The sequence below is a fragment of the Arachis hypogaea genome, chromosome 17 (assembly GCF_003086295.3).
Source record: "Arachis hypogaea cultivar Tifrunner chromosome 17, arahy.Tifrunner.gnm2.J5K5, whole genome shotgun sequence".
In the NCBI taxonomy this organism is placed as follows: domain Eukaryota; kingdom Viridiplantae; phylum Streptophyta; class Magnoliopsida; order Fabales; family Fabaceae; genus Arachis; species Arachis hypogaea.
This window is the reverse complement of record NC_092052.1, coordinates 67,954,513-68,026,601: the sequence shown is the minus strand read 5'-3', so window position 1 is coordinate 68,026,601 and position 72,089 is coordinate 67,954,513. Positions and strand designations below refer to the sequence as shown.

At 35.2% G+C, this 72,089-nt stretch overlaps 1 protein-coding gene and 2 long non-coding RNA genes across 6 annotated transcripts; all 3 read right to left on the bottom strand.

The window, feature by feature from the left end:
• Nucleotides 1-29,993: 29,993 nt before the first annotated feature.
• Nucleotides 29,994-34,183, bottom strand: LOC112765587 (uncharacterized). Of its 2 annotated transcripts, XR_011875295.1 has the most exons (4): nt 33,301-34,183; nt 32,948-33,218; nt 32,725-32,868; nt 29,994-30,230 (listed from the first exon to the last, which is right to left on the bottom strand). It is a non-coding gene; the product is annotated as an uncharacterized lncRNA (long non-coding RNA). The 2 variants fall into 2 exon arrangements; XR_011875294.1 differs by having other exon boundaries at nt 32,725-33,218.
• A 3,464-nt stretch (nt 34,184-37,647) lies between these two features.
• On the bottom strand, nt 37,648-41,909 carry LOC112765618 (uncharacterized). 2 transcript variants are annotated; one of them, XR_011874787.1, is made up of 4 exons: nt 40,955-41,909; nt 40,602-40,872; nt 40,379-40,522; nt 37,648-37,884 (listed from the first exon to the last, which is right to left on the bottom strand). It is a non-coding gene; the product is annotated as an uncharacterized lncRNA (long non-coding RNA). The 2 variants fall into 2 exon arrangements; XR_011874786.1 differs by having other exon boundaries at nt 40,379-40,872.
• A 4,043-nt stretch (nt 41,910-45,952) lies between these two features.
• LOC112765062 (squalene synthase 2) lies at nt 45,953-50,440 on the bottom strand. 2 transcript variants are annotated; one of them, XM_025810924.3, is made up of 14 exons: nt 49,815-50,440; nt 49,687-49,729; nt 49,475-49,564; nt 49,240-49,315; nt 48,755-48,824; nt 48,364-48,507; nt 48,171-48,275; nt 47,817-47,963; nt 47,625-47,700; nt 47,313-47,401; nt 46,612-46,703; nt 46,481-46,526; nt 46,336-46,405; nt 45,953-46,258 (listed from the first exon to the last, which is right to left on the bottom strand). In XM_025810924.3, exons 1-14 carry the CDS (start codon nt 50,007-50,009, stop codon nt 46,251-46,253), a joined length of 1,251 nt encoding a protein of 416 aa, XP_025666709.1. In that variant the 5' UTR covers nt 50,010-50,440; the 3' UTR covers nt 45,953-46,250. The 2 variants fall into 2 exon arrangements, with proteins under 2 accessions (XP_025666709.1, XP_029150440.1); XM_029294607.2 differs by lacking the exon at nt 48,171-48,275 and having other exon boundaries at nt 49,815-50,326.
• Nucleotides 50,441-72,089: the final 21,649 nt, after the last annotated feature.

The following is a 72,089-nucleotide window of genomic DNA, read 5'->3' as shown; positions in this document are numbered from 1 at the left end:
TGCTAAATGATTGATTGAATTCTGTGTTCTATAATTGTTTAATTGGATTGTCCCTTGTTGACTGTTAATGCTGACCAAGTATATGTAAAATGAACTTAACTTCTAACCCCCTATTTTCACCCCTTTCAGCTATAGGTGCGAAGGCTTATTGCGAAGACGCGGGAACACAGAGGAATATATTTACGAATTTATTTGTTAGAATTTATTTTTCCCTCGCCTTATTAGTTAGAGTTTTATTCAGAGGGGTAGGTTCTGTAATTACTTTTGTATGTAATACTACAACGTATTATTAATATTAAGTATGTGAATATATGTTGTTTGTACTTGTTGAAAAAGTTATAGTTTTAGTAAAGTCATCGATAGATTTATGCGTAAAGGCTCAACATTAAATAGATAACAAAAGAAATTAGATTAGTAATGCCTTACTTTTGGTACGATCATGAGGTGCTAAAAATTAGGGTGTTACAAACATCACGGTTCATACATTTTAATATTTGTGTAACAAATCTTATAACTTGTTTTTATAAGTTATAATTTATTTTTGTTTTATTTGGATATTCAATTTTTAATAATAATTTTTATTTATTTATTTATAAATATATTATTTCCTATTTTTATTTAAAAAAATGATAAGATAGTAAATATAATTTTTTTAATTTTATCCTTAATATTTAATTTTAGTTTTACTCTTGATATTTCAATATGTTTCAGTTATACTACAAGATAAATAACATTAAGTATAAATAATTATTTATACTAATTATTTGATTTGACCAAAATAAATATTAAATTATTTAATAAATAATGAATAATAAAATAAAATAAATAAATTTAATTTAGATTTTTCACCTATTATTTTATATATATATATATATATATATATATATATATATATAATTATATATATAATTAGAATGTACTTTATACTTTTTTGCTTTTTTTTTTTACTTCTGTTATAATCTTTGTAATTTTTTTATTTTGTCAAAATTTTTTATGATTTTGTTTTATATATTTTTTTATGTATTTTGATTAATAGTTTTTAAGGGTGTTACTATTTTGTTTATTAATATTTCAAATTATCTATAATAATTTTTTAAAACTTTATTAATAATTTCTTTTTCATAATATTTTTCTTGAAATTTTTTAATAGAAATATATCTTAATTTTTGTCTTTCATATTTTATATTAATTGATTTATACTAAACTTTTTTTGCAGTGTATTTTTTATCAACTGTATGCATAGTCTTTTCTGTCTATTTCTACTTCTTTTAGTTATTTTTTTCTATCTTATTTTTAATTATTTATTTAAAATTTACTCCCAATGTATCTATTATATTTCACTTCGTTTTAAATTTAATTTCATGGTTATCTTTCAATTGTGTAAAATTGAACTATTTCTTTTAAAAATACATAAATATATTATCTATTACAAACAATTATTATAATAAACAAAAAAATATAAATTGATAATTTAAATTAAAAATTAAATGAATTATCAAAAAATATCAACAAATTTTGGTTTTAGTTTTTCTATAGTTTTATTTAATGGTTAAAATCTCTCTATAGTCACTAACATTGTCGATACCAAAAAAAATATAAGTTTCTATCAAGTAAAATAAAATATATATAAGATAAATAGCATATATGTAATTCCATTATTAATCATAGACTATAGACAAATTTCTAAAAATAAAATCTTATGAATCAACTAGTAATTTTTTAATATTTTATTTTTTTTAAAGTTGTCCAAACTTATCAATATTTTATAATATGATTTCACAAGTTATAATATGTGATATTAGCCGTTATTATATATATGAAAAATATGACTCATTTAGTGTTTAACCACTTATTTTCGATTAATATTGTTATAACAAGGATACATGTGACTTTATGAGAATGATATAACTTGAAGTTTGGTTATCTAGGAATTTACTAAGTGGCTATAGTAATTTCACGTCACGAACCAACGAATGCTAGCAATTGGAATGATAAAAAAGACTAGCCAAATAGATATTCGCCGGATTACTTGCAATTTGGGATTAAATGGAAATTTGTGAAATTTTTACAGGTGGGGACCTATCCACGTGAAATAGACTGGGATGGGGACATAGGTACCCTCTTCAAGGGACTCGTTAAATCCACGCTAATATAAAATTACTGATTTATCCTTTATATATATTCATTTCTTAAATTTAGTAATCCTAATTCCTATTTTTAATTTAAACTTTTTTTTCCTTCTAGACTCATCCTTAGCCTTGATTTGTATCTACTCTTCTTCTAACTCACTTTCTTTGCCTTTTAAGTTTGTCATTATATCGCTCAGTCTCGTCCAAAAAGATAATATTATGTTATTATGTTGGAAGATATTTTTATATTTTTTTAAAATGTTATTTTTTATAATGAATATATTATGAGTTGTGTTTAATTATATTGAATTAATTATTTTATGATTATTATATTATAGGGAGACTTGCGACAAAGATGAAGAGCAGACGAGGGATATTTTTTTTAAAAACGCGAGTAAAGGACGGAAAAAGGGGTCCGCCATACCCACATTAGTATCTATTACTATATCTAACTAACAACGGAAATTCAATTTGAATCGATTTGAGATAAGATACGTGAACTTTATCTGCATTGGGTTTTAAGACAATAAACCTAATTCGGATTTAGGATCCTAACAATAGACCTAGGTTGATCTTACTCACTTGAGTTAATATTTTGAGTCATTGCTATAATAAATACTATACTATTAAATATGATTATATTTAGTATATATAAAAGTCAAATATACTTACAATAGGTTTTATAATCAACCTAAAAAAATTCTAATTATCTTTTTTTATTTTAAATATTATTTACTATCTTAATTAAAAAATGAATAATAATAATTACTCACATAATTAAAATAGATCATCCTAATATATACATGATGTAAACTCTGTTAAAATTAGCGAATAATTAATCAATAAATTAAATTTTAATAAAGAAAATTAGAAATATAAATTCTTAGTAAAATGAGATAGAGCTAATTAAAATAAGAATTTTGACACTAATTTTAAAGAATTTGGACCAAGATTGAGTCGAACGGACCGAACCGAACGAACCAGGCCCAAAATAGGCCCAAGGCCCAAACCACACTTACCAACTAATGAGCAGTAGCACATTTCCTTTTCCCACACTCCCCATTCACGTTCCAAAGCAAAGGGAGGAAGAAGGTGGGGAACAAACCCTAACACCATAACCAAACCTCCATAACTTTCTACCCCGAGCTCCGATCGCCGCACCATTTGCGGCTACGCAACCACCGTGTTGAGCTCTACGAATCTATCAGAACAATTTCATACGTAAGCCTAATTCTCACCCTAATTTCTCTAGCCCTTCTTATTTTCAAAAATTATTAAGAGTGGTGGTGAGATTTTGCTTCCTTGATGTTATAGGGCCCGATTAGCTTGAGAAAAATATTCACTCTTGCTTATTTGATGCTTGGGTAAGGTGAGAATTCTAAAACTCTAGCTAATTCTTTGAATTTATGTTTTGGGTATTAAGCTTTGGATATGTTTGTGTGTGTGTGTGTGTGTGTGTGTGTGTGTGTGTGTGTGTGTGTGTGTGTGTGTGTGTGTGTGTGTGTGTGTGTGTGTGTGTGTGTGTGTGTGTGTGTGTGTGTGTGTGTGTGTGGTAATGTAAATTTAGGTATATATAAATATTAGAATTTGATTTGTGGGCATTTGGAGGCTTGGTGGAGGATTAGTGCCAAGGCTTTGGTGATTTTGGACTTGTGGGGCTGTGTTTGGCTTTGGTGATTTGCCTCGAGAAATACGTGGAAATCGGCCAAGGTATGGTTTAGGTTTCACGTATTTAATATATAATATTCTGTGAAAACTTAGGCTAGAAGACCTTAGAATAGGTTAGAATGATTAAGTGTGTTGAATGTTTAGTAATTATGATATTGATTGATGATATAAGTTGAGCATGTGTTGATGATTATGGTTATAGTGGTAATATATTGCATATGGTGATTAAGTATTGTTTGATAAGTTGATGTTATTGATTATGTATAATTGATAGAATGTTGATGACTTTGTTGATGGAAGTGAGAAACTTTAGGTGTGAAATTGGGTAAAAAATTGAAGCGTGATTGATTGTAGTGTGATAAGTGGATTATAGTGATATATTGGTATGCTATGGCATGTTAATGTGATGAATACATGTTTAAGAATGTGGATTTGAGTTTGGTTCCAAAGAAAATTGAGGTTTGAAGTCTTTTGTGTAAAATTGATTTTTAACCGAATTTTGGCGAGTCATAACTTAGCTTTTGGACCCCCAAATGGTTTCAAATTCATTTCATATAAAAATTGGGTCTGTGAAGTTTACGCCGTTTGAAGAATAGATGAAAAATATTTTAAAACAAAAAAGTTATGCGCGTCGGAAGTTTAGAAGGCAAAATTAAAAATTCTGCAGCATTCAGCATTTTGCTGATTCTACACAGCTTGCGTACGCGACCACTGCACGTGACGTGACCAAACTCTTCGGGTTTGGCAACTTGCATACGCGAACAATGATTTTTAAGGGGTTGCGTACGCGATGATGATTGGATTTTTGACGGTTTAGAATTCTCAAATGAATTTTCGTTGCAAGTATAGTTTCTAAACCAACAATAATCCTTTCATACAAAAATTTGTTAGTCACAAGTAACAAACCCCTAAAATTAATAACCGAAGTATTTAAACCTCAGGTCGTCTCTAAAAGGAATTGCAGGGTAGTGTTCTTGTTATTGGTCATGGACATGTATATTTTGGGATTTTGATTAGGAAACAAGGGAAGTAAATGATAATGGAAATCAAATGACAAAAAGGTCTTGGCAAGGTTTGGTGGTCAAGTATCTCTATCCTTGTTACTAACCACAATATGATTATCGCAAGGATCAATCCCACTAAATCATCCCCTAACAAGTAAAGGAAAGTCAAATGAGCTATATCAATCCAAGTCCATAAGTCCTAGCTATTCGCTAATTGAATTAATGAGAACTAGAGTCAATGGCTATCAACTATCAATCATTTGGACATTAGTGACTCAAGAGTTACTAAGTTACCTTCCCAAGCCAAGAGCATAAAATTCTACTCTAACATCTTCTCAAGCATTTTGACAAACACTTGGAAGGCACAAAAGAAAAGCATAGTAAATCGACAACAAGAATAGAATCTAACAACAATTATTGCAAGGAATTAACAACAACAATCAAAAGGAACACAATTATTATGAATTACCTCAAATTGAATTGAAAGAAAATAGAAGAGATAAGAGTGAATCTATTACAAAGCATAGTAACAAAATAGAAGAAATTACAACAAAAGAATAGAAGAATGATGAATGTAACAGCAAAGAATTGAGAAGAAGAAGTAGAAGAGAACATGAATTAAACCCTAGATCTAAGCTTATTGACCTAAACCTAATCCTAATCCTAGAGAGAAGTGAGAGTTTCTCTTTCTAAAACTAACTCTAAAACTAATCCTAATGTCCCTAATGATGGAATGAATGTGAATGATTGTGAATTGATTCATTCCCCTTCAATCCTTGGTCCTTTTATACAATTTGGCACCAAAGTTGGTTGCAAACTGGGCCCCACAGCTCCTCAGAATTCGCTGGCCACGTTTTAACTTTAAAATCATGTGCGGCCACCGACGCGTGCGCGTCCCTTGATGTTTTGTGATCCACGCGTGCGCGTGTGATAAACCCCCTTTGTATGGTTTATCTTGTGTTGAATTTAGAGCATTTTGATAACCTTTCCTCACATTTATTCAATGAAATAGTATGATTTTGTGATTGTCTATGTATTTGTGCTTAGATGTAAAAATATGCTTTTTAGACCTTTAATTTGATAGTCTTAATCCACCTTTGATTTCCACTAGATGCCTTGATGTGTTTGCAAGTGATTTCAGGTTGAAAAGGGCTAGGAAGGGATCAAAGGGGTGGAAGAAAAGCATACAAAGTGGAGAAATCATGAAAAGCCAAAAATTTGGAAAAGTCCATGGGCGGGCGCGCGCACTATGCGCTTACACGCAGATCGCGAAATTCTCCATGGACGCGCACGCGCACTGTGCGCGTACGCGCCGAAGGCCGCATGTGATTTTTAAAGAGGAACACGTGCCTGGCGATTTTGGAGGGTTTCTAGCCCCCATTTGGAGCTGAGTTTTTGATGGGAAAAGGCTAAAAATACCAAGAAATGAAGGGGAAGGCATCATCAATCCTATGACACACACATTAGGCTAGTTTTAGTTTAGTTTTAGAGAGAGAAGCTATCCCTTCTCTCTAGGATTAGGATTAGGATTAGGTTTAGTTCTTAGATCTAGGTTTTAATTCATGCTCTCTTCTACTTCTTCTTCTTAATTCTTTGTTGTTACATTCATCATTCTTCTATTGTTTGTTATAATTTCTTCTACTTTGTTTGTAGATCTACTTTTGTTCATTCTATTTTCTTTTAATGCAATTTGAGGTAATTCATGTAGATCTTGTTTCTTTAATTGTTGTTGTTGATTTCTTACATTCAATTGTTGTTAGATTTTATTCTTGTTATCAATTTACTATGCTTTCCTTTTATGCCTTCCAAGTATTTGATGAAATGCTTGGTTGGATTTTAGTATAGGTTTTGTTCCTCTTGGCCTAGGTGGAGTAATTAGTGACGCTTGAGTTATCTAATTCCCTTGTTGATTGATAATTAGAACTTGCTAATTGATTTGGATACCACTAAAGCTAGTCATTCCCTTGGGAGTTGGCTAGGACTTGTGGAATCAAGTTAATTCATCCACTTGACTTTCCTCCATGATTAGAGGTTAACTAAGTGGTAGCAACGGACAATTTGTGGTCACAATTGAGGAGGATAACAAGGATAGGACTTCCAAATTCTCATAACCTTGCCAAGAGCTTTCTTAGTTGTTAGCTTATTTCTTTTGAAATTTACATTCCTTGTTCCTTAACTCAACGCTTGCAATCCACGTGCGCGTGGATGAATATATCCAAATCTTTGGCTTTTTCATGTGTTCTCCACTTTGCATGCTTTCCTTTTCACTCCTTTGATCCATTCCTAGCCTTTTGAATCCTGAAATCACTAGCAAACACATCAAGGCATCTAGTGGAATCAAAGGTGAATCAAAATTAGCTAATTTGGGGTTTAAAAGCATGTTTTCACATCTAGGCACAAGTTAAGAGAGAATCACAAAACCATGCTATTTCCTTGAGTAAATGTGAGAAAAGGTTAATAAAATGCTCTAAATTCAACACATGATAAACCCTAAAACGGGGTTTATCAACCTCCGCACACTTAAACCATAGCATGTCCTCATGCTATACCAAGAATGAAGTAAGGGGTATGGCATTTATTCAATGGAACTAAGCTATATGCAAACTATCTAAATACAACTACCTACATGAATGCAATTGCTTGGTCAAAACAAGTCAATTTCCAAGAGATATATGCAAGCATAAGGGCTAAAGCAATGAGAATCAAATCCAACCCACAATTGTATTGAAATATCAAAAGGATTTACAAACTTGCATGAATAATAATGATTATAGTGAATACATGCAATTAAGCAATCGAACACTCACCGGATGTGTATCCGCTCTAGTCACTCAAGTGTTTAGGGGTTGATTCACTCAATTTCCCCCTCTAATCATGCTTTTCAAGATTTGTTCTTCATCTAACAATCAAAAATTATTCAATGCATGCATACAATTATCATGAGGTCTTTCTTAAGGTTGTAATGGGGTTAGGGTCAAGGTATGGTCATATATGGTTAAGTGGACTAGAATTTGAATCTTTGGTTAGCCTAGACTTTCCCACCTAACCTATGATACCCTATACAATTAAGTTCTAACCTAACTACCCATTTTTTTTTACTTTTTCACATACTCATGCATTCCTTTTCATTTCACAACACTTATGCATTGATTCTTATTGACTTTACTTTGGGGCAATTTGTCCCCTTTTTATTTCTTTCTTTTCTTTTCCTTCTTTTTTTATGTAATTTTTTTTCTTTTTTTTTCTTTTTTCTCCTCTTTTTTTTTCTTTTCTTTTTATCATTTTTCTTTCAAGTGCACCAATGCATAAGGTCTAACATTTTATTAATACATGAGCATGCACCCAATTCCCAAATATATAAAAATACAAAGCATCCTTTTTATCCCCACCAATGTTCCTAAATCTCCCCAACTTGAATAATGAACACTCTCACTAGCCTAAGCTAATCAAAGATCCAAACAAAGGACATTTATTGTTTTTTGCTTTAGGCTTGTAATGTGTTAAAATAAAGAACAATTGAGTTAAGCATAGGCTCAAAATTGGTTAACAATGGAGAGTAAAAGGTAGGCTTATTTGGATAAGTGAGCTAATGAAATAATGGCCTCAATCATATAAATGCATGAATACAAGGGATAATGGACATATAGAATTAAGCAAATCAAGTATCACAATCATAGAAAGAGAATAATTTCACACAAGAAGAAAGGTAAGTGGTTATAAGATGTAACCACATCATTAGGCTCAAAACTCACAAGCTTGTGTTCTTAGCTCAAAAACATGTTTCACAAAATATATATGATTCAAGCAAGTTCCACAAAAAATTTTCAATCAATTGGGGTGGTGCCCTATAGGTGAATTCTTTTTGGAAAATTTGTTGTTTTGACTAAGCTTATCCTAAGTGCAATGTTGTGATTTAGAAAACTAAAATCTCCTTAGTTTATCCCTTTCTTTAACCAAAACAATTTTCTTATGCAAAAAAGGTAAACTTAGGTTTCAACAATCCAAAATATTTTTCTAATCACAACCAAAAAGCTAAAACAACTACATAAAGCAAAAATACACTAAAATATGCAATATCTAGAATGCATGGTGCAAAGTGCGACAACTAAGATAAAAGTATCAAAATAACAAATATGTACAATAATCCAAAAGTAGTAAAAATAAAGTACGAAATACTAAAAATAAAGTGCAAAGTAGTAAAAATAGCATAAAACAAGTGATAAATGTCCGAACTTATCATCCAAAATAGCCACTCCACCGACGGCGACGAAGGTAAACTCCCCACACTTAGAATTGAGCATCGTCCTCGATGCTACCGCTCAGGCTCAATGTAAGGTGCGACTATCGCATCTGGCTGGGTCTCAGGCTGTGGCTCCTCAGGGGGCTGCTGCGCCTCCAGGGTAGCCTATGTCTGTGGTGGTACCTCTGTCTGACCTGGCTCCGCCTCATGCTCCTCCTCTGATGCAGAAGACTCAGGAAGAGGGGGCAACTTGACGTCTAATGCCCCGAACATCTGATCCATCCTGTCCAGGCATCGCATAATGCGGCGCTCACTATGCTCCATGAAGCGGATCAGGTGCTGGACTAACAGATAGGTCGGCTGGGGAGCTGATGGTGGTATTAGTGCTGCTGATGCTGATGGGCCTGCTGCTACTGAGGATGAAGCGTCGGGTGTCGCGGCTGCTCTGGCTCTAGAGCGACGCCGGGAAGCTGGCTTCTCGTGCACCCACTCCCCCCACGGAATCACTTCCTCCTTTCCGTGGGTCGGGGGTGGTATCTCATCATCTGCCTCCCATGGGGCACCAGCTAGCTCAATCATCATGGTGACTAATGTGGGAAAGGGAAGTAAGCCACGGACATGTGCCCGCCACATGTAGCGCCTGATCAATCGAGGGAAGTATACCTCCTTCCCCTCCATAATCCATCCGATCAGGACAAGCATGTCCATGGGGATCTCTGTGAAGTAGGTGGTCGGCATAACGTAATGTGCAAAGATCTACTGCCACGTCCTGGCCACTCTAGAAAGATGAGTAAACAGCATCCCCTTGGGCTTCCTGTTGTCAGCATCAATCACCCACGGGGCATCTGGGGTGGCAATAACATCCCTCAGGGCATCATAGTCAAATGTCATGCAATGTATGGCTACCTCTGCCTGCTCAATAGCATCTGTAGTACCGGTTCTAGGCAGGTAGCCGAGTCTATCCTGAATAGCTGCCTCCGTAACCAATACCTGCCCGCTTCACAGGTGAACCGACACAAGGGTGTGTCTGAAGAAGTTACAGTAAAATTCCTTCACCCAATAGGAGTTCACCCAGCCTAGATCCCCATCAATAAAGCCCATGACCATCCCCTGAATACGGGTCGTAATAGCACGTCTCACATCAGTCGGGAGGACCAACTTCTTCTCTATATTCAGATTTTTCTTCCGGTATGTCGGGAAGCGTAGCCACAATAGAGGTTAGGGAACTTATTTAGGTTAATGGGAAGCAGTTGCTGGTTAGCCTTGTCCTCATCATTTAGAGGGTTCTTTACATTGTCATAGTAGGGAAAAAGAGTGAATGGTTGAGTTTTCTTTCTCTTCCTTGAGGTAACTGGTGCACGAAATTGTAATACACTTTTCACAACTCCGCACAACTAACCAGCAAGTGCACTGGGTCGTCCAAGTAATACCTTACGTGAGTAAGGGTCGATCCCACAGAGATTGTCAGGTTGAAGCAAGCTATGGTCATCCTTGTAAATCTCAGTCAGGCGGATTAAAATGGTTATAAGGTTTTGATAATTAAAAGATAAATAAAATATAAAATAGGATAGAAATACTTATGTAATTCATAGGTAGGAATTTCAGATAAGCGTCTGGAGATGCTTTGTTGCTTCAGAACCTCTGCTTTCCGATTGCCTTCTTCCAACCATGCGTTACCTCCTTCCATGGCAAGTTGTATGATCCTCTCGGATGAAAACAAATCCATCTGCACTGTCACCGCAGGGCTAATCATCTGTCGGTTCTCGCTAGCGTCGGAATAGGACCATTGTCCTTTTGCACACTGTCACTTGTGCCCCACATTCGCAGGTTTGAAGCTCATCACAGTCATCTCTACCCAGATCCTACTCGGAATACCACAGACAAGGTTTAGACTTTTCGGATCCCAAGAATGCTGCCTTTATTCTAGCCTATACCACGAAGGTTCTAATCTTAGATTAGAAACCCAAGAGAATATACTCCAGTTGTCATCTAATGACTACGTTGAACATCATGTAGATCGCTTTGTGGTTGTCAAGCACGCGACCTTGGCTAAGCGAGTAACGAAGATTGGGTGATTGTCACGGGTCACCCCTTTATTCTGACTTAACTGAATTAAGTACGAGAGTATATCTTGGAGAAGAAGTAGGCGTGTATTGGATAGAAAAACAGTAGTAATTGCATTAATTCATGAAGAACAACAGAGCTCCACACCTTAATCTATGGGGTGTAGAAACTCCACCGTTAAAAAAACATAAGTGAAAGGTCTAAGCATGGCCGTGAGGCTAGCCCCCAAACGTGTACAAGACAAAATGTAAAAATGTCACACATTTTTTAAATGAATCTCTAAAAGTAGTTTTTATACTAAGCTAGCAACTAGGGTTTACAGAAAATGAGTAACTAAGTGCAGATAGTGCAGAAATCCACTTCCGGGGCCCACTTGGTGTGTGCTTGGACTGAGCATTGAATCTTTTTCATGCTTAAGCTGTTTTTGGAGTTAAACTCCAGCTTTAGTGCCAGTTTGGGCGTTTAACTCCAATTCTGGTGCCAGTTTGGGCGTTTTATGCCAAGATGTTTTAGGCTAATTTTGAATGCCAATTGGGCCATCAAATCTCGGGCAAAGTATGGACTATTATATATTTCTGGAAAGCTCAGAATGTCTACTTTCCAAAGCAATTAAGATCACGCCAATTGAGCTTCTGTAGCTCCAGAAAATCCACTTCGAGTTCAGGGAGGTTAGAATCCAACAGCATCTACAGTCCTTTTTCAGCCTCTGAATCAGATTTTTGCTCAGGCCCCTCAATTTCAGCCAGAAAATACCTGAAATCACAGAAAAACACACAAACTCATAGTAAAGTCCAGAAATATAATTTTTAAATAAAAACTAAAAAAATATAATAAAAAGTAACTAAAACATACTAAAAACTATGTAAAAATAATACCAAAAAGGGTATAAATTATCCGCTCATCAGTAACCTTAGACTTTCCTCTATCGGCCATCCTGAAAAATAGAAATGCAGGATATAAACAATTAAGCCACGTAGAGGAAGACAAAGTAAGGCATGACATATTCATAAAGTGAGTTAAAAAGATAGAATCCTTGGAAGGCAAGCAATGTAATTCAGAAAATAATCAAAGCCATGAACCGAGAATCCAAGTAATATGTGCACAGTGCTTGTTTATTAAGCTCAATAAGCATCATACCCAAAAGAATGATGAAAGAGTGAGTTTTAAACTAAAAAGAAAAGTTAGGTGGTTAATCAAGTTAGAAGTTAGAAAATCGGCTTAAGGCTTAGTGGTATGGCGGTTATTGGCTTAATCAAGATAAATGTAGAAAGTATGGTTAACAAGCACACTCACATTCCTGAGGACGATGCAGTCATTGATGATGAAATATGAAAATTTGCACAAAAGCTTATAATTGAAAAGCAGTTCATCAATCAATGCATAAGGTCACTGAGTTTGCAATAAATGGCATAGAGAAATTGAAACAAGCACTAATGTAACTAAGGCATGTTGAAAGCCATTTTGAAGGCAAGTGTTACACAGGTGGAATGCACCAATTATTGCAAAAGATTGAACCTTATTCAAGAAATTGCAAGTTAAGGTCAAATGATGGGCTTAGTATGAGTCAAAGTGAATTTGATTTAACTTGAAAATAAAAGCACATGAAGGTTCATACATCAACTCAATCAATGCATATCTCGGGAAACGAAAAAGTGTCAAGTAAGGCAAGTAAGCCAACCCACTCAACCTCAGAATTGAACTTGGTGTAAGCCAAGTAAGGTGCAATTGAAAAAGTGTCAAGTTCAAGCCTTGGTAACGAGTCGAAAAACAAAACAATTTCTAAAAAAGAAATCGGGCATCATTCTGGCAGTAAATTGGACGTTCCCGGATAGCAAACAGCAGCAAAAACAGTCATATGAATCCAAAATTGGTAACAAACATGAAACCAGCAAGGATTGCATATAAAACCAGCACAGCACACCAATCATCATTCAGCAAGGCATTCAACAGTCAGAAAGTAACTAAGAACGGAGCACTTATCAGGCCTAGAATCTTCTAACCACATCCTCTCTACCTAACAGAATGCATCTCTAGCTACCCTAGCAAACCAAATTAATCTGCTAATCTAACTAAATTCAATAGACAAAATTAAAATGAAAGTAAAGACACAGAGCAAGGGCAGGGGCAGAGAGGGGACCTGGAATGGTAGCAAAGATAGAATGGGTGTAATGGTCGGGGAGGGGGGAAAAGGTGCAGGGCCGCGCAGAGACAGCTGCGACTGGATGAGCTCGCGGTAGCGCAGTGGTGGTCGAGCAGAGCGGCGGAACAGAAAAGCAGAGAAGGGCAGAGACGGCAGCGAGGTTCCACGTAGAGGAGTGGTCGGCGCGGTGAAAGAAAGAAGGGGAGATAGTGTGAGTGGTGGTGTAGTGCTCGCCGGCATCAGTGGAGGCGCGCGGCGGTTGTTGGCAGAGGGATGAGGATGAGACGGACAGTGAGAGGGGGGAAAGAAAGGAAGAGAGGAAGAAAGGAGGAAGGCAGATGGGGTGGTTGCTGGCGGCGATGGGTCACCGGAAAGGTGATGGATGTGGGGGCTGAGTGTGGTGCAGGGAGTTAGGGAAGATGAGAGGTGAAAAGGGAACGTTAGAGAGAGAGGGGTGAAGTGCACGACTGTGTTAGGGCTCTTCACGTGGATGGGGTTATAATTTTGAATACACGCGTACGTGTCCTAGACGTGTGCACGTGGTTGGGTGAAAAACATGAGGTACGCGTAGGCGTGATGTCCCGCATGCGTGGGTTGAAAAGGGTGTACTTCTACGCATGCGCGTAGAGTACGCATCCGCATCTCTAGATGCTCACGCGAGACGCGCATTGCACACGCCACAATCGCGCAACTCTCGGGTGGGAGTATGGGAACTGTGTTGACCCATCCACGCGTACGCGTGCTATACCCGTACGCGTGCATGCCTTTGTGCGCCACGCTCAGTGTTCGCGCCGTGTTTGCCTAACTCTCTAGAATATGTATGGGCTCTGTGTTCACTCATTGACGCATACGCGTACAGCGTGCGTACGCGTCCCTGCTCTTGTGTTTTTTTTTATGAAATACTAAAAGTGGTTTAAAACCTCCCTAACACTACCTACAACTCAAAACCAGCTAAATTGCACTTTTTGAACAAAAATTTTCAAATGCAAACAAACAAAACTTGCACTCTAAGTAACTAACAACCAAAATATTAATACATGACTACATGAAGAGGAAGATTACCTACAATGGTAACTCACATCACTTATTAAAGAAACTATAAGAGAGTGGAAAGAGTTTATCATGGTGGGGTGTCTCCCACCTAGCACTTTTATTTTAAGTCCTTAAGTTGGACATTTGGGGAGCTCTTTGTCATGGTGGCTTGTGTTTGTACTCATCCTTGAATCTCCAAGGATCTTTGCTCCTCAAATGGTTGACAAAAATTCCAACCTTTTTCACCACGCTTGGGTGAAGTTCAACCCAAGATATGAGTTCCCGAAGTTGGTCTTCAAAGTGTGATTCGGGGTCCCATATCTTATTTTCGCACCCGTCCTCAAGTTGAGTATCATGGTTCTTCCATCTGGGTGGTTGACGTATAGAATTCTCTTTGGCACACCAAATCATCCTTCTAGACCCACACAATTTTGCATTTCTCCAATCATGGTCCCTATGCCTTGAAGCTTCGACATTAATTAGCCTAATACCGCACTGCCAACCACTACACAATCCTCTTTTACTATTAATTTCGCAAAGAGCTCTAAGTTGCCCATCCGTTTCAATCAAGCCATATTCAAGTGAGAAAGTGAAGCTTAAGGGAAAGAATTTTACCCACTTGAATGTTTTGTTGGATGATGGCCCCCTCCCCACACTTAGACAATACACGATCTACTTCTTTAAACTCTTCCTAGGTTATTTCCACCTCTTAACAACTTCTTTTAATTTCTTCGTGCTTGTCAACTTCTTCCACTTCCTTCTTATTATCAATCACTTTAACGCTTGGAGGTTGTGTGAAACCCATTTTAATGGTTGCTTTACATTCAATGGAAGCATTTGCAACAAAGTCACCGATGTCCATTGGCATGGAGTTGTCTTCAATAACTTCAATTTCTTGTTCCATGGAAGGTGATTCAATATTTGACAAAAAGTCATTGATGATTGAATCCATCTCTTGATCAACCTCTTCATATTCTTCAATTTTGATATACTCCGGAGGTTGTTGAGTCTCCCATGGTGGTTTCGCATCTCCTAAATTTTCAACCATGTCTCCTTTTCTTCAATAATCATAGGTTCCTCCAATTATTCCATTACAAAACCCAACTCCTCTTCATCCACCGAATTTTCCAATCTCTTCTTCATGCCTTGCTCTTCTTTTAGTCTTTCACATGTGGCTACGGAAGCACCTTGAGTGTTCAAACATTGGTAGGCCAAAGTGTGCACTATCTTAGTCAAGTTGGTCACAAACTCTAGGGTGTTCCTTTGCATATCCGCTTGTCCTTGAAGTAACAAGGTGAGAGAATCATCCCTTGGGGCTTGGGGTGGATAAAAGGGTTCATTATTTTGGAGAAAATGTTCATAGTAGGAAGGTGGTTCTTCTTGGTAGGGGCATAGAGATTGGGTGTATTGAAGTGGTTCTTGATAGTAATCATGATAGAGTTGTGGTGGTTCTAAAGGTTCTTGCTCATAATAGTCACAAGGATATCGCGTGGGTGATTGGTTGTATGATGGATAAGGGTCATAGGAAAGTGCTTGATATGGAAAGGCTTGTGAGGATAGTTGAGGTTCATATTGAGGATAAGAGTCATAGGCATATGATGGTGGTAATTGATTGCCACAAAAAGAGTCACCATAGCCATTGGATTGACATGCATTAGGATGGTGATTATACCTATAAGTGTCCGGGGGTTGGTGCCAATAGGAGAGATCAATTCCTTGAGGCTCCTCCCATCTTTGTTGGTTCCATCCTTGACACATGTGGTCATTGAAGTTCACATTTCCTACAACACAATTAGAACCAAACTTATAGCCAAGGTGAGAATTCATAATAGCAAAGACAAATGAAAAGCAAAAAAACAAGGAGATAAAATCTAACTACTAAAGCAAACAAGCAACCTATTCACAATATTCACATTTGTACAATAACCAATAACATAACACCATTACAATTCCCCGGCAACGGCGCCATTTTGATGATTGGATTTTTGACGGTTTAGAATTCTCAAATGAATTCTTGTTGCAAGTATAGTTTCTAAACCAACAATAATCCTTTCATACAAAATTTGTTTGTCACAAGTAACAAACCCCTAAAATTAATAACCGAAGTATTTAAACCTCGGGTCGTCTCTCAAAGGAATTGCAGGGTAGTGTTCTTATTATTGGTCATGGACATGTATATTTTGGGATTTTGATTAAGAAACAAGGGAAGTAAATGATAATGGAAATCAAATGACAAAAAGGTCTTGGCAAGGTTTGGTGGTCAAGGATCTCTATCCTTGTTACTAACCACAATATGATAATCGCAAGGATCAATCCCACTAAGTCATCCTCTAACAAGTAAAGGAAAGTCAAATGAGCTATATCAATCCAATTCTATAAGTCCTAGCTATTCGCTAATTGAATTAATGAGAACTAGAGTCAATGGCTATCAACTATCAATCACTTGGACATTAGTAACTCAAGAGTTCCTAAGTTACCTCCCCAAGCCAAGAGCATAAAATTCTACTCTAACATCTTCTCAAGCATTTTGACAAACACTCGGAAGGCACAAAAGAAAAGCATAGTAAATCAACAACAAGAATAGAATCTAACAACAATTATTGCAAGGAATTAACAACAACAATCAAAAGGAACACAATTATTATGAATTCCCTCAAATTGAATTGAAAGAAAATAGAAGAGACAAGAGTGAATCTATAACAAAGCATAGTAACAAAATAGAAGAAATTACAACAAAAGAATAGAAGAATGATGAATGTAACAACAAAGACTTGAGAAGAAGAAGTAGAAGAGAACATGAATTAAACCCTAGATCTAAGCTTATTGACCTAAACCTAATCCTAATCCTAGAGAGAAGTGAGAGTTTCTCTTTCTAAAACTAACTCTAGAACTAATCCTAATGTCCCTAATGATGGAATGAATGTGAATGATTGTGAATTGATTCATTCCCCTTCAATCCTTGGTCCTTTTATACAATTTGGCGCCAAAGTTGGTTGCAAACTGGGCCCCACAACTCCTCAGAATTTGCTGGGCACGTTTTTACTTTAAAATTACGTGCGGCTACCGACGCGTACACGTACAGCACGCGTGCGCGTCCCTTGATTTTGCAATCCACGCGTGTACGTGTAGTGCGCGTGGATGAATATATCCAAATCTTTGGCTTTTTCATGTGTTCTCCACTTTGCATGCTTTCCTCTTCACTCCTTTGATTCATTCCTAGCCTTTTGAATCCTGAAATCACTAGCAAACACATCAAGGCATCTAGTGGAATCAAAGGTGAATCAAAATTAGCTAATTTGGGGTTTAAAAGCATGTTTTCACATCTAGACACAAGTTAAGAGAGAATCACAAAACCATGCTATTTTCTTGAGTAAATGTGAGAAAAGGTTAATAAAATGCTCTAAATTCAACACATTATAAACCCTAAAAACGGGGTTTATCACGCGACCACCTGCACACGATGCAACTAGCTTTTTCGGGTTGGGATTCTCGCATACGCGAGCAGGGTGCTTGCGTACGCAGGCATGGATTTTCGCATGCCTACACGTACGCGTAGCTCCTATTTCAGCAAAACTGGATTTTGTGATTTTAAACTTAATTTCAAACTTTTAAACCTCTATTTTCATTCTTTTAGCCCTAAATCATAGTAGTAACTCTAGTAATAAGATGGAGTTAGGAAATGGAGGTAGCTTAGGGGTAAAGTAAGGTTGGAAATTGATGAATTATCTATGGAAATGTAAATACTTGGAGTGCATATGGTGTTATGACTTTAATGAAAATGATTATGCAATGATTACAAGTATTATGAATGCTTTTGGCTTATGCACTCATTTATCTGAGATGCGAGTTTCCTTGGGTAAAGTACCGTGGCTTGCCACCACGTGTTCTAGGTTGAGACTCGATACTCTGTTGACTCTACGTCATAAGGGTGACCGGGTCCGTATAAATTCCCGAGAATGGTGCCCCATTGAGCAATTTGATATATACATGTGTGTGTGTGTGTGTGTGTGAAAAAGTTATGCATAGACTCTTGGGGATGCACGACGGGGGACAGTTCAGGGTTTAGCAGCCAGACTTGTAAGATTGGCTTGATAACCGACATATGAGACTCATTAGCCATAGGACAGGCATACATCATGTTCATATTGTTTGAATTGTTTGTTTGTGCATTAAGTGGGATTGCTTACGTGTTTATAACATGCTATTTGTATATGTGTTATCTGTATTACTTGTAAATTACTTGTGTTTGCCTTGGTTTGCTTGTTTGTTTGTGCGGATAACTGGTGTTGGAGGATTGGAGGAAGGGCAGAGAAGTTAGGGAATTTAATCTAGTTTAAGATTTGGTTAAGCTAAAATCTTAGAAAACCACCCCCTTTTTATGGTTGCTGTTTAGTTCTTTAAGATTTATAATCTGAGTGTCGGCATTCTAGAATTGCCTCTGACGTTCGCAGGACTTTATATCTTATATGAGAGGCACCTTTACCATGTTGAGAACCTCCGATTCTCATTCCATACTATGTTATTGTTTTTCAGATGCAAGTCGAGAGGTACCTCGTTAGGCATCTGGAGTTCTGTGGCGAAGTGGATTATTTTGGGGCCCTACTGTTGAAAATATATATATCGATTATTAAGTTATAATTAATTTCTAACTCAATTTTTGATAATTGAAATTTCAATGATTGAAATTATTAAATGTTGAATATTTTGCACCTAATGATTATTCATTTTTCTTAATGGCAATTATTGTCAAATAAAATGATATAAAAATAAAGAAAAATATATTTACCAATCTAACTAGAAATAATAATTCTTTTTTTAATAGAATAAATTATATATTGAATAACAAAAAGTTATTATAGTTTCTTTTTACACAAACTAATACTCAACGACGGTGTTTTGGTAATATTACCAAGAAATATTAATCAATCTAATAATAGCTTTTGTAATGACATAAGGTTATAAGTTTAGAAACTTGAAAATCATGTCATAAAATATAAAATTTTAACTGGTAACAACATTGATCATATTGTTTGACTTCCTGAATGAATACGATACCAATAAATAAAACTGTCACAGTTAAATTTCAATAAAGGCAAATATCCATAAGTATTACTATCATCAATGAGAATTGTTCTACTTTCAAGACAGATACAATTTTCTTTCACTGTATTTTCTAACTCGGCAGGTCAAGAACTAATCCTCTACAGATTGAAGCTCTGTTTATTATGGGTTTGCCGCTAGCCAATGAGTTGTTACATACATAAAGCGGGATTCGAAACTCTAATACTTACTTAGGTAGAGATGAGTGAGATGACCACTCAACTAATCCAAAACAGTTAAGACAAATACTAATTATTTTTAATATTTTTAACATTAAAAATAGTTAAACTTTTATTTTAGTTATAATTTTATAAAATATTTATAGTAATAATTATTATATATTTTTTTTTATTTAATCTCTTTTAATAAAAAATTTATATTTTAATTAATTATCCCATACAATATATGAAAATATACATTAGTAATTTTTAAAAATTTGGGATTTTAGAGGTAGCTTCAGATAGTCACTCATTTTTAAATGAAAACATATTCATTATATCATAGGATAAGCGATTTATTTTCTAGAATAATTATGCTAACGAAGTTATATGAAAAATTTGTTTTTTAATGGTGTTTCTTAAAACAAAAAAATAGGACACAGTATGTAATCTTCTAAGAATACATTATTAGTTTATATGATTATTAGTTTGAATTTGTTTACGAGGTATTTGAGTAATGTACTAATGTCTATTGGGTTATGTTTGACGAAACACTTTTTTTTCCCTTCTTTTTAGTTGTACATCAAATAAATAACACTATTTTTCCCTTCTTTTTAATTGTACATCAAATAAATAGATAAACTAGCGAAGGAATTAGAAGTAAAAGGTATCTTTTCTATTCACTTTTATGGCATTGTGAATAAAAAATGACCATTTACATATGACAAAAACATCCATTAAAAAAATTCCATCACAATTCAAATTCAACAGCAGAAGAAATATTGTGATTTTCACATTAAAGATGTATTTGAAAGGTTTGCGTGATTATAAGAAATACCGTAAACAACATGTCTCAGAAAATTGCATATTTAATATGTAAATTGGTTTAGACCGGTATAATGCATGGTCATGTTTGTGAATCATGAATTATATATAAGTGGGTGTAAATTCTTTTATGTATATTTTTTCTCGGAAAAAAATCATAAACATTTTTTACTTATAAACATATAATTTGCAATGACTTATAGGAACTCCTTCAAATAATATGTTTATAATCAATTTTATTTATTTAAAGAGCCTTGATCCTAAAAAAAAATATGTATAAATTTATAGAGTTATATTACATTATGCAAGTTGTCAAAAAAAAAATAATTTTATGATAGTGGTTTTACTTTTAAAGAATAAGAGGCTTTTTATTTCAACTTTAAGTAGAAATTGAATGAAAATTTAGTTGTTTAGAAATAATTTCTTTCCTTTTGTATTGGTATTTGTATTTATTTAATGTTTTTAATGCTCTAATTACTTTGCAGAGAGGTCAATAACCTTTTGGAACAGCTCACATGGAGCATACTATTTAGAGTGGAATAAAGTAAAAGTTAAAAACAATACTAATTTATGATGTGTAAAACTACTTTAAGATAGACCTTGTACGTTGGAATAAATGTAATTTTACAAAATCAATTATCATTAAAAATTATATTGATGTCATATAATTTGTGTTGGAATATTTTTATTGGGATTGAAAACTGAATATTTTTAAATAACGTTAGTTAAAATTATATTTAACTGTAATTTATTAATAAAATATAATTTATATATTTTTTGTATTATTTTTTAAAGTTATCTTTTACAATAAATTGATATATTTAAAAAATAAAAAATAATATAATTTATAATAACACATTTTAAGAATATTTGATGTTCAAGTTTTGTGTGTAAGGGATAACATTAAAATTATATTTTACTTACAGAATTGTTATATATATTTAAGTATTTTTTTATCCAAGTTTATCCAAGTAGGTCCAACACCAACAAAAATCACTCTCATTAAAAGAGGGTAATTTTCTTTCAAATACACACTTCTTCTTTTTTCAAATACGCGCACGTTCTCTTCTTCTTCTTTCAAATTCACGCATATATCCGCCTCTTCCTTCTCATTCTTCTTCTTTGCGCACGCAGATTCTTCTTCTGCTTCTCCTCCTCCTTCTCTTCTTCTTCTTTTTCTTCTTCTCTTCTTTCGTTATCTTTATCACCAACAACACTAACATTTTGCTAATGAATTATTTTTTCAATCGAATTGAATGGAATACAATTGCAAAATTGAATTGAATTGAATTGATAATCTCTAAATTGTAGATACAGGTGCTTTGAATTTGATTTTATATAATGGATAATGTTCCGTTCATTTAGTACTATACAATTATTTCACCTAAATAACGTATTCAGTTCATTATGCAGAAAGTTATTTTGAATTTGATTTTGTATAATGGATAATATTCCGTTCATTTAGTACTATACAATTGTTTCACCTTAATAACATGTTCGATTCATTATGAATTGAATTGAATGAATGGACGCAAGTGTTCTGTATTGAATTGAATTGATAATCTCTAAGTGGAGGAGAAGAAGAAGGAAAGAAGAAAAATATGCGCGTGCAACTTTAAAAGAAGAAGAAGAAGAGGAGAAGAAGGGAACAAGAAGAAGAACCCGCAAGAAGAAGAAGAGAAGAAGGGAAGAAGAAGAAGAAGAACCCGCACAAATTTGAAAGAAGAAGGAAAAAAAATACGAGGAGGAGGAGAAGGAGAAAAAAAGAAAAAAGGAGCGCGTGATTTAAAAAGTTGTTACAACAACTTGGATAGACTTGGATAAAGATTTTGCTTAGATTTAGAGCTTTATTCTTTTACTTATTTACAAGAATATGTCTAAATAACAAAGATCATTCACATTGAATATAAATTTATGACAGTTAAGTATAACGAATTAATGCATAATAATGGTGTCTAATTCATTTAAAAAATTTAAAAAATCAATGAAATGAATTTTAGCAAACAATGTTTTTGTAAATGGTTTTTTAGTCTAAACAAACAAATGAGTTTTTTCTATAGATATTTTATTATGATACAAATTATAAAAGTGTTTGTGATGTGGTATTAATCAGTTTTAAAAGATAGAATTTTAAGATATTATTTTTAAAATAAATAGCAACTACTTTAGGTTGGTAAATAAATAAATAATTAAATTTTATTTAGCTCAGAAAATACTAATGAAATAATAGTAATAAAAATTAACTATTAAATAGACAGAAATTCGAAAGACATGTAAAGATGGAATTGTATCAAAATTATTTATTTTTTACTATTTCACTTTTTTTTTTCTTATAATTAGTGTTTTTGGTTATTAATAATTGTCTTTTTTATAGAATAGAAAAATGATATTTGATCTCATATTTAATTTTTTTTTTTATTTTCATATTTGTATACACGATGATGATAGTGTATATTATTACTATTTTTGTAGACAATATTTTTTGTCTTTTTATTTTTAGATATTATGTAAAAATTCTCTATTAAATAATTAAACAAATAAATAAAATTCACTGTCTTAATAACTGCTATCTTGGTAATAAATTGAATATATTTTTTATTTTATTCAAAATTTTGGTGGTGGAGGACATATTTTAATGAAAGGTAAGATATATTTATAAAGTTATGAGTAATAGATATTTAAAAGACACATATTAAGTGATTAATTTTTATTATTCTTGTTATGTATACATCTTTTATAATAAATAGTATTTTGACGCCAGTATTTTTTTAATAACTATACACGGAATTTTTTCGTTTTGTTAATTAAAAATAATTTAAATATGTGATTAATTAATAATAACTATATTTTATACAGGTATCAAAAGTATTTAGTGTACAAATAATATTTTTTAATGTATTTTATATTTTAATTAATATAATTATTTTTATTTTTATTAAAATATTAACCACTTTTAAAATGATACACTATATTAAATTCAAATGTTATTTAGATAGTATTTATTGTTTCTGTGATTAGAATATAAATTAATTTTTATCAAAGTTTTAATTTTTTTGGACTGTATAATAGTATCACTATAAAAAAAATTCTTATTCAGCCACATTTTTTTTAAGCTACATTTAAAAAGTGTAGTCTATTTTTAGAATAGGCTACGCTTTTCTCCGTGTTTCTTTTTTGTAGGAGAATAAAAAACACAGTTGTAGCATCATTTAAAAAATATCTCCTTAAATATTATAAATATCACTTATAAAACGTAGCCTTATCTTAAGAGCTTTAGCTTCATTTTTTATATAAAAAAAAAACACTTTTAAAACGTAGCCTATTTGTCTTGTTTCAGGTGCACTTTAAACATGTCCCCTAATATAAAAATACCAAATAAACACTCGGTAAAAATTTTCCCCCTCTTCGTATCCATTCAGCCTCACTCACGCACTCTCATCCTCCCTCAACTCACACACACGAAAGAGAAGAAATCAGAAAGGAGGAGCACAGGAAGAAGAAGAGAAGAGGAGAGGAGAGGGGAAGGAAGGAAAGAAAGGACGAGGAGATAAGAAGGGGGTGCTCGGTCGCCGCTGAAACTCCACCGCCACTGCTAGGGCTTGTTGCCTTCGTTGTTCTGCCACCGTCGGGCTGCTGTTCCGCCGCCAAGGAGCTCGAAGGGAGTACCCCGTGTCACCAGGTAACCATTCTCTGTTCTGTATCCTCTCTTTCTCGCTCTCACTTTTCAGTTCGAAGGTGCGTATGATTTTGATAGTGATGATGAACTGCAATGGCTAATTGAGATAGAGAAGGTATGTACTAGTTTTCAATTGGTTATGTGAATTTTTGGGGGTTTTGGGATCTAATTTTAGGTTTTCTAATCTTCTGATTAGTTGTTGTTGTTCTTATATTGTTCTATATTTTTATTATCATAATTTTGGCGTCAAGCAAAGGATAGATTAAATGGACTTTTTATCTTATTTTCACAAATAATAAAGGGGTCTACTCTGCTCTCTAATTGATCTCACTGTAGTTGATTGGTGTCATTTCATGCCACAAGCAGAACTAGATCGCTATTTGAAAGCTTCACAAATTAGGGAGAGAGCAGTTGACAAGATTAATAATGTTATTGGAACATATGAATCAATTGTTTGTACCTTATATTTCTTCAGGGTTTTATTGTTTGTTCATTTCTCTTAGTATATAGCTTTAATCTATTGTGCTTTATTGATTATAATAATCCTTTTTTCCTTTTAATTTGTGTAGTTCCCATTTCTTCCAGATACAACGATTTGATGCTCAGAATATTTTCCAAACACCCAGATTTGTTCCCTGAAGAGGTGAGTATCATTCCCGGGAAGAAATCAAACTTTTAAAGAAAGTATTGATGTTTCAGAGTAAGTGGTATTCTCTTTCTCCTTCACCATTGAATCAAAATTCTTATTTCTTAATTAATTGGTGGATTTCTTATTGCGTGTGATGATGGTATTAGGGGTAGTGCTAATTTTGCTACCTCCTTCTTCAAATGTCAATGCAGTTTGAGCATTTTGATGATTTCACTATAGCTTCTTCATGGGAAAGGTTTGTTTATTTTTTTAGCCCTCTTTGTTCAAATTTTCATGAAATCTCAATTACAAGAACACTTTATAGCATTACTGTAAGAGAAATGGTTCTTTGTGTTGAAATGATGCTACTCTACTATGATGATAACATTATTCTTTTATGTTACTTAATAATTTTATTTTGTAGGTTCATTTCTAAAATTGAGGCAATTTGTCGTCTCTAGATGGCTGATGGTCCTAAAAATTTATTGGTATGCTTGTTTAATTTCAAGTTTCGGGATTTGAATTTAAGAAATAACTTTCTTTTTAAATAAATTATATGTTTGATTTGGATTATCTCGGGTAAATACAGTTTGTTTAGTTGCTGCTAGTATGAATATTGAAATCTTTAATAGCAGTTCTAAGATATTATCAGTTTAGTATACCAAGTGTGTTTTCCTATTCTTTACATTTCTACTAATGGAATTTTGTTGTTTTTTTTATTCTAGAAAAAAGGTGCAATTCCCTTGGAGAATTTCAAAAACCCATACAAGATAAAATCTGAACTGCAGTATGATGTGAAAAGTTATTGCATATATGGAGTACTATTTTGAAACCAAAACTGGTGCTAATTTTTACTATTTTTTTTGTTTGCAAATGTTTGGTTGGTTTTGAGGACTTGTTTTTGTTTATTTGTTTTGCCTTCTGGGTGATGCAGGCAAATCTTTTGACTGGAATTGTACTTTTCATGATCTGCAGTTATGTTTTGGTGTAAAAGAATTTTTGGTATGGTTTAACACTATATCTAATTTTTTATTGAAAGATTAATGTCTTGTATATCACTAGCTCATTGCTCCTCAAAGTGCAAGTGGTGTAGTTCTTGATGCACCAGAGGCTAGCAGGCTATTAAGTGCTGTTGCAATTGCTATGTCAAATAGTTTAAGAGACTATGGTGGGTTTCTTTCCTCTCTAATTGCTCAAGATCTCTTCATTTGTCCATCTTAAATGAAGTGATCTGACTTTTTAACTTGCTTCTAACTTTATACCCATGTCAAATGGGAAGTAGCCCAGTATTTCTTTCTACACTCCATGTGATGGAATCTATCTTTTTAGCTAGAACGAGTTCTTACGGATTTTGTGCTGGAGTTGTAGATTTTCTGTTCTTGGTATTAGATTTCTTTGTTTTCTCTTTCCAAATAGGATATTGTGCAAAGCTTATTTTTGGTTTTATAATGTAACTGTTTAGGATGCTAGTTTCAATCGTAATAATTCCAGTGAAGTTTCTTCTCCAGTTGTTGGGTACCTTCCAGGTTATATGGACTATCAAGTAGAAATGAGACCACGGATCCCTAATTTTGTTTGTATCATTGCTGCAGGCCATGCAATTGCTACAGCTGCAATTGTCTTCCCTCCATCAATCAAAATGGAGGAGGAGGAGCTGTTTCAGTTGCTCTTGTCCTCAATCAAAATGCTGGCAAGGTAGAGACGACTTCGGAATTGGTGCATTCTCCCAAAATCCTGCACTTGTTCTTGCCCCAGTTGTCCAAGGTACGCCCTTGTTACTGTTGTTCAAAGTTCTTTTGGAGAAGTGCTTTCTGCTATTTCTGTTGTTAGTATTTCAAATGATATTATATTACTTGCTCAATTTGCAATTCTGATATAGTTAGAGTATAAATAATTATGATTGCTAAAATTTAGTGCTCATTTATTTTAATGTCTTTGTCAAGTTTGTCAATGTTGCTGATTAGTATCTGTCTTTTGCTTCACTCCTTATCATGCTTTCAAATTAAGGAATCAAGTTGCATAGGCTTCTATTTTATTTTCTCTATTTTCAGTTTCTATTTGGCGCAAAAGTGCATGGTGTTGCTCTGTATTTGTACAAATTTTGTTTTTTACAATTGATTTTACACTGCCAAGTACCTAGAATTTATAACTTTGATTTAAGAACCCCTGTGGTTTGGTACAAAATGGCGCATTTCTTTATGCTAAGTGTCTTTTTATTGTTTTCAGATAAATAGCAATGAGTATATTTGGTAGAAGGCTAATGCTAGAGAGACAAAGGAAGAACTAATTGATAGAGGGCCTAAGTTCCTGGACTAGTATATTTCTGTTCACAAAAATCTTTGTTGCTAATTGTTTACAATTATATAAAGAGCAGTGTATTATAGATGTGCTAAAGGATAACTCTATTCATTTTGTAGAAGCTAATTTAATTTTACTTATCTTCTTTTTATTTTAATGTGAGATGTATGAATATTCAAAATTATGATCATTCTAATACTTTTGGTTCATTATAAATATATTTGTTTAAGGATAATTTTTATTATTTGAAGAATATTATATAGTATTATTGTGTACTTATTTTTATTTTATAATATTTGACTAATTTAATTTAAAATGCAAGATTATATATATAATCATATTACTAAATATTAGGTTATAAAATATATATATATATATATATGCAGAAAATTAAAAAAAAAAGAGGGATCTAGGGCTACACTTATAAACGGTAGCCATGGTATACAATGTGGCTACGCTATACAATGTGGCTATGCTATACAATGTGGCTACGCTTTACAGGTGATGCAGTAGCGCTGAAAAGCGTAGCCTATTCTGGTAAAAATGGAAGCTGAAAAGCGTAGCTTTTGGTCCTGGACAGCATCACTTGAAAGCCCACCCTATTCCCAAACGCCAAAAGCGTAGCCCTTGGTGCAGAAAAGCGTAGCCTTTGAGAATAGGCAACGGCCGAATAGGAATCACCCCAAAAAGCGTAGTCGTAGCCCAGAAAGCGTAGCCATAGCCTAAGGCAACATTTTTTTTCACTTTTGGCTATACTTTTCAAGTGTACCTGAATGGGTGTTTTTCTTGTATTACACACTAGAGCAACATTTTTTTTGTGTGTCTAAACAATAAAGGAAAACACAAAGCAAATACCTATCCTAAATCAGACATAATGATTTGTTGAAGGGCTTCATGAGGGTCCGACCAAATAACATGATTGGGATTACTTCTAACTCCATATCTAGCCATCCAATCTATAGCTTTATTTTCTTCCCTACATATCCAGTCAAATTGCACGTACCAGGGTTTTGATAACAACTCCTAAATCTTGTTAACTAAGTTAATAACTTCATATTTACACCCACTAGGAGAGTTATGCAAAAGATAAAAAAAAACAATCCGTTTTATATACTATGTCTTTCAATCTGCAATCCCAAGCTAAAACAAGACCCCTTGAAACTGCAAAAAGCTCGCATCGGATGATGGATCAGAGAGGAGAGCTACCAGAACAACCCGCAATCCAACCCCTATTAAAATTTCTAATAAGAGAACCAAATCCAGCCAAGCTCAAATCAGTACACAAACAAGCATCACAAGTAACTTTAAAGCTATTACCTATAGGAGGTTCCTAGACAAACGGTTCCTGAAAGTGCTAAAAAAAGTACACATATTCATATATAACATTAGACCCATAACCGTGCTTCTGATGAGAGCAACCACCTTGTGATCTGTCCAATGATTTTCAGCATTGAAAATGTCATCGCACCTATGCCTCTACAACCACCACACTCCGGCCCCTAAAAGAGCCTCCTTACCAGACATGACCTTCCGAAAACCGGCTTTCATAGAGAAGCCTTCAACCGAATCAATAACCCGAGGATTTGGCATCTGCCAAATAACTCTGGAATATACACAATCTCTAAGGCAATATTCTACTATATTTGGAGCCGAATTTCATTTCTGGCACATAACGATACTAGCTAGATGCCGCCTAAAGCGGAAGACCTTCGTCGAGAGAGCGTTATGAACAAACCACACAGTCAATTTGATCTTTTCCGGAAAATTCAAGTACCAAAGTCAGTTCCAGTTGCTATTTTTATTCTAATTCAATCTATTCTTTAATAATCAACAATAATCCTCTCTTACAATATACCTTTTTGTCCCTGCAGGCTACCAACTCCATCCCGTTCCATGTCAACCAAAGTCAGATAGTGCAGACAGGGAATGAAATGCTTGACCTCAAGAGGAATTGTCGACGCAAGTTTCTCCACCTCCCAAGATCCATCGTGCCATAAATCTGCCACTACAAAATCAGATTTAGATATGTGAATATAGGGAACAAGAGCACAAAATCTTCCAAAAGGAGTCCACTCATCATACTACATAGATTACTGCACATCCCCAATATTCTATCTAAACCCATCCTTGAGAGCATCAAATGCTTTGAGAATGTTCCTCCAATTGGCTGAAGTGTTCTGACTATTGTTGTTGCTAAGAAAAGTTAAATTCCGAAAATATTTATGCATCATAACCTGAACCCAGAACTTATCTCTATTATTGAATCAATCCCAAAACAATTTACCAAGAAGCACCATGTTAGCTGAGTAGGTATCCCTAACACCCAAACCACCTACCCTTTTAGGAGTTATAGCAACATCCCACTTAACCAACAACAACCATCTCCCGTTAGTTTGGCCTCTCTATAAAAATTGTCGCATCAAAGAATCTATCTTTTCACAAGCATACTTTGGAAGAAGAGCAATCTGCATGTTGTAAACCGGAATAGAAGTCATTACCAATTTAACTAAACAAAGTCTTCCTGTCTTATTCAGCAAACACCCCTCCCAACTATCAAGATTCTTCTTAATATTTTCAATAACATATTGAGCCGTCCTCCTGGAATACCTTTCATGCCCAATATTCACCCCTAGATATCTTCTCAAGTCCTGACAAAAGCGGATAGTAGAAACTCCCGAGAGCACCTATTTTCTTCTCTCAAAAATATTCTTTGAGCATTGAACCTTTGATTTACTAAGGTTCACCTTCAATCCTGATACTTTGGAAAATAACTCCATAGTCCGCATAACCTCCCCTACTTAAGCTTTCGTAGTTTTATAGAAAAGGAGGAAATCATCAGCAAACATCAAATGGGAGATTCTAGGGCCATACCTGAAGACTGACAGAGGTATCTGTAACACCCTAACTACCAAAGCTCACGCTTCCGGCTGCGCGACTCTGATAGGTCGGACATTACGACGACACTTATCTTATTTAATACTAAAATATGAGCCTGTTTGAAACTTTAAACCGCAATACCGCTCCCAAAAACTTTCATCCGATAACATACGTCCATAAATACCATACAACTTACAAAACTCATAAAGAGTACATCCATATATATACATAAATATATATAAATAATATTACAAACATAATACAATACAATTCCTATCCCTCTTACAGATTATATCGAGATAAAGGCGAGGGTACAATAAACCATAACTAAAACAATACAGAGTTCTCAACAACAACTAAATAAACTCTTCGTAACTTCTGCGCCCATATCCTGAAAGGGGAAAAATGTAGGGGGGTGAGAACATCATCCTCGAAAGGGTTCTCAGTAGAGGGTTTTTGAGAATTACTGTAATAGGATACATGAAGATAAACCGTACCAGTGATTAATAACCTTCTTATGCCTCTTTTCAAAAACACGGTTTTCAATAAAAGTAAAGTCAAAAATCTTTACTGAAAGAGGAACCATTCAATTCTCAAAACTCAAAAGCCTTTCAAAACGGTTTATCTATGCGGAACCAAAATAGCCTTTCATAATTTTATTCCAAACCAGAAACACAAAACCGAAATCAACCATCAGTTCATCTCTTTCCAACCACGGCCCTAGGCCCAAACAATCCAACCAACAACCAGTCACCACAAATCCAACAGAGTCCCAGATGCAAACACAGATAGGAAGTTCAAGCACAAACAAACAGTTATTACAAGTAGAACAGTTAGCAATTAATCACATAGGCAAACCAAGTATAATATGCACACCCAACCAATGTCACACAAATGCATATGATGCATGCCTGTCCCTAGTGGCTGATGATATCATCTGTCGGTTATAGAGCCAACTCGACAAGTCCTGGTAGCTAACCATTGGACTGTCCCTCTGTCGTGCATCCCCAACTCGAGTTATACTCATTATAAACTTGATCATAATCATGATCCATATCCATCACCCTCACTGGTGAATATTTATCCATCACCATCACTGGTGAATATTTATGGGGGCGAGCTCATCCGGGCCTTTCACAGTGCCCGGCCACACTTACGACATAGGGTCAACAGAGTATCAAGTCTCGACCTGGAGCACGTGGTGGCTAGTCACTGCTACTACCCAGGGAAACTCGTATCTCAGATAGTGGAAGTGCAACATTCACATTTATCAATGATTCAGCATAAACATGCATTCAATCTCATCCATGGATCAACATCCATCTCAGCCATCCGGCTCACGGTTCAGTCCAGAACCAGCCAATATTCATATCATACACAGCCATTCCGGCTCACAACAAAACAGCACTTCCACCATTCAACATCATTAAATTCATAAAGTCAGCATTTAAGCCATAAATCATTTTCTCAATTCATTTCACTTTGAAATCGAGTTTCAACTCTTTTCAGCCTTGGCTTTAAAGATCTCATTTCTCAAATCATCTCAGGCTCATAAGCCACTTTTACTCAAGGTAAATTCCCCTTTGAAAACAATGCCACTCTCGGCATCCTCTTTCCAAACTTCCATAACCATGGCAAGTTAAAGATTTATTTTGAAACATTCAAAATCATCCATTCAACAATGGGATTTTATAACAAAGTTTCTCGGCAGAGTCCCAAGTCTTTAGGGGAGAATAACATAACTCATTTTGCCAAGTTCATTTAAATTCATTAAAAACCTTGGCTTTCTGATTTGAGTAATAAAATAGAATCTAAGCCAAACCGAGTCACATAATCATTTACTTCTTTCAAAGGCTTTTCCTTTTACTTAAACAAAAACCAGCTTCAACCCCATGAGGGATTCTAAAGCATTTCAACTGCTCAGAAACTGTTTTAGTCTTGCTAAAATTCAAAACTCGAGGAGTACTTAAACCTTTCCGAAAACACTTTAAAATGAGACTTTTCAATAGACACTCGGGTCCTTTCAAAACCATTGAAACTTCTTTAATTGAAAACCCCAAGTCAAATTCGAAGGCATAAACCTTTTTCACATTCCAACGGCCTTAAGGCATAAGTTTTGTTTAAATAAATTGTTCACAAAGGAAATGTAATACCTTTCTTGAGAAACAAGACTAAATCACAGTTTCCTTTTTAATAACTCATTTCAAAGGCATGAATCATCCTTTTCTTGATAATTCAAATAGAATAGTAGAAGTCTTTAACTCATCATTATTTCAGACAATATTTCAATAAAGACTCGGATTTTATAAAAATTTCGACAGCATCTCCCCTAAAACTTGGACTTTTGCCACCCGGTTCGGGTCCCCACTAAACCGTTTCTCATTTCTTTTCAACAGCTCAAAACCAGAAATCAATTCAAAGCAAGCTAAATCCAACAGTCGCCTCAGTGGCATATCTCAAGAAAACCATTTCAAAATCAACTCAATATCAACCGATTTAACTCATTTCCAAAGCTTTAAAGAATCGGTTCAGCAATAAATCATTTATCAAAACCAAATCAATTAAAGCAACCCATGCTGAATTTTAAGAGTATTCTATCTTTCACATCATCAAAATAATTGACTCAATTCAAACCAATCCTCAACGGATTAAACTCATATTTCAAATCTTTAAAGAATCAACTTGAAAAGCATTCTGTTTCACAAAACCACACAACAATCTGTTCATCAAAACCAAATAATAATCCATTCAAACATATAATTACATTCATCTAGGATAATCAACATCACATAAGGCTTATACAATCACCAAATACATTATCTCATATCAGTATCCATATGTAATAATTCCGACATATAAAATATAGATTTGGAAAGCGCCCCTACCTCAAAACGCAATTCCATAACCCAAACGTCTCTCAGAGCCCTTTTCGCCTCAGCTCGAAATCACAATCAAAATCCCGACTCCGCCTGTTTCTTCTCAATATAAGAAACAGCCTCAGCGCCACGTATAAGCTCAGCTACTACTTCCTAACACATCAATATCGCGGAAATCTTAAAACTCATGACTGAAAACAAATGGCGAGGACTTTCGAGATAAAACACTTACTGAAATAAAAGGAATGACACAGCAGCCTCCGCAACACTTATGGACACGAAAATCACCGGAACTCAAACCTACATTACCAAGCCTCAAGGTCTTTAGCCAAACATAACCGAACGCTAAGGCAGGGGTTTTCGAAACGCGAACTACTTACTATACTAACAAGCGAAGTAGCTACGACTTCGAATTGCCCCGACAAAAGATCCGTGAGCAGCCAGAAGCTCCGGTGGCCCAACAGCAGCTTTAAATTCCGACGAGTAAATACCGGGACTTAACCCTGTGTAACCAACGTCTCAGAATTTCTAACGGATTATAACAGAGTACTCAATTGAAGGGGTTTCGGAAGCAAAGATGCTTACCAAGAAAGACTGGTTCTGGCGGCCACGATACTGCTCCCGGCAACCAAAGGCGCGGCGGCCATGACAACAACGGCAACTGAGCCCCAACGGTGGCAGGAACCCCTCCTACTTAGCCATTTTGGTCTCCTTCTCCCCAGCAGCAACAAGGCAGTGGCGGAGCCTTCACAGCGGCGGCGGCAGCTCAGCAACAGCAAAGGGGTGGCTGAACCTCTTACCACCATCGTGACTCATCTTCCACACAACCTCCTTCTCTCTTCTGGAAGCTCGACGGCGGCAGCATTCTGACGCAACGGCGACAGTGCACAGCGGCACGGCTCCGCGCGGTGGTCCGTGCTCCTCCTCGCGTGACCTTCGCTCCTTCTCGCGCTCCCTTCGCGCACGAGCTCTCCCTCTTGTCGTCGCGATTCTCTTCAGGTGACGGAACGAGGTGATGGATGGCAGAACCATGACTGGGCAGGGACGACGACACGACTTTGGCGGCGACGCTCCTCGCGGTTCTGGTGACAGGGAGGACGGCGTCTCCCTCCCCTCTAAGCCCTTCGTCTCTCAAACCTCCCTTTCAGCTCCTCTTCTTTCTCATTGCGGCGTTGCTGCTGCTCCTGATTGTGTTGCGTTTGTGTGAATGGAAGGAGGAAGGGAAACAGGTTGAGTGCGGCGGCTGGGTTGGGAAGGATTAGGGTTTCATGCCTGTGAGTTTGCTGAGGGTGAAAGGGGGAGGAGTCTGCTGCTGCGGCTGTGGGTGTGTTTGCGCAGCAAAGAGAATGAATGAGTGGCTGGTGGCTGCGCAGCGTGAGGAGAGGGGTTTGGGGAATGGTGTATCCAAATTAGGGTTAGGGACATTTTAGTAATTTCGAATAAAAATAGGGATATTATAGTAATTAGAAATAAATTCTAATCCATTAATAATAATGTATAAAAATACTATTTGCTCATCAATTTCATAAATTATTTTCAATAAAATGTCCCCACCAAATAATTAGAAATAATATACTTATTTTCTTCATTTTCCAAAATAGTAATATCAATATTCTAAAATATTAATTATTTAGTCTAAAATCATATAAAAATCCTTTTTATTTCACAACTACCAACTATATGATTTAAATATAGAAAATAATCCAATAAATCATAACTTGTCTCAAATTCAATAAATCACACTTGCCTTAATTATCTTTAATAAAATGATTTCCGAAATTAAGGCTATAAATAACTATATGATTTGAGACTTGATCACAATAAGACTTTTCAAAAGTTCTGGGTCTTACATCCTACCCAACTTAGAAAAATTTTCGTCCTCGAAAATTGATACAAAACGAAAGAAATCTCATAACAGTTCACCTTTGAACACATTTAAGAAAGAAGCAAAAATATCTCAAAATATAATCATATATACGATTTTCAAATACTTTGATTGTCATAAGCATAAGGATGTAAAGGTAGGAGTGTGATTGCAAAGCAAACGTTACAAGGTAGGCTCAATGCAAAAGATAACATGGGTCAATCATGTGATAGCAGGGCAAAGCATCAAAGGCTATAAAACATGATGGGGTTAAAACGACGTGCTTAACATCCGCACACTAATCTCATATCAACCTCAAAGCTTCAACTTCCCAAGTCCATCAAGCACTTTACAATCCCCATATCCGGTCATAAGCCTAACGACCTGCAAACCCGTTCGCAAGGAACAACACACCCACAACTCTTAACGTTGCATACCTACCATTTCAACTTTCGTATGCACACATCACGTCTTAAAGAACTAACGCATCGCGTTACTATATCTACAGATCGCACGTGATATCAAAACAATTCTCGAGTCTACTCAGAAGGATACAAGATTTAGAACGGAGAAACAATATCAAGGATAATGCTCATAGATTTAAGAGAATGTATCCAATTCCCAGATAAACAAAGACGCTCAAGCAATGAAGTTTGCTAGAAATAAATCAATTGACAACTTCAAAAATAACCCTTGGATCAAGAAAATTCAACAGGACAAATAAGAAGAAAGTCAACGCATTAGCTTGATACCAATTCAAGCTGAGCCAAAGAAGTATGAGATTTACAGAAAAGAATATCTCAAACCCAAGACAAAACTCACAGAACTTAAGAGCATAATTAAAAGTACTTCCGAATACATTGTTCATAAAGGAACTAAAACTTGCGGAAAAACCACTTTACAGTCTAAAAGAAAAGGTATGTAACAACATCCTTCAAGAGAGTAACAAAAGCATAATCGTGACTTTGCTTTAATACAGTTTCATGTTGAAGTAGATCATGTAAAGTTTTAAAAACATAATGCACACAAGTTTGGCTAAGAGCTAAAATATTTCCTCAAATATTTTAGAAAGATAATTAGGTGCACAACTTAACCAAAAGTAATTCATAAAACTCGGGGGAGAAATCAAATGCTTGTTCAAAAGTTCTCAAAGTTCATATTCAAACAAGCGTGGATAACATTCATAGCAAGGGCAAAAGAGGAAGTTAAACTCTTTTTAGAAGAGGAACTCCGAGATAAAAATTTGCTTACAATTTGGTAAAGGAAATAAGTGGTGCATTAGAGCAAACCAATTTCCACTAAACGAGGGAGCTTTCTAAAACTTCATTTAAAAGGGCGCATGCCAACTTTAAATTAATTTCGTCAAAATTGGACAATGGTTTTAATCTCAATCAAACAACAGAAAATAAATTCCGTTTAATATTTCGTCAAAGAGAATTCGAAACTTCTTTAAAAGGTTCAAAACAAGACTCCAAAAGTGTTTCTTGAAATCACCATCTCAGAAGAACATTCAAGAAGTTTAAGATGTACTAAAAAGGAGTCAAGCCTTGCAAGAAAGGATCTTAAATCAGGATAGTTCAAATAAGATCCACTAGGCATGAGGCATCAAACCAGCTTTCAATCGATTCAAAAGAATACAAAAGTCATAGGAAAATACAACCCAATTATTAGTAATTTCCCAAGGATAAATCTTTGACTAAAAGCTCTTGTAGAGAAAATGAGAGAATAAACAATGCACTAATTTGAAACGAATCAAACTGACTCACATAAGGATGAGATTCACAAGAGAGGACAAACCAAGATCAATGGTAATGTTCACAAGATGTAAAAGATTAGTTAAAAACAGAATCACGTACGACATTCATAGATGTGAAAAGCTTAAAAAGGAACGAGTCCGTTCATAAGAAGAAAGCTGAGTCCAACATTTTCAAAAGAACAACAATGGCATAAACCAGGTAGTATGCTAAATCCAACTCAATTCAAAATAAGTTAAGTAAAGCTTATCAAACGAAACTCAACCGAGACAAAAATGGTAAATCCTTTCTTTTCAAAATTTTGAAAAATATTCCAAATACATAATCAAATGAAGATGTGCATTGGAACTATAGTAAAATTACTAGAAAGTCAATTTGTATTTAAAGAAAGTGCAGTTCCGCAATTCAGTAAAGGTACAAGCGAGGTATTAGAAATAAATAGTTATTAAACTGTATAAGAAATCTTCAAAGATTCATATATAGATAAGTACATATCTAATCAACAGCAACTTTATAAAAATCTCAAAATTGGCTTTAATTCACTGTCAAATAAGAGGAAAACTGAATCAACAAGTTCTCTAAGAATGAACACGGAACCCGGAGTTAAAAGTCACAGCACATCAAGACAAGTTCAAGACTATATCAAAGAATAATTGAATCAAGAAGAACTCAAACAGAGGAAGACAGATGCATCAAGGATTCCAAACAAGCATATGCAACTGAGGTCAAACAAGAATGCATATGAATAGAGAAATAGAGTGGAAACATCAAATTACTTTTCAAGAGGAGTACCAAACAAGAACTTCAAGTTAGGATATGAAAGAACAGGTCGACTCGAACAGAATTCAAGACACACAACTGAATAGCCTCGAGAAAAAGTTTCTAACGTTCCACCAAAACCCGCGATTCACTTTACTCAAAGCTCGTATTTCATCTATGACAACCCATCAGTGCTTCCATATACATAATTCACTAGTATTAAGCCGGCCAAACTTAATATCAGGAATTATGCAATGCAAGACTAACAGCGTTAATCAATAGACCGTCATGTGCATAAAGCTCTAATTCTCGTCATTCGACAAGACCTATTCCATGACAAATGCTCAGAGCATGCAATTGAAGCATAGTCAGTCCATTCCTCAGGCTCTACAGGAAGAACTGCTCTGATACCATAATGTAACACCCTAACTACCAAAGCTCACGCTTCCGGCTGCGCGACTCTGATAGGTCGGACATTACGACGACACTTATCTTATTTAATACTAAAATATGAGCCTGTTTGAAACTTTAAACCGCAATACCGCTCCCAAAAACTTTCATCCGATAACATACGTCCATAAATACCATACAACTTACAAAACTCATAAAGAGTACATCCATATATATACATAAATATATATAAATAATATTACAAACATAATACAATACAATTCCTATCCCTCTTACAGATTATATCGAGATAAAGGCGAGGGTACAATAAACCATAACTAAAACAATACAGAGTTCTCAACAACAACTAAATAAACTCTTCGTAACTTCTGCGCCCATATCCTGAAAGGGGAAAAATGTAGGGGGGTGAGAACATCATCCTCGAAAGGGTTCTCAGTAGAGGGTTTTTGAGAATTACTGTAATAGGATACATGAAGATAAACCGTACCAGTGATTAATAACCTTCTTATGCCTCTTTTCAAAAACACGGTTTTCAATAAAAGTAAAGTCAAAAATCTTTACTGAAAGAGGAACCATTCAATTCTCAAAACTCAAAAGCCTTTCAAAACAGTTTATCTATGCGGAACCAAAATAGCCTTTCATAATTTTATTCCAAACCAGAAACACAAAACCGAAATCAACCATCAGTTCATCTCTTTCCAACCACGGCCCTAGGCCCAAACAATCCAACCAACAACCAGTCACCACAAATCCAACAGAGTCCCAGATGCAAACACAGATAGGAAGTTCAAGCACAAACAAACAGTTATTACAAGTAGAACAGTTAGCAATTAATCACATAGGCAAACCAAGTATAATATGCACACCCAACCAATGTCACACAAATGCATATGATGCATGCCTGTCCCTAGTGGCTGATGATATCATCTGTCGGTTATAGAGCCAACCTGACAAGTCCTGGTAGCTAACCATTGGACTGTCCCTCTGTCGTGCATCCCCAACTCGAGTTATACTCATTATAAACTTGATCATAATCATGATCCATATCCATCACCCTCACTGGTGAATATTTATCCATCACCATCACTGGTGAATATTTATGGGGGCGAGCTCATCCGGGCCTTTCACAGTGCCCGGCCACACTTACGACATAGGGTCAACAGAGTATCAAGTCTCGACCTGGAGCACGTGGTGGCTAGTCACTGCTACTACCCAGGGAAACTCGTATCTCAGATAGTGGAAGTGCAACATTCACATTTATCAATGATTCAGCATAAACATGCATTCAATCTCATCCATGGATCAACATCCATCTCAGCCATCCGGCTCACGGTTCAGTCCAGAACCAGCCAATATTCATATCATACACAGCCATTCCGGCTCACAACAAAACAGCACTTCCACCATTCAACATCATTAAATTCATAAAGTCAGCATTTAAGCCATAAATCATTTTCTCAATTCATTTCACTTTGAAATCGAGTTTCAACTCTTTTCAGCCTTGGCTTTAAAGATCTCATTTCTCAAATCATCTCAGGCTCATAAGCCACTTTTACTCAAGGTAAATTCCCCTTTGAAAACAATGCCACTCTCGGCATCCTCTTTCCAAACTTCCATAACCATGGCAAGTTAAAGATTTATTTTGAAACATTCAAAATCATCCATTCAACAATGGGATTTTATAACAAAGTTTCTCGGCAGAGTCCCAAGTCTTTAGGGGAGAATAACATAACTCATTTTGCCAAGTTCATTTAAATTCATTAAAAACCTTGGCTTTCTGATTTGAGTAATAAAATAGAATCTAAGCCAAACCGAGTCACATAATCATTTACTTCTTTCAAAGGCTTTTCCTTTTACTTAAACAAAAACCAGCTTCAACCCCATGAGGGATTCTAAAGCATTTCAACTGCTCAGAAACTGTTTTAGTCTTGCTAAAATTCAAAACTCGAGGAGTACTTAAACCTTTCCGAAAACACTTTAAAATGAGACTTTTCAATAGACACTCGGGTCCTTTCAAAACCATTGAAACTTCTTTAATTGAAAACCCCAAGTCAAATTCGAAGGCATAAACCTTTTTCACATTCCAACGGCCTTAAGGCATAAGTTTTGTTTAAATAAATTGTTCACAAAGGAAATGTAATACCTTTCTTGAGAAACAAGACTAAATCACAGTTTCCTTTTTAATAACTCATTTCAAAGGCATGAATCATCCTTTTCTTGATAATTCAAATAGAATAGTAGAAGTCTTTAACTCATCATTATTTCAGACAATATTTCAATAAAGACTCGGATTTTATAAAAATTTCGACAGCATCTCCCCTAAAACTTGGACTTTTGCCACCCGGTTCGGGTCCCCACTAAACCGTTTCTCATTTCTTTTCAACAGCTCAAAACCAGAAATCAATTCAAAGCAAGCTAAATCCAACAGTCGCCTCAGTGGCATATCTCAAGAAAACCATTTCAAAATCAACTCAATATCAACCGATTTAACTCATTTCCAAAGCTTTAAAGAATCGGTTCAGCAATAAATCATTTATCAAAACCAAATCAATTAAAGCAACCCATGCTGAATTTTAAGAGTATTCTATCTTTCACATCATCAAAATAATTGACTCAATTCAAACCAATCCTCAACGGATTAAACTCATATTTCAAATCTTTAAAGAATCAACTTGAAAAGCATTCTGTTTCACAAAACCACACAACAATCTGTTCATCAAAACCAAATAATAATCCATTCAAACATATAATTACATTCATCTAGGATAATCAACATCACATAAGGCTTATACAATCACCAAATACATTATCTCATATCAGTATCCATATGTAATAATTCCGACATATAAAATATAGATTTGGAAAGCGCCCCTACCTCAAAACGCAATTCCATAACCCAAACGTCTCTCAGAGCCCTTTTCGCCTCAGCTCGAAATCACAATCAAAATCCCGACTCCGCCTGTTTCTTCTCAATATAAGAAACAGCCTCAGCGCCACGTATAAGCTCAGCTACTACTTCCTAACACATCAATATCGCGGAAATCTTAAAACTCATGACTGAAAACAAATGGCGAGGACTTTCGAGATAAAACACTTACTGAAATAAAAGGAATGACACAGCAGCCTCCGCAACACTTATGGACACGAAAATCACCGGAACTCAAACCTACATTACCAAGCCTCAAGGTCTTTAGCCAAACATAACCGAACGCTAAGGCAGGGGTTTTCGAAACGCGAACTACTTACTATACTAACAAGCGAAGTAGCTACGACTTCGAATTGCCCCGACAAAAGATCCGTGAGCAGCCAGAAGCTCCGGTGGCCCAACAGCAGCTTTAAATTCCGACGAGTAAATACCGGGACTTAACCCTGTGTAACCAACGTCTCAGAATTTCTAACGGATTATAACAGAGTACTCAATTGAAGGGGTTTCGGAAGCAAAGATGCTTACCAAGAAAGACTGGTTCTGGCGGCCACGATACTGCTCCCGGCAACCAAAGGCGCGGCGGCCATGACAACAACGGCAACTGAGCCCCAACGGTGGCAGGAACCCCTCCTACTTAGCCATTTTGGTCTCCTTCTCCCCAGCAGCAACAAGGCAGTGGCGGAGCCTTCACAGCGGCGGCGGCAGCTCAGCAACAGCAAAGGGGTGGCTGAACCTCTTACCACCATCGTGACTCATCTTCCACACAACCTCCTTCTCTCTTCTGGAAGCTCGACGGCGGCAGCATTCTGACGCAACGGCGACAGTGCACAGCGGCGCGGCTCCGCGCGGTGGTCCGTGCTCCTCCTCGCGTGACCTTCGCTCCTTCTCGCGCTCCCTTCGCGCACGAGCTCTCCCTCTTGTCGTCGCGATTCTCTTCAGGTGACGGAACGAGGTGATGGATGGCAGAACCATGACTGGGCAGGGACGACGACACGACTTTGGCGGCGACGCTCCTCGCGGTTCTGGTGACAGGGAGGACGGCGTCTCCCTCCCCTCTGAGCCCTTCGTCTCTCAAACCTCCCTTTCAGCTCCTCTTCTTTCTCATTGCGGCGTTGCTGCTGCTCCTGATTGTGTTGCGTTTGTGTGAATGGAAGGAGGAAGGGAAACAGGTTGAGTGCGGCGGCTGGGTTGGGAAGGATTAGGGTTTCATGCCTGTGAGTTTGCTGAGGGTGAAAGGGGGAGGAGTCTGCTGCTGCGGCTGTGGGTGTGTTTGCGCAGCAAAGAGAATGAATGAGTGGTTGGTGGCTGCGCAGCGTGAGGAGAGGGGTTTGGGGAATGGTGTATCCAAATTAGGGTTAGGGACATTTTAGTAATTTCGAATAAAAATAGGGATATTATAGTAATTAGAAATAAATTCTAATCCATTAATAATAATGTATAAAAATACTATTTGCTCATCAATTTCATAAATTATTTTCAATAAAATGTCCCCACCAAATAATTAGAAATAATATACTTATTTTCTTCATTTTCCAAAATAGTAATATCAATATTCTAAAATATTAATTATTTAGTCTAAAATCATATAAAAATCCTTTTTATTTCACAACTACCAACTATATGATTTAAATATAGAAAATAATCCAATAAATCATAACTTGTCTCAAATTCAATAAATCACACTTGCCTTAATTATCTTTAATAAAATGATTTCCGAAATTAAGGCTATAAATAACTATATGATTTGAGACTTGATCACAATAAGACTTTTCAAAAGTTCTGGGTCTTACAGTATCCACAACCCTTGAGAAGTGCGATGGACAATAAAACAAGCAAGAGCCTCCATACAAAGCACAAAAAGATATGGGGACATGGGATCCCCTTGCCTCAAACCCCTCTTCGAGTTGAAATTCTGAAGTCTCTCACCATTCCACAAGATAGTCAAGGAAGATGACGTCACACAAGCCATATTAAGATTAATAGTAGCTCTCGGAAAACCAAATCTGACCAATAAAGCTTTAAGGAATCTCCAATCCACCCTGTCATAAGCTTTCTTTAAATCAATCTTGAAAGCCATAGTCCCCTTTCTAGACTTAGTACTTCTCATGAAATGCATAATTTCCTGTGCAACAATGATGTGCTCTGTAATTCTTCTTCCCGAGATAAAATCAACCTAGAGCGAGTTGATGATCTCCGAAAGAAACGGTCTGACCTTGTTCACCAGCACTTTTGTAATCATTTTGTAAAGAACAGTACATAAACTAATGGGATGGAAATCACTTAACGAAGAAGGAGCTTCCACTTTAGGAATTAGAACAATGAATGTGTCAAAAATAGCGGGATTTAAAATCTCACCCTCAAAGGCTCTCTTGGCTAACCCCACACATCATAACTAAGAGAGTCCAAAAATTCTTTATAAAACAGAACTTGAAAACCATCCAGCCTTGGAGCTTTGAAAGAATTCATGGTCATTACAGCTCTTTTCACCTCTTCTAATGCCATCGATTTAACAAATCTTTAACAAGCCTCATTGCTAAGAGATGGGTATGAAAAGTCTCCCATATCATTCATATCAATATTCTCCCTTATAGAAAATAATTTTTGGAAGAAAGAATTTATTTCCTCCTCAAGCACCTGCATCTCAGTGGCCCAGGTTCCATTATCTAACAACAACTTATGAATCTTATTCCTCTTTTGCCTAATAACCGTCTGCAGGTAAAAAAACTTAGTATTCTGTCACCACATCGAACCCACTGCTCTCTAGATTTTTGGTACCACAGAAGCTCTTCTTGAAGAATGATAGAATTTAACTCCTCCTAAATACTTTACTCTTTCACCCTCAACTCCGGATCTTCCCGACTCCAGAGAAATTTGAACATCATTCAGCTGCTTCTCTAATTTTCTCTTTTTAACAAAAACATTTTCAAAAGTTTCTTTATTAAAAGTAAGCGCATTCCTCTGAACCTCGAGCAAACTCCTGACAACACCGATAGCTCCTTTATTCTAAGTTGTATGAACAATATTTTGAAAAAACATATAAGTCATCCAGGCAGCTTGAAATCTAAAGGGAGCCTTCTTAGTTATCCTAGCATTTGTACATTTGATGAGCAAGGGATAGTGATCAGAGTGAAGACGCACCAAAACCTCATTATAAGCCTCAGGAAATAGCAAATGCCACTCCTAATTAATGACAGCTCTATCCAATTTTTTTGCAACTTGTAACCCCCTTCTGACCTTCCTGTACCAAGTGAAACTCCTCCCAATAGCTCCCATATCAAAACAGTCGACAGTTTGCTAGAGTATCTGCAAAAAGCTCAACTCTAACATTACTGAACGTTCCTCCTCTAACCTGATTCTGCAACAAAATTTCATTAAAATCTCCTAACACAATCCACGAACCTTGTATTATATTAGATATCTTGATTAAATCATTCCACAGACCTATTCATCGATGGACATGAGGATTAGCATACACTGCATTGCAAAAACTAGAAACATTGCCCATAGAGATTTCAAAACTGATACATTGATTAGCCACATCAACCATTCTCACAGTCATCATAGAATTAGAACAAAGAACCCTGATACCCTCACTGTGACCTCTAGCCTCAACAATCCCAATATCCTGATAACTAAGCTTACTCCAAACGGATCTCATTCTCTCAAAAGGAGCATGAGTTTCAATAAGAATGAAAATCGTCGGATGAAATTTACTAACTAATTCTTTACAATACACATGGGCCATTTTGTTAGAAGTCCCTCTAATATTCCAAGATAAAAAATTTATATCTACACAATCCATAAAAATAAAATGGATATAAACAGAAACCAACCTCAGCAAAGGTCCCTTAATGAAGCAATGATGGACCTCCAACATTCCCACAACTTCTTTGCCTTTCCCAAACTCGTGGTTGCTCGGAAACGCTCCCATCGCAACGGTAACCACCACCAATGGATTCTAGTTCTGCTGGTTCAGCGCACCATCATTAGCTTGAAACACCAGTGAGTATTGCAACGAGGCAGGGCGCATCCTCTTATAGCCATGTTTAAGAGTAGGGGTAATTGATGGCGCGACCGCAGCGACACCGTTGATCTTCACCCCATCCTTCGTTAATGCTTGATGCACTTGAGAGGAGTAAGACCCGCTACCCGATCCAACATGTCCTAAAGGCCCCTTAACTTCCTTATTCAGGCCATTCCCAGTCTGGCCCGTTTGTTGCCCAAAAATGAGAGGTTTTTACCTTCAGTAGCAGATTGGGCCTTTCTTGTTTGGCCCACTTTCCCTTTCCTTTGCCACAAACCTTAGTCCAACCCTCTTCTTCTCCCAATGTAACCATCCCTTCCTTCTTCCTATGTAGTGTGCTTGCCTTAATCTTCTACGCAAAATCCGCAACTGGCGCGAAATTAATGGGTATAGATACAAATTCAAAAACTTGTTGAACCTGGTCTAATGGATGTTTCTCATGACCATCCGCTGTGTCAATTGCCCCTACTTGGTCATCCATAGATGCTGAGGTAACCACGGTCGTGCTATATTCACCTGCGACATGCCCAAAGCAACTACACTTATTACAAATCAATTGTAAACATTTCATAGTCGTTCATAATCACTCTCCGAACAACCGCCAGCCCCAAACTCACTTGAACACAAGCCCAAGCAAATTTGGCTCTCTCCGCAGACTTAGTTGCAAGGTCTACCTTGACTGATTTACCTACCATGGAGGCAATACGCATCATGGCTTTCTCATGGTAATACCATATACTCAATCCCCCAATTCTTATCCAAGCCATAGTGTTCCCAAAGGAGACCTCACATGGTTTAAAATCCAGAGACCATAGCTTAACTGCGATGTAATGACCTAATATCATCCATGGATCTCCTAATAAAACCTTCTCCATATCTTCTTTGAGATTAAATTTAACGAGGAAGTAATCGAACCCAACATCCAAAACTTTCATAGACACCTTTAAGCCTCTATATCCCTTTCAATTTATGCACCAAGGCCATATAACTAAAGTGTTTCCGAAGAATTTTAATCACTATGGCCTTCTTATAAAGTTCTGATAGAGCGTTCCTAGCTTCTTCAGTAAAGCTAAGCTTCAGAGGTGTTAGATCACCTTGTTTTCCCATGACTACTACCATCGTATCACCATCCAAGACATCAACCTTGCCAAGCCCCAAGGTTTCAAAAGACCCAATCACCTTATCGCAGAACGAAACCTTATGAGTCACCCTAGCACTACCCTTACGTAAGTCCTCCTTGTCACCTTAAGTAACCCTCTGCGCATTCTCTCCCGTAATCTCCTTGATTAGTAAAGCCTCACCGTGTTCTTCCCTCAGACACTCCACCCAGCTCTCACCAGTCACTCCGTGGCTCCATCGCCCATGTTGTACTCTCCCTAAACCTATGTGAAGTGAGTACGTACTCCTAACCGATATTTATGTTATGAAAAATAGTGGAACAACATTTATTTAAATACACAAATATAATAGCTTTTATATTTATGTAAAATCTGCTAATATAGACAAAAAAAATTATTTTGGCTTCTATAAATAGAGAATGAAACAATCTTACACATTATACAATAAATTTTTATATACGAAAACTTTTTTAAATTAAAAATAATAATTATTATTATCAACAGATAGGTACCAATAAATTTTTATAATAGAACGATAGTTGGCCCGGGAATAGCCCGGGTTTTACACTAGTATACAATAAATTGCATGTATCAAATTTCACAAGCTTGTAAACCCATGTCCCGTTGAACGCCAAGTGCTATGATTTGCATTGCTAACGTGCTTAGAGAGGCAGGAAAACTAGGATACTACAGAAACAAGAGGAGAACAATTATAGTAGGAGATAACAGATTACTCTTGCAGATCTATTATTGATTGAACTTACGCTCGTTATTCCGGCGGTTTGCTGAGAGATACGCAAAAATGATGGGCAAGAAGATCAGAAGTATGAGAATCTGCACCGAAACTTTATAAATCAGCGTATGTTTGAGAAACGTAATACAAAGTTGGGAAAACAATGAATAACTTACAATGGTCGAGCTGTAGCTGGCTTTATTTGGCAGTACGTATAATTTCCTGATTAAAGAAAATGAAAACTTTCAGAATGTCAAACAGTTAATGGTGTAAATTTATTTTTGAAATTACAAGGACATGTGCATACCTTTTACTAAGGAGACCAGATTCCCTGCAAGTTTTCTGTATAGCTTCCAGCCTGCTCAATGTTTTTGCCGCATTGGGATCATTTTGGTCAACCTACAGTAGAAAATACTCAATTTTTTAGAAATTATCCTTGAAACTGACAATTAGCTTTGCTGCGATGATATGTTCAATGATATCTCTAATTTAAAATTTTTTAGATTTGACATTCTCATTTTCTTTGGGATTAGGGAATGAATGGGAGGATCTATTACTGCTTTTGAGGGAAAAGGAGTAATGGCACCTAGCCACAGAAAAAATTAGGGGGTGAAGTTAGTCACGACCAAACTTCACAAGAGTAAGTTATCGTTTTCTACCTTTCTTGTTGCAACAGTTTTGGAAAACTGTTATCTATATTTTTGTGATGGAGTTTTCAAATAAGGCCTACAAAATGCAATTAACTGTTGAGGAGTTACAGGTTATAACATTTCAATTACTACCACTACCCTTTCTTTAGTTAAACGGGAACATGGAATTTATGTATATGAGAATTTGTATGAAACGGATTCTACTTATTAGATACTCTTTTTCCATCCTCAAAGCAATTTTACCAAAAGTTCATTTGCCACATTATCAGGAGTAAAATGTTCCTATTAGTAGCATCTACATTTATGAGAAGCAAAAGTAATCACAGTTTGAGTCTTTGAGACAATGCATCCACCATACCTTGGACTTTATCATACAGGAAAAGTCAAAGAAAGAACCATAGACATCAGCCATTGTCTTTGTTCGGTCAATCACCTTTGCAGTTAGACCTATAAAACAACCAAAATAGAGAGATGACAACAAATGAACAAATATAGAACACTGCATTTATGAAATCCATGTCAAACAGATTCCATGAAGTAAGTTTTGAGAAGACTGATTCACATAAAATAACTTGGAATGCTGACCAGTGCAATTAAGTATCTTTAGGACAATAAGCCTCAAACCTAAACTGTAAATTATGAAAATTAATATCTAAATTCATCCATTTACCACGCCTCATTTTAACTACTCCTCTGAAGACTTCAATATTGTTGTAGCATAATGCCAGTGTTCCAATTGCCATGACCTATCAACAGGTTAAAAAAAAATCTAAATTACATAGCATACTATGCATAGTTCAAGCATAAAACTCGATAATGAATAGCACATATACCAGAAACAAATTGGGGGAAAGTGAAGCACCTGGGGAATAGCACAAAAACGAAATATAGATAAGTCTCTTAAAGCAGACATGTATTTTAAGCAATCTTCAGCATGCAGCAAAGCATTAGTGACCATGTCATTCAAGCATTGCACTGCTTTAACTGAGTTCTCCTCATACTTCAAATCCTGAATCATCAAATTTAAGTTTAACAAAGGAAAAACTTAAGGGGTGAAAAAAAAACAGCACATGCAAACTCAATTCTTGAAGAGTGCATAACATGAGTATGATGTGAACTTCTTTTTAATCAAGAACTTCATCTAAGAAACATGAGAAGGGGGGAAAATATAATAATTGTTTATGCTAAACTAATGTGAATTCTTGTCAAGCCAAACCTCAAGTTTGTCTACGTATTTACTCCAGATCTGCCGAGGCCAAAACATGCGTGACTTTGGGATCTCATTGATGTCTTCAAGATAATCTCTAATGATGTTTGTTTTCTACAATTCCAAATTCCCTCAAGTGAATTGTGCAAATAATTGAATAACTACAAACATGCTGACTGTCTAAATATAATTATCATGCTACCTGAAGAAACAGACCCATTGAATTGGAAAGGTGGTCTGGAGCCAAATCTTCTGAACCAGAGGCATGGAAAAGCTTAGATAAACCTAACCCAACAAGTCCTGCCACATAATGACAATATTCATCATAGTCATCAATTGTTTCTACCTGCAAATTTTTATCATCAAAATGTAAGTACAGCCAGACTACAAGGGCACTTGTTAAGGTAACTTATATTAAAAAAATTGAAGCTTTTTATACAAATAAATGATTTGGAAAGTAACAAAACCCTACTTTTTAAAATGCAGGATATAACATCCTAGAAGTCAAATGTCAATTATATTGATGTAACTAAACTATAACACATAAAAATGTAATATATATAGCAGGAAATGAGGAAGATGTGCAAACAAACCTCCTTGCAAATAAATTTGGCCATTCCTGCACCCATTCTTTTGGTAATATCTTCAATTGCTTCCTGATAGCTGCAGAGTAATTGACCAGTTATCCCTGTTATTAATTGTTTGCCAGAAGAATAAACCAGAGTCTTAACTCTTAATTATCAGATCCAATTATTTATAGAAATAAGAGAAACTATTAGGAACTCAGTACATCTTGATCCAAGCTAAGTATGAAACCGTTTAGTTTAACTGATTCCAAATTTTATCAATAAACACAGTGACAAATTAGAGAAACAGATCCTCTTTAAATAATTAAATACATCCTACGAAATACCAATTAGATTGTTGCTTATATTGGACAAACAGCCTAATAAGTAAGAACAAATCTAATCAATCACTAATACCAAGCACATGCTATAAACAATAAAAAAATAACATGGAGCTCCGTATATGCATGTCCATTAATTATACAAGGAATAGTGCAGGAACAAGAACTGACTTCCTTCCAAGTTCTAAAAATGCAGTAGAAACGTGATGAAACTGGTCCATGAGGATTTTGTACTCCTTTGTGCCACCTAGTCAAATAAATAAGAATTAGAATCAGAACGCAGGTCAAAGTGACATCCCTTGAGCCATGAGTTCCATGAAACCATTTTTCATCAGGTTAATGAATATATAGCACGCTCATGGAGAATCATGAAATAATTATCTCACAGTTAGGTACCTATACTTACATGAAAAGTGCCAATCACGATCATATACGTGACGATGAAATGCTATCAGAATTGGAACCTTCACATCCGTAGCTACGCTTGTATCATCCTCTGTCAATTAGGAACGTACAAGAATTCCAAGTCAAATTAATTCTTCGTTTCGAATTCGGCCATAGCAACAAGATCTAGAGAAAGCTTGAATCATGTATCTATTTTCGTCAAGAGGAACATACCGACGGTATCTAGGGCTCGAAGAACCAAATAGAATATGCAAACCTGGTGCCAATTAATTAAATCAAGAGTTAAACGGCGTCGTCAGGTGAAGCGGAGAAGAAGAAAATAGGAGAAGAAAGAAACGAACGGCGTTACGGAGGTCAGTGTCAAGCTGCTGAATGACGAGAGCGAAGCTTCTAGAAACCTTCTGGAGCATAGTGTAGCAGAAACACCAGTGAGGCTGTGGAGGGATCTGCTTCTCGGCGTGCCTCATTGCCATCTTCAGCTTCACCAGCGGAAAAAGGTCGTCAGGGTGTTTCATAACCGCTCCCAAACTCCCCATTGTCCCTCACTTTTCAAATTCAGTTCAGATTCAGATCCAGAATTGAGCGCAATGCAATGTCTTTGTGCCCTCACAATAAAATGTTGTTCTACGCCGAGAATTCTTCTTATTACTCTTGCGTTGCGTATGACCTTACTGTTTGGTAAGTGACTAAAGTGGGAATATCTTAAACTCCTATGTTGTGATGCAATTTGCAAGCAACAAACACAATGGCACAATGCTAATAATTGTGACTCGTGACTCCTAATTAACTTTAGCCAGCGTTGTAATTTCGGTCACCCCCTTTTATTTGTGTGATTGTGTGTGGGTGTTTGACTGCTTTCTGTTTTCTTTGGGGTGGCTATATTTATATTTTTAAATTTTATGCGTGCAACGCGAGACGCGCGTGCCTTGCTCAAAGCGTGCACTTGCATTCATTTTTTAGTAAATTCAATCTATGGTTCATGGCTTCATGCTATATTATACGCTCATATTTTTTACTTTTTTGTTAACAAAAAACCACATAAGTTTGATGTTATTATTATTTATCCTTATTATCCTATCCTGTCGTATTCTATATTTATTTTTTTGTATTTATATTTAAAATATATTTTTTTATTTATGTGATTATACATATATTTGATGAATTATTTTACAAAATTTTTGCAAAATGTGAATTTTGACTTAAGTCCACCTCTATAACACATTAAAATAAATTTAAAAACAACTTATATCAAACTTAAAAATATTTTTAAAATCATTTTAATTCATCACAACTCAACAAATTCTAGCACAATAATTTAAAATTATTTTAAATTTATTATAAATTTTTTACATTTTTTTCTCAACTAGAAATCCTATTATATCTATAAATTAAAAGCATACATTATTTTTAAAAAAATTATTAAAATATATTTAAACCAACTAATTTAAATATAAATTGTATAACTCTTATCTATTAAGTATGAGTCATTTCTTTTTTTTTTGGGAGTATATTTTTATTTGGTTCAAAAAAGAATTTGCCTAAATTATTAGATAGTCTTCAACTGAGTAAAAAATGGTGTTTCCTTAGATAAATTCTATATTTATGCCTAGTTAGTTTGAACCTAATTTTATTTTGACCGACACTAAGGTTGATCATCTCATATACTCTTCCTTAAGATACTTTTTTCTCAAATAAAGATATATTTGGATTTTCAATTGTGCACTATATAGAACCCCCTATAAAATAATATCAAAAAAAGAATTAATTAAGAATTATACAAAATATATAATTGGTTTAATTCGTTAATGATATACAAATTAGGGTTAAATACTTTTTTTATCTCTAAGGTTTGGGGTGAAAATCAAATTTGTCCCCAACCTTTTTCTGTTAGTAAAATCATCATCAACGTTACAAAATGTTATAAAATCGTCCTTTTGTCCATAAATAATATTTTTCGGACAATTTTACCCTTAAATAAAAATAAAAAAAATACCCCTCACCCTCATCACAATGATTTATAGCAAAAAAAGAAAAAACCAAAGAAAAAAATTTAGCACCAAGAAAATTTTTGAGCAATGAATCAGTAACAGGATTATCAAATTAAATTTATCATCAAGGTCAAACAGTGAGCAAACTCAACTCAACACATAAAATTCTGTTTTAATTCCTCATAAGAAAGTGCTAACAACCAACAAGTATTCCAACTTTTCAACAAGAAATCAAAATTCACAGGCTTGATAAACATTAAACTATATAAGAAACCATCATCGTCATTATTTTCATGGATCAACCAAAAGTAGAACCAAATCACAACAACAGTTGCAACAACAGTAGAACCAGCTGCCACCACAGGCCAATGAACATTCAAATCCTTCACCCCTTTTTCATCCCTAGCAATAACCCCATTTCCATTCACTCCACAATTCATAGTATCAACCTTCTGGTTTAGTCTTCTAATCACAATCTCAGCCACCCCTGCTTCTTCCTTCAACCGAGCAACAAACAATTTCAAGCTCTTTTCTCTCTCCTTAGACTTCTTCAGTGCCTCCTGCAAGCTCAGTTTCTCCTTAACCCGCTCCTCCATATCCGAGCTCTTCAAATTTACAAAGCTCTCCACTTCCTTAGTCTTCTACCCTAATTCCAAAACCTCATTTTCCTTCTCTTGAATCTTCTCCCTCAACTCCTCCTCAACCTTAGTCCACTTGTTCCTCTCAACAACATCTTTTTTCTCCAGAGCCCCAATTTTCTTCTCCAAATCCCTAATTTTATCTTCACTATCAGATTTGTCCTTCTTCAGGAATTCAACTTCTCGCTCCAGCAATTCCATTTGCGGCCTTAGTTGCATCGCGCGACTGCTCCAACTCCTTCTCCATCGCGCCTACTCTGTCGTAGTAATGAGCGGATAATTTATACCCTTTTTGGCATTATTTTTAGGTAGTTTTTAGTATGTTTTATTCACTTTTTATTATATTTTTATTAATTTTTATTCAAAAATTATATTTCTGGACTTTACTATGAGTTTGTGTGTTTTTCTGTAATTTCAGGTATTTTCTGGCTGAAATTTAGGGACCTGAGCAAAAATCTGATTCAGAGGCTGAAAAAAAGACTGCAGATGTTGTTAGATTCTGACCCTCCTGCACTTGAAATGGATTTTTTCGAGCTACAAAAGTCTAATTGGCACGCTCTCAATTGCATTGGAAAGTAGACATCCTGGGCTTTCCAGCAATATATAATAGTTTATACTTTGCCCGAGATTTGGTGGCCCAACCTGGCGTCCAAAGTCAGCCTAAAACTTTCTGGCGTAAAACACCAGAACTGGCACCTTTTTCGGCGTTAAATGCCTATTTTGGCACTCAGGGTGACGTTTAACGCCAACTTTGGGCATATGAACGTGAAAGCTTGAAAGCTCAGCCCAGGCACGCACCAAGTGGGTCCCGGAAGTGGATTTCTGCACTATCTGCACTTAGTTACTCATTTTCTGTAAACCTAAGTTACTAGTTTAGTATAAAAACTACTTTTAGAAATTCATTTTTACACCTCATGACATTTTTACATTTCATATTGTACCTTTGACGGCATGAGTCTCTAAACCCCATAGGTGGGGATGAGGAGCTCTACTGTGTTTCAATGGATTAATGCAATTACTACTGTTTTCTATTCAATCACGCTTGATTTTGTTCTAAGATACTCACTCGTACTTCAATATAGAGAATATGATGATCCGTGACATTCATCATTATCCTCAACCTATGAACGCGTATCTGACAACCACTCCCATTCTATCTGAGCTCAACGTAGTCATTGGGCGACAGCTTGAGTGCGTATCTCTTGGGTTTCTAATCAACGGACCAAGTCCGGAGGTTAGAACCTTCGTGGTATAGGCTAGAACCAATTGGCAGCATTCCTGGGATCCAGAAAGTCTAAACCTTGTCTGTGGTATTCCGAGTAGGATCTGGAAAGGGATGACTATGATGAACTTCAAACTTGCGAATGTTGGGCGCAATGACAGTGTGCAAAAGGACAATGGTCCTATTCCGACACTAGCGAGAACCGATAGATGATTAGCCGTGTGGTGACAACGCATATGGATTTGTTTTCATCCGAGAGGATCATACAGCTTGCCATTGAAGGAAGCCATGTGTGTTTGGAGAAGAAGACAGTAGGAAAGCAGAGATTCAGACGACAGAGCATCTCCGGAATCTCAACCTGTTTCGCATTACTAAATCACAAGTACTATTTATTTCATGTTATTTATTTTTCATAAATACAATCATTCTTATCATTAATCTCCTGACTAAGACTTACAAAATAACCATAGCTTGCTTCAAGCCGACAATCTCTGTGGGATCGACCCTTACTCACGTAAGGTATTACTTGGACGACCCAGTGCACTTGCTGGTTAGTTGTGCAGAGTTGTGAAAAGTGTAATCACAATTTCCCACACCACGTAGCTATGGCTGAGGATATGAATAGATGGAGAGAGGGAAGAGCAGAAGCTCGACGATGGTAGGGTGAAGATGGTAGGGTGATAGAAAGGGAGAAGATTGTAGGGTGACTGATAAACCACTATTTTATAGTTTATCTTGTGCTCAATTGAGTGATTTTTATCAACTCTTTACCCAGTTATTCATACTATTTGCATGGTTTTACTTTTTCCTTCTGGATTTTGTGCTATGATTGAAAATATGCTTCTTTGGACTTTAAATTTGCTATGTTTAATCCTCTCTTATTACCATTCGATGCCTTGATATGTGTGTTAAGTGTTTTCAGAGATTACAGGGTAGGAATGGCTTAGAGGATGGAAAGGAAGCATGCAAAAATGGAAGGAATATAAGAAACTGAAGGAACTGCTAAAGCTGTCCAGCCTGACCTCTTGGTATTAAATCGACCATAACTTAAGCTAAAGAGGTCAAAATGACACGGTTCCAGTTGCGTTGGAAAGCTAACGTCCGGGGCTTCGAAATGATATATAATTTGACATAGTGGCCGTACAGATAGGTGACGCGAATGCGTCGCAGTGACGAAAAACCAGCGTGGCAGATTTCGCAACCAGCGATTTCTGGGCTGTTTCTGACCCAGTTTTCGGCCTAGAAAACACAGATTAGAGGCTATAAAGTGGGGAAATCAATTCATACAACATTCATAATTCACAATTTTAGGTTTTAGATGTAGTTTCTAGAGAGAGAGGCTCTCTCCTCTCTCCTAGTTTTTAGGATTATGATTTCTCTTAATTTTAGGATTGCTTCTTCTCTTCATTCCAGGTTCAATGTTCCTTTAATTTATTTTCTACTTTTATTTATTCTATTACTTTAATTGTTATTTATCTTTTCAATTTGGCTTATGAACTCCATGTTAGATTTGAATATTCTATTTAATATAATTTGAGGTATTTCAGATTTAAGATTTCTTTCTTTTATTTATGTACTGCTGCTTCCAATCTGAAGGCATTTTTATTCGAGTAGATTTTCTCCCTTTTTGCTTTGGTTAAGTAATTGGTAACACTTGAGTTATCAAACGCAGCAGTTGATTGGAAATTTGGATTGTTGATTGATTTAGATCGCTCTAAAGCTAGTCTTTCCACAGGAGTTGACTAGGACTTGAGGATCAGATTAATTAGTCCACTTGACTTTCCTTTATTTAGTAAGGGTTAACTAAGTGGGAGCAACAAACAATTCTCATCACACCTGATAAGGATAACTAGGATAGAATCTCTAGTTCTTATACCTTGCCAAGAGATTTTATAATTATTAATTTATCTTTCTTGCCATTTAAATTACTTGTTCCTTATTTCAAAAACCCAAAAATATATCATTTTCCATAACCAATAATAAATCATACTTCCCTGAAATTCCTTGAGAGACAACCCGAGGTTTAAATACTTCAGTTATAAATTTTATTGGGTTTTGTTACTTGTGACAACCAAACTTTTGTACGAAAGGAATTCTTGTCGGTCTAGAAGCTATACTTACAACGGGAATTTACTTGTGAAAATTTTAGATCGCGCGAGAGTTCCGATCGTCAAAATGGCGTCGTTGCCGGGGAATTACAAACGTGTGCCTTATTATTGGTTATTGTAAATATTTGCTTTTTGCTTGTTTATTTATTTTTATTTTTGTTTTTATTTTTGCTTTTTCATAAATTAAGAGGTTATTGGTTTTTATTTAGTTATTAAAATTTTCGAGAATACTGTTCCTTGTTCTTTCTTGATTTTCAAGTTGTTCTTCGTGTTCATCTTGACCTTCAAGTTGTTCTTGGTTGTTTTTTTCATTTTGATCTAAAAATTTTAAGTTTGGTGTCATTTTATTATTTTTCTCTTTTCTCATTAAATTCAAAAATATCTTTTCTCTTTATTTTAATTTTTTTTCGAAAATTACAAAAATAAAATTTCAGATTTTTATTTTAAAATTTTTTATCTTAGTTTTAAATTTCAAAATTCAAATCTTTTTCAAAAATCATATCTTTTTCAAAATCTTATCTTATCTTATTTCAAAATCAAATTTCAAATTTCAATATTTAACTTCCAAAATTCAAAATTCAAATTTCAAAATTTAAATTTAAAATTTTAAAAATCAAACATTTTCAAAATTTAAATCTTTTTCAAATCTTTATCTTATATTGTTGTCAGTGTTTCTATTTTTAGGAGTTTATTTTCATTAATTTTTTATTAGTTTTTGTTTTTATTTTCTTTTGCTACTATGAATTCTCACACCTCTGGTTTCAAGTTTGGTTCCAATGTTGTTGTAAGGAATGAAAACTATAATGAAAATAGGCATCAAGGTTGGAAGAATCAAAGATGGGAGGAGCCACAAGGATTTGATCAACCATCTTGGCAACAACCCCCTCCAGTGCGCTATAACCAACAACCATTCTGTGATGCATACTAAGACAATATTTATGGTGGACCTTTTCATGACAACCAACCTCCACCAAATTACTATGGTCAAGAGCCATTCCAGGGAGCGTACCAAGATGATGAATATGGTGGACCCCGTTGTAGTTACCAACAAGCCCCACCATATGCTTATGAACCGCCTCCCCAACATACCTTTAAACCACCATACTCACAAGCCACTTACCACCAAACACCCTCATATGACCCTAACCCACATCCACCACACCAACCATCACATGAAACACACCCAGAACCACCACCTCAATATCCACCATCTCCATATCCTTATAAAGAAGAACCACCTCCGTATTAAGAGCCCTTTCTCCCAACAAAAGAACCCTCCTATCCACCCCAACCTCCATTGGATAATAACACACTCATCTCTAATATCATTGGTCTTACCTCTACACTCCAAAATCTTATATCCCGCATGGACCAACCCTCTACCTCCAATATTCAACCCTCAAGCTTCAGTGCGCTTCCTTTTCAACCACATAATAATCTTCCCATCCCATCACCACCCTCCATGGAAGAGCACCCACATCCATCAATCCAAGAGCAAGATGATCCAGTTATGCTATTGATATGGAACAAGAAAGAAGGAATCATCTTTGCGAATCCATACTTCATAAGAAGCTAGAGGAGGCCCTACAGACGAAGGTAGTGGAGACCCTTGAAGTCGAAGGAGTGGTTGAAGAATTAGTGAAGGAAGACATCAAGGAGGAGTCTGATTTTGTCCTAGAGCAAGAGGAGGCCCAAAATATGGAGACCCTTGAAGATGAAGGAATAGTTGAAAGGAGTTATCATGGAAAGAAAATCATTAAGGATGAGTACGATTTTATACTAAAACAACTGGACAAAGCAGTAATTATTGAAGAGGAAGAAGTGGTTGAAGACTTAGGAGATGCTGAACCTCCATGGGAAAGTCCAGTCATAGAACCTCCTTCCAAGACATCTGAATTTGATGTTGAAGAGGGTGTACAACCTCCAAGGCATATCACGGCTAAAGACTTTGAAGAGGTCGATCACGAGATAGAGATTAAAGAAGAAGAAGCACAACTTCCCATGCCATTGGTGAGTAATAAAGAAGATATTGAATTGGAAGAAAGCTACCAAGAGGAAGAGGTTGAAATTGAAGAAGCTTGCAAAGAGGTGGAAGTTATCAAGGAAGAGCACAAGGGAATGGAGCTTGAAATCACCTTGCCAAAGTTGTTGGAGACCTCTCCCCCAAATCCATTACCATCCAATACAACATTCGAGTGGGTAAAATACTTATCCTTGACCTTTACCTTCCCGCTTGAATATGGGTTACTTGAGACAGATGGTCAACTTCGAGCTCTTTGTGGCTTTACGAGTAAGAGGGAGATGGCTAGTGGTAGGAATTGTCATGCAAGATTCAATATGGTGAAAGGCTCAAAGTTTAAATGCAAAGGTTGGTGTAAAGCTCAACTGAATGGGTCTAGGAAGCTGTTTGGATGCCTTAGTGAGAATTTGGATTACTTACCACCTGGATGGAATCATCATGTTCCACTTGAAGACGGGTGCAGAAATAAGATTTGGGATCCAGGAATATATGAGGATCAAATTTGGGAGCTCAAAGCTTGTGAAGAACTCCATCAAAGCTTGAGAAATTTACTTGGTATTGATAGAGCTTATTGGAAGTCCAAGCATTGGTGGAAGTTTCAAGACGAGTTCAAGCACAAGCCACCATGACAAGGAGCTCACCAAATGTCCAACTTAAGGACTTTAACTAAAAGTGCTAGGTGGGAGACAACCCACCATGGTATAATCGTTCCGTTTCAGTCTTAGTTTTATTTTACTTTATTCTATTTTTGTTTTTGTTAATGACTCTTCTCAAAATCTCTGCATATAGCCTGCATTTGCATACTGCATATAAAAAAAACGCACGTGACGCGTAAGCGTCGTTGACGCGTCCGCGTCATAGGTGCGTTCTAAAGAAAAGATAATTAAACAGAAAGTCACGCGAAAGCGTGGCTGGAGGCGTGCCTTAGGCACAAATATGCCCATGCGACCGCATCGCTGACGCGCTCGCGTTGTTTGCGAAATAGCCTCCCACGCGTCCGCGTCACCCACGCGAATGCGTGGCCCTGCAAAATCGACGTAAAGAGGTGTATGCCAGAGAGTTATGATGGAGCTGGGATGGAATGATGCTAGAAGCACCAGCCCTATCACGCGAACTACTTCCCCATGCGTCCGCGTCATTTTTCAAAATATGGTCATTCACGCGATCGCGTTACCCAGATTTTTGGCAAAATGCGTATAAAACAGAAAGTTGCGCGTACGCGAGGCTGCACTCACACCAATAGCACAAATTAGGCCACGCGATCGCATGACCCACGCGTCCGCGTCACTTGAAAATATCACAAAACACGCGACCGCGTGCACCACGCGTCCGCGTCACATGCGACGCACAGTTTATCCAGATCAGTGCCAGAATTCCTATCTTTTCTTCTCCAATCCTACTTATCTTTCTATTATCATTCTCTCTTCTTTCTTCTATCTTTTCTTATTTCTTTCTTCCTCCTTTCTTACTTTCTTCTTCTTCATTTCTTTAACCTCTCATCCTTATTCTTTTTCATTCTATTTTACTTAAACTTATTTGCATACTTTCATCCATTGCATTTTAATTTTGTGCATATTTTTATTTTCTTTTCTAAATTTATTATTTTTCCATTGGTGTTAAAATTTTTTTATTCAAACTATTGCATCTTTTCTTGAATTATTCTAGTGCTTTATGACTTATTTTTCACTGTTGGGTAATATTATTTAAGTCAATGTTGATCTTTTCTGATACTGGTATTCCTTTTGCATTGACATGAGCTTATACTATCTTGCATTACCCACACTTTCTTCTCCATTGTTGCAACTTTTGCACTATTGATATGACATATACTTCTACTATTTTCTCACTTGCATGTTGTAGCTATCATGTAATTGAGACCCTTATTATTTGGCATTAACACCCATATTTTATTTGTTTTCTTATCTTTATTTCTGGGTTACTTTTCTTCTTTTTTCTCTTCTTTCAGGATGGCCACCAAAGAAGAAAAATGGAAAAGCTTATAAATGGAGAGACAGACAAGTCCATCTGCACAATCTTTGGAGAAAAGCATCAGTTGAAGCAACCCGTCCACTTGCACAGCTTAGCATGCACCGAGGACGGTGCAATCTTTAAGTGTGGGGAAGTCGATACCGATCTCCGTGGGTTAGTTATTTCCTTCTCAAACACCAATGTTTTATTTTCTTTGTTTGTTCATTGTTGCATTTGCATGTTTGATTGCATATTTGTTTGATTTTTTGCATATTTTACCACCACTTGGTTAAAGTAATATTTTCTTTTTCAAGAAACTTTTTATAGCATTTCACTAATTTGAATTAAAAATTTTATTAAACTTGTTGGAAGAAATTTTATACTGGAACATGGTTTAGAGCTCGAACACACAAAACCTGTGAGATTTTTGAGCTTATTTGAATTGGTTGCATTTTATCAACCAATATTTTATTTTTGGTGTGTGTTTTTCTCTCTAAAATTGTGATCTTTGTCTTGCTTAATTCTATATTTCTATGGTTTGATGTATGCATGCACTTATATGATTGAGGCCTTTGTTTCACTGAGCTTACATACCCATATGGCCTTACCCTTTCATTATCCTTTGCAAACCAACTTGAGTCTATTTTACCCCTTTTATTCTTTATTTTAGCACATCATTAACTCTAAGAGGAAAATAATAATGTCCTTAATTTGAATCCTTGGTTAGCTTAGACTAGTGAGAGTGCTCATAAATTAAGTGTGGGGAAAGTAGGTTTGGAAACGTTTGGTTTTGGAAATTGAGTATGTTAGAATTTTCTGAAAATGTGAAAGAAATGTTTAGGACATGTTCATGCATTCAATAATTTAATCATATGCATTGAGAAAAAACAAAAGAAAAAAAATAATATAGATATAGATAAAAATAAAAAAGAAAAAAAAGGGAAAAGAAAAAGAGAAGGAGAAAAAAAAAAGAAAAAGAGCAAATAATAAAAGGGGACAAAATGCCCCAAAGTAAGTGGTGAAAGCAACACATATGTACTGTACTTGAAATTAGAATGCATGAATATGTGGAAAACATGGTTAATGGATAGTTAGATATGGTATTATGATTACATGGATTGTCTAAAGTTAGGTGAAAAGTTTAAGTTAATTAAGGATTCAGATTTTAGTCCACTTGGCCAAATACAATCCTACCTTAACCCTAACCCCATTACAACCTTTAAAAGACCTCTTGATATGTGTATCTGTGCATTAAATTTTTGTTGATTGTTAGATGAAGAGCAAGCCTTAGAAAGCAAGGTTAGTAGAGAATTGAGAGAGTCGAACCTTAAACACTTGAGTGATTAGAGTGTATACACTTCCGGTGAGGGTTCGATGCTGATTCCTTGTTCCCGGCTTTCATGAGCTATTTTCTTCTACAAGCTCACTTGTACTTTATTTTGTGATTTGAATTAGTGAAATCCAGTTCATATTTATTCTTGAAAGATTTATTTACTTTTCACCAAGTAGGTAAAAGCATTTTTCATTTAGTTGCATTCACATAGGTAGGTTGCATTTCATACATTCTACCATTCCTCTTCACTCCTTTATAGCTTCTCTTGAGCTTAGCATGAGGACATGCTAATGTTTAAGTGTGGGGAGGTTGATAAACCACTATTTTATGGTTTATCTTGTACTCAATTGAGTGATTTTTATCAACTCTTTACCCACTTATTCATACTATTTGCATGGTTTTACTTTTTCCTTCCGGATTTTATGCTATGATTGAAAATATGCTTCTTTGGGCTTTAAATTTGCTATGTTTAATCCTATCTTATTACCATTCGATGCCGTGATATGTGTGTTAAGTGTTTTCAGAGATTACAGGGCAGGAATGGCTTAGAGGATAGAAAGGAAGCATGCAAAAATGGAAGGAATATAAGAAACTGAAGGAACTGCTAAAGCTGTCCAGCCTGACCTCCTGGTATTAAATCGACCATAACTTAAGCTAAAGAGGTCCAAATGACGTAGTTCTAGTTCCGTTGGAAAGCTAACGTCTGGGGCTTCGAAATGATATATAATTTGCCATAGTGGCCGTACATATGGCGACGCGAACATGTGCTCCACGCGGATGCGTCACAGTGACGAAAAATCAGCGTGGCAGATTTCGCAACCAGCAATTTTTGGGCTGTTTTTGACCCAGTTTTTGTCCCAGAAAACACAGATTAGAGGCTATAAAGTGGAGAAATCAATTCATACAATATTCATAATTCACAATTTTAGGTTTTAGATATAGTTTCTAGAGAGAGAGGCTCTCTCCTCTCTCTTAGTTTTTAGGATTAGGATTTCTCTTAATTTTAAGATTGCTTCTTCTCTTCATTCCAGGTTCAATGTTCCTTTAATTTATTTTCTACTTTTATTTATTCTATTACTTTAATTGTTATTTATCTTTTCAATTTGGATTATAAACTCCATGTTAGATTTGAATATTCTATTTAATATAATTTGAGGTATTTCAGATTTAAGATTTCTTTCTTTTATTTATGTTACTGCTGCTTCCAAGCTGAAGGAATTTTTATTCGAGTAGATTTTCTCCCTTTTTGCTTTGGTTAAGTAATTGGTAACATTTGAGTTATCAAACTCAGTAGTTGATTGGAAATTAGGATTGTTGATTGATTTGGATCGCTCTAAAGCTAGTCTTTCCACAGGAGTTGACTAGGACTTGAGGATCAGATTAATTAGTCCACTTGACTTTCCTTTATTTAGTAAGGGTTAACTAAGTGGGAGCAACAAACGATTCTCATCACACCTGATAAAGATAACTAGGATAGAATCTCCAGTTCTTATATCTTGCCAAGAGATTTTATAATTATTAATTTATCTTTCTTGCCATTTAAATTACTTGTTCCTTATTTCAAAAACCCAAAAATATATCCTTTTTCATAACCAATAATAAATCATACTTCCCTGCAATTTCTTGAGAGATGACCCGAGGTTTAAATATTTCGGTTATAAATTTTATTGGGTTTTGTTACTTGTAACAACCAAACTTTTGTACGAAAAAAATTCTTGTCGGTCTAGAAGCTATACTTACAACGGGAATTTACTTGTGAAAATTTTAGATCGCGCGAGAGTTCCGATCGCCAGTGACGGAAAGGGAGAGAAGAAGAATTGGGGGTTTGGGAGGAGGTGGTTTCGAAGAGAATGGTAGAAAGGGGATAGAGAGGGAAGACAGTGAAGAGACACCAGGGTGGGGTGGGGTGGGGTTTTGTTTTTATTTTTTAATATTATTTTTATTAATTGTTAAGGATAATTTAGTAAAAAAAAAATAAAAAAATATGATTTTATAACGTTTTGTAATGTTGAGGATGATTTTAATAACAAAAAAAGGCCGATGACGAAGAATTTAATTTTCACTCCAGACCTTAGAAACAAAAAAAATACTTAACCCTACAAATTATAATTACTTCTTCGTCAATTAGAACCATTTCGATTAGAAATTTTAAATTATTTTACACTCCATAATCGAATTACTATAAGTTTAGTTTCCAAACTTTATGTTGAAACATCATCTTAACATTTCTAATAAGATCATACCTACAAAAAAAATAAAAAAATAAAAAAAATATATAAAACTTTAGATAATACTCTATTTAACAATATATTAAATTAAATGTTAGAAATAATCTAGTAATCATGATAACTATTATATAATAATTTAATTATTAATTTAATAATTAATAATTAATTAATAACATAACAATTTAATTCTCTAATTTTAAAAATTATGTATGATTATAGTACCATTTATATAAACCACCTTTAATGCATTTAATTAGTAATAAATTAAAATATTATCTTTCTTCTAATAATATAATCATATAAGTTTCTTCAATTAATTGATTTAAAACATCATAACTTTAATAATATATAAATCTTACCGTCTATTTACTAATATATTAATATACATGTTTTTCCGTTTCATTATATAATAAATGTATATATTATATTCATTTACATTTAGTATTATTTAAAATATTTTTTTACTCTCAAAATTCAAATAAAAAATTCTTTTTATTAAGAGATTATAATTTTAATTATTAGGTTCTAATTGATTAGATTCTAGTTATGTTTAGCATCGCACGTGTATATACGAATTGATTAAGTTCCAATTATTGTTATTTTATTAGAATTTAATTGTTAAGTATTAATAGTTTAAAAGTGTCATATAATTTGTGAAAATACAAATGATATTTAACTCTTTTCCCATGTATTTATTACAATAATAAATCTAATGATAAGTTTAATTGGTATTAGATCAAAATATTATTTATCTCATAATTATATATTAATTATGAATCTATTTACAATGATTCTTTCATTAATGATAATAGTTCAATTAATATATGTTATATTTAATTATTTTTTATCTTATATTATTTTAATTGTTGTCATTACGAGAAGTTATTTAATAATATTTAATAATAGTTAAAATATTTTTTTTCTAATAGTTGTATGCTCTTAGAACACTCGTGCGTAGACAGAAAAAAATAAAATAAAGAGTATTAAAATAAAATCATATTTAATACAATAAAAAACAAAATCTCAAAAAAATCTAAAATAAATTAATGACAAGATTTTCAACAACAAAAAAGCAAAAAATATTATTTTATTATCAAAATTTAATTTAAAAATTCTATTTAATAGATTAACATATTTACCCGTTAATCCGAGTTTATACATTTTATTACCATGCTTTTAAGATTGATTATCATATTTTAAAATTAAAAAATAAATTATTAATTAATGATATAATAATTTAATTTTTTAATTTATGAAAAATTAATTATGTAAAATTATAGTATAATTTGTATAATTTATGTTTAATATAATTAGTAATAAATTAAAATATTATCATTCTCCTAATAATATAATCATATATATCTCTACTGTTAATTGATTTAAAATATTAATGCAGACATTCAAATTTTAATAATATAAATATTTTATTTCTTATAATCATATATTAATATACATATTCTTTCCATCAGTATAATCTTTTTAAGATTAGAAAAGAAATTATTAATTAATATTATAATAATAAAAAACATTAAAATAAAATCATACTTAATACATCATGAAAGAAAATCTCAAATTGTCTAAAACAAATTATGAATTTCGAACAAAAAAAATTAAAATATTATTTTATTCTCAAAATTTAATTTGAACATCTATTTAATAGACTAACATGTTAACTCCTTGATCAGAATCTATGTATTTAATTATAATATTATTGAAATTAAAAAAGAAATTATTAATTAATAATAATATATTAACTGGATTCTCTAACTTAAGTACAAATATTTATATGAAATTTTATGTATAATTTGAATAATTTATGTTTAGTATAATTTATAATAAATTAAAATATTATTTTTTGAATAATATAATCATTCACGTTTCAACAATTAAGTATTTGACATACTAATACACACATTCTAACTTTAATAATATATAAATATTATTTTTTTTATAATCATATATTAATATCCACATTTTTTCTATAATATTTGTTACTAATATTATATAATATATTAATATATGTAAAGTATTATGTAAAATAAATATTTAAAACATATTTAGTATTATTGACAAAGAAATACTATTATTATCTTAAAGGTTTCATTTTTTAAGTATTGATAGTTTGAAAGTATATTATAATTATATGACATATTATTATATTAGTAGTATTTTTTAGCTTAATTACTTCAATATATTTGAATATGAAAAAAATCATAAATAATTAAAAAAATTTGAAAATAAAAAAATTAAATATTACATATCCAACTTAATATTACATACCCTTTCGTTTAATTCTTACATTTATGTAGTTAGAATCCGGATCAGTGAATACAACTCAAAGTGGTATTTGATGGATGTAGTGCATTGTAAACGATTACAGCAAAAGATGTAACGACTCAATTTCGAGTACGTCATGATCATACTGGAAACCGAGTGTCACCAACTTACTTACCCAAAACTGTAACTATTTACTATTATGCTTGTAATCAAATTAGCGCACTATCGAATTTTTGAAAAACTTTTACTTTATAAAAAAATTTGTGAGGACAGCTAATTAAACATACAAAAGCCACAGTAAGGAATCAAATAAAGCATACACAAGGCCAACATTATATATAAACATAACATATATCATAGATCATACATACATATAAAGGTGCTACCATACATATTATGAGTTAGCGTACAACCCTTCATATCTTGCTACTATATACATAATTAATGCTCCGGGCCCTGGTCTATATAGGAAGTCCCAAAACTGGCGCTTGAAACTAGCCTAGCCAGTATTTACAGCACCTAATCTCTCGGTGGATCTATCCAAAAGTGAGAGACTAAACCAAAATTTCTACGCTACACTGTAGGCGCCACCCAAAACACGCTACCAACTCTTACTATCTCTGATCGATCATTGCAGCCAAAACACGGGATCTCTATTACATTCATATCCTTCGCTGGGTCCTCGTATCTATAGGGGTAATCTTAACTAGAGTTCCTGTTTCCATCTGAAGGGGGAAGAGCAGGGGTAAGAACTGGGGAGTTCTTCGTAGGGGTCGGGATGGTTAGTTAAGTCCGTTTTAACTTTTAATACTATACCCAGTTGATGAACGGACTTCTGTCGGTAACGAATTTTTATAAAAATAATCGCGTTGTAAGTATAGTTTCGAAACCAACAAAGATTCCTTTCGTACAAAAGTTTTGGTTGTCACTTAAGCAAACCCAATAAAATTTATAACCGAAGTATTCAAATCTCGGGTCGTCTTCTCAAGAAATTGCAGGGAGGTATGATTTATTATTGGTTATGGAAAATGGTATATTTTTGGGTTTTTGAAATAGGGAACAAGGAGAATAAATTAGCAATAAAGTAAATTAATTACTAGAAAAACTCTTGGCAAAGTATGACTACTGGAAATCCCATCCTAGTTATCCTTATCAGGTGTGATGAGAATTGTTTATTGCTCCCACTTAGTTAACCCTTACTAAATAAAGGAAAGTCAAGTGGACTAATTAATTTGATTCCTCAAGTCCTAGTCAACTCCTATGGAAAGACTAGCTTTAGAGAGATCCAAATCAACCAGCAAGAATTTCAATTTTCAATCAACAGTTGAGTTTGACAACTCAAGTGTCACCAATTACTCAACCAAAGCCAAAAGGGGAAAAATCCAAATTATTTATATAATAAATAAAAGAAAGCAGTCATAAATCTGAAATACCTCAAATCATATTAAATAGAGAAATCAATTCTAACATGGAAAGTTCATAAGCTAACTTGGCTAAATAAGTAATTACCAAGTGAAATAGAGCAACTAAAGTAATAGAGTAAATAAAAGTAGAAGAGAAACTAAATCAAAAGAACATTGAACCTGGAATTGAGAAGAAGTAATCCTAAAACTAAGAGAAATCCTAATCCTAAAACCTAAGAGAGAGGAGAGAGACTCTCTCTCTCTAAAACTACATCTAAAATCTAAAATTGTGAATTATGAATGCTGTGTATATGAATGGATCGATTCTCCCACTTTATAGCCTCTAATTTGTGTTTTCTGGGCCGAAAATTGGGTCAAAAATAGCCCAGAAATTGCCCCCAGCAATTTCTGATACGTACAGGTCGCTGCAAGGTCACGCGTGAGCGTCGTCCACGTGTTCGCGCGGATTGAGTTTTTGCCAGGTCATGCGTGCGCGTGATCCACTCATGCGCGTCACCTGGCTTCGGAGCACCTATGGCAAATTATATATTATTGCAAAGCCCCGGATGTTAGCTTTCCAACGCAACTGGAACCACTTCATTTGAACCTCTGTAGCTCAAGTTATGGTCGATTTAGTACCAGGAGGTCAGGCTGGACAGTAGGGGTGTGCATGGCCCGGTCCGGCCCGAAGACCCAGCCTGGTTCCGAACCCTTTAGGGGCTATTTTGGTGTGATTTTATCAGGTCTAGGACCGGATAAGGGTCTCAAAAATAGACCCGGTTATTATTTCAGATCGGGTCCGGGCCATGGCTCGGGTCACCCGAACTCGGCCCGATGGCCCGGTCATCATACACAATTAATATTTTGTGTTATTAGTGATGGATGATGGCTATTCTTATGTGTAATTTAAGTATTGTAAACCTTAATATTTTGTATTATTAGTTATTATAAGACTATAAGTTAATGTTTTATGTTTAAAATGCATAAGATTTTAGACTAATGCATAATATTGTGTTATTTGTATTGATTTAAATATTTGGTGTTATTAGACAATATTAGTATTGATTATGGTTATGCTTTAATTTTAGAGAAGAGTTAGTTCTTGTTATATTTTTCTAAGTGAATTTTACCATTTCAAATAACGGTTGGAGTCTTGAAAATTTGGATATTTTCACATGCTAGCTTATAAGAAGGTATCAAGGTAATGTAATGTTAACGGCCCGGTTTTCACCCGGTTTTTACCCGGTATAATCGTGGCCCAAAAGTGTATAGGTTTCATCGGGTCTAGGGCCAGGTTCGGGTCTAATAAATAGGCCCGATATATATTTCAGGCCGGATCTGGGTCACATCAAACCCGGTTTCACCCGTCCCATGCACACCCCTACTGGACAGCTTTAGCAGTTCCTTCAGTTTCTTGTATTCCTTCCACTTTTGCATGCTTCTTTTCTATCATCTAAGCCATTCCTGCCCTGTAAACCCTGAAATCACTTAACACACATATCACGACATCAAATGGTAATAAGAGAGGATTAATATTAGCAAATATAAGGCCAAAGAAGCATGTTTTCAATCATAGCACAAAATCTGAAAGGAAAACGTAAAACATGCGAATTGTATGAATAAGTGTGAGAATAATGGATAAAATCCACTAGATTAAGCACAGAATAAACCCTAAAAATGGGGTTTATCAACCTCCCCACACATAAACATTAGCATGTCCTCATGCTAAGCTCAAGAAAAGCTATAAAAGTGAAGAGGAATGGTAGAATGTATAAAATGCAACCTATCTATATGAATGCAACTAAATGTAAAATGCTTTTACCTACTTGGTGAAAAGTAAATAAATCTTTCAAGAACAAATATGAACTAGATTTCACTAATTCAAATCATAAAAATGAAGTACAAATAGACTTGCAAGAAGAAGATAGCTCATGAAAGCCGGGAACAAGGAATCGAGCATCGAACCCTCACTGGAAGTGTATACACTCTAATCGCTCAGGTGTTTGAGGTTCGATTCTCTCAATTCTCTACTAATCTTGCTTTCTAAGGCTTGCTCTTCTACTACCAATCAACAAAATTTTAATGCACAAATACACAAATCAAGAGGTCTTTTAAGGGTTGTAATGGGGTTAGGGTCAAGGTAGGATTGTATTTGACTAAGTGGACTAAAATCTGAATCCTTAATTAACCTAAACTTCTCACCTAACTTAGGATAATCCATGTAATCATAATACCACATCTAACTATCCATTAACCATATTTTCCACATATTCATGCATCTGATTTTGAGTACAGTACATATGCATTGCTTTCACGATTTACTTTGGGGCATTTTTGTCCCCTTTTATTATTTGCTCTTTTTCTTTTCTTTTCTCCTTTATTTATTTATTATTATTATTATATATATATATATATATATATATATATATATATTTTCTTTTTCTTTTGTTTTTTTTTTTCAATGCATATGATTAAATTATTGAATGCATGAACATGTCCTAAACATTTCTTTCAGATTTTCATAAAGATATATAACACCCAATTTTTAAACCAAACGTTTCCAAATCCAACTTTTCTCCACACTTAATTCGTGAGCACTCTCACTAGTCTAAGCTAACCAAGGATTCAAATTAAGGACATTATTGTTTTTCGCTTAGAGTTAGTGATGAGTTAAAGTAAAGAACAAAGGGGTAAAATAGGCTCAAAATTGGTTTGCAAAGGATAATAAAAGGGTAAGGCCATATGGGTATGTAAGCTCAGTGAAACAAAGGCCTCAATCATATAAGTGCATGCATACATCAAACAATGGAAATATAGAATTAAGCAAGATAAAGATCACAATTTTAGAGAGAACAACACACACCAAAAGTAAAATATTGGTTGATAAGATGCAACCAATCAAGTAGGCTCAAAATCTCACTGGTTTTGTGTGTTCGAGCTTTAAATCATGTTCCAAATTAAAATTTCTTCAAACAAGTTTTTCAAAAAGTTTAATTCAAATTAGTGAAATTCTATAAAAAGTTTCTTGAAAAAGAAAATATTACTTTAACCAAGTGGTGGTAAAATGTGCACAAAATCAAACAAATATGCAATCAAACATGCAAATACAATAATGAACTAACAAAGAAAATAAAACATTGGTGTTTGAGAAGGAAATAACTAACCCACGGAAGTCGGTATCGACCTTCCCACACTTAAAGATTGCACCGTCCTCGGTGCATGCTGAGATGTGCAAGTGGATGGGTGGCTCCAACTGATGCTTTTCTCCAAAGATTGTGCAGATGGACTTGTCTGTCGCCTCATGTAAAAGTTTTCTATTTTCCTTTCTCGGTGGCCATCCTGAAAGAAGAGGAAAAAGAAGAAAAGTAACCCAAAAACAAAGATAGGAAACAAATAAAATATAGTTAGGTTAATACCAAATATTGAGAGTCTCAGTTACATGGTAGCTACAACATGCAAGTGAGAAAATAATAGAAGCGCATGGCATACCAGTGGTGCAAAATTTGCAATAAATGGGGGAGAGGGAGTGGGTAATGCAAGATAATATAAGTGTATATCAATGTAAATGGAATTCAAGTATCATAAAAGAATAGCATTGACTTATGAATAATAATACCCAATCAAAATAAAACAAGTCATGAAGCACCAGAATAATTCAAGAAAAGATGCAACAGTTAAATAAGAAAATTTAACACCAACGAAAAAATAATAAATTTAGAAAAGAAAAAAAATATGCACAAAATTAAAATGCAATGAATGAAAGTGTGCAAATAAATTAAGTAAAATAGAATGAAAGAGAATAATGATGAGAAGGTAAATAAATGAAGAAAAAGAAAGTAAGAAAGGAGGAAGAAAGAAAGAGAAAAGAGAAAGAAAAGGAGAAGAATGGAATCTGCGAAGCGACGCGTAAGCGTCGCCCACGCATACGCGTGGGTGTGCAAAAGAAGAGGCGACGCGTAAGCGTCGCCCACGCTTACGCGTGGGTGAGCAAGAATCCTGGTGATGCGTACGCGTGACCACTGGTTGTGCTAAACGCTCAATACCAGCACCAAGGCAGCACAACTCTCTGCCAAATCACCCTTTGATGCCGATCAGGCGATCCACACGTATGCGTCGCTGACGCTTACACGTGGTGTGACTAAAATACAGGTGATGCGCATGCGTCACCCACGCGTACGCGTAGGTTGGCTCGTGCGCAAGGCACCCTTCCTGCACAGCTCCCGCGTGACTTTCTGTAAGGTTTAGCATAGCATGTGACGCGTGCGCGTGGTTCACGCTCACGCGTAGGATGCGTTTTTTTTATGCAGTATGCAGAATGCAGAATGCAAATGCTGATGCAGGCACTATGAATGAAGACTAAGAAAAATAAAATAAAATAGAACTAAGAATAAAACAAAATAAAATAAAACTAAGACTGAAAAAGAACGATCATACCATGGTGGGTTGTTTCCCACCTAGCACTTTTAGTTAAAGTCCTTAAGTTGGACATTTGATGAGCTCCCTATTATGGTGGCTTGTGCTTGAACTCATCTAGGAATCTCCACCAGTGTTTGTAATTCCAATAGCCTCCGGGATCCCACACTAGTTGCATAAATCCTTCAAGCAAGTTAAAGCAAGTGACAAGGCCCCAAGAGTGTTGATTGCTAGAATGAATTCCGGGATCCCAAACCTTGCTTTTGCACCCGTCTTCTTGTTGACCATCTTTGTTCTAACCGGGTGGTGAACAGCCAGAATTTTCACTGAGACATCCAAACAATTTTCTAGACCCATTCAATTGATAATTATACTAACCTTTGTACTTCAATTTGGAGCATACAACCATATTGAACCTTGCATGACAATTCCTATTACTAACCATCTCCTGCTTGCTCTTATAGCCACAAAGAGCTCTAAGTTGCCCATCCGTCTCAAGCAAAGCATATTCAAATGGGCTAATTAAGCTTAGAGATGAAAGATTTACCCACTTGAATGAAAGAATGAACGGTGATGGCTTTCGGGGAGAGGTCTCCAACAATTTTAGCAAGGTGATTTCCAGCTCCATTCCCTTGAGCTCTTCCTTGACAACTTCCACCTCATTGCAAGCTTCTTCAATTTCAACCTCTTCTTCTTGGTAGCTTTCTTCCAATTCGATCTCTTCTTCATTGTTCACCAAGGGCATGGGAGGTTGTGCTTCTTCTTCTTTAATCTCCATGTCAAGTCCAATGGGAGAGGATTCAAATGTAGATAAGAATTCATCAATGATTGAATCCATCTCTTGATCATCCCCTTCAAAGTCTTCAACCATGATATGACTTGGAGGTTGTACACCCTCCTCAACATCAAATTCAAACCCCTTAGAAGGGGGTTCTATGACTGGGCTTTCCCATGGACGTTTCGCATCTCCTAAGTCTTCGACCACTTCTTCCTCTTTAACGATTACGGCTTCCTCCAA

Bases quoted from the DNA above. Each gene is read 5' to 3' on its own strand.
- LOC112765062 (XM_025810924.3), bottom strand. From the start codon at position 50,009: ATGGGGAGTTTGGGAGCGGTTATGAAACACCCTGACGACCTTTTTCCG. The intron at 48,825-49,239 runs GTCAGTTCTTGT...ATTACTCTGCAG, and splicing joins TTTTTAGAACTTGGAAGGAA to CTATCAGGAAGCAATTGAAG. The intron at 46,704-47,312 runs GTATGGTGGATG...TTTCTACTGTAG, and splicing joins CCTGTATGATAAAGTCCAAG to GTTGACCAAAATGATCCCAA.